Raw genomic sequence first — 61,730 nt, 5'->3', positions numbered from 1 at the left:
TGGGCCAATAGAATCACACCAGCTATGGAAAGAGATGAGAAGTCTGGAAGGTCATGGTATTTGTAATTTTGAATATTTTATCTGTTTCATTTTAGATTGGCTTTAGATCCAATTTTAGTTTTCTTTTTCAGGTGTTTTTTAAATTTCTAGATCATTGCTGTTAAAGGTAAAGACTAAGGCTCTGTTTGGGATAGCGTTTTTTTGCTCAAACGCACGTTGCGTTCACCCAAACGCCGTTCCGAAGCTTTCCGTCCCCGTTTGGATGAGCGTTTGCAACAACGCAAAAACGCTAAAAGTCGCCAAAACAGCGTTCTACTGGAATCGATAATTTGGAGCGTTCACTACAACAAACAGTGCATTTTGCGGCGGTTGCAGAAGCCCTTTTGCGGCGGTTTTAACCGCCGCTAAATGCATCTTGCGGCGGTTTCCAAACCGCCTGGTTTACAGCCGTCGCTACGCTTTCTGCGGCGGTTAGTTACAACCGCTGGAACAACCGCCGCAAAACACTCATTTGAATTTTGCGGCGGTTGGAACCGCCGCTGGTAACGAGTTCAAGGTAAAAAAAAATAGTGTCACTCTGCGGCGGTTTCAACCGCCGCAAATATTAAATTTAAATAAAAAAATAAAAAGTGAAAATTTTAAGTTGTTTGGATTTTGATCAAATAGTAAGTTAAAGACAAATGTACATCTCACAAAAATATGTTAATTACAAATCAACTATAGTTTCAGGATAATGCATACTTCAAAAGAAAGACAACCATATAAGTAAACTTGGTGGTAAGGCTGGATATCCAAGTCAGTCTAATACACAATCTCTTCAAATTTAGAGCACACAATCTAAAATGGTGAAGGGGTGAAGAAACCAGAATAGATGAAGATCGAAGACTGTGGCATGAATTCAAATGATATCATATCCCTTCATTCTACTATGTATGGAAAGTTCTAGAAAATAAAAGAACAAAGACAAAAATAAGGAAGCCTTACCCCAACTTTCACTTAACAAGGTGGTCTTACAACTTCATTTGATATAACTCTTGAAGCCACCTTTCAAATTATTGAAGATGATGCCCTCACCTACAGAATAAAGAAAACAAACAACAATAATTTCCAGTTTTTTCTCCATGCACTGAGAAAGAGTATGAAGAATAAGTGCTTGAATAGGTGCTTTTGCCAAATGCCATGCAATGACGCAAATTTCTCCCTACTGTAGTACCCATGGAAGTTTACTAACTTCAAGCTGAATTAAGTAGGTGAAGTTGATCACAATTAGGTAAATTCTTAAATGTGGAATACTCGAATGGTACCTGGTCTCATATCTCTGTTCCCATGTACTGTGCCATTTCCTAACATGTAACAACATAGCAAAGAAGATGAGAATTCGAGAACTAATGCATGCCATCATATCACACGACTTAAATATATAAAAAAGAAAATAAAAGCCAACAAGGATAGAACAAACCAGATTGTAGTAAAAAACTGGTCATGAAAGACTAGAAGTATGCTTAGTGTTTCAAAGGAAAGATATTACTAGATAAGAGAGAAAGATATGGTGGTAGCGAGAATTTACCGGCTAGCTTGCAGTGCTTTGTCTTCACTGCCTACTATTAGAAGAGATATAATCATATAATGCAACTTGTAACAAGGATTTATGTAAGCAAATGGAAGTCACAACTTAGATTATTCCTGTAAGAAAATGAGAAACATGTTAAATTAAACTAGTTTGTGTTCAAAAAGTAAAAGGGAGGACGAAAAAACTAGTGGAAAATCCAACTCGTTAAACAAAACAGTGGCTGGGCAAAATGATGTTGAACCATATTATGATACTTTACATTAGTACTCTCTTTTAAAAGGTCTAATTTTTTTCTTGTTTTCTTGCATATGGACATATCACAACTTAGATGAAGACAAATTATAACACAATGAAGTTTAACATAGTTTGTACAGAGAATAAAGTACTAAGTACTAATCAAGAATCTCCATGTGGTCATACCCAAAAGAGTCATGCCACATACAGTAGGTGCCTTCACCTGATGCTGTGTTTTTTTGCCATTTTAGGTTATCACTGAAGAGTAAGTTGAGAAGAAGAAAATGCCATAACCATCATAATAAAAAGTAAAGTAATGATCCTTCTATATCATACACTAACCTGGCAGCCATTTGTTTTGCATATGTAATATCATCTTGCCAATCATAAGTATCCCCTGCACATGTAATAGATAGATAAATAAAGAATAAAAGAGAGATATAAACCATCAAAAATGTAGTTTTGATCATTTTAAATGATTGGATTCAACTATTTTCTTCCACTTTCTCTCTTTCATTGGATTGCTAAAACGTCTAAATGTATGATTAACATAAGAATTTTCAATTGGATATCATGATTGCTCTTTGTTTTTCCTATACAAATGGTACTTAATAAGAATACACATAACAATAGCAATTGAATCCAAATATGACACATACAACACACAAGCATAGCAAAAGCAATAAGAGCTCGTTTGGATGCAAATTAAAGAGAACTTATTCAAGTTTATGTAGCGCTTCTTTTAGTGAAAAAGCTCCAATAAGTGCTCTTTGGTGCATATCCAAGCGGGATCTAGGACAATAAGCAACCAAAATAGGTGAGGGTGATTAGAAGAGTGACTCACAACATTCCTCCTCTGCTCAACAATAACAATGAGACGAAGCCATAAGTAAATATCCATCAGTTAAATCTAAGTATCTATATCCACACAAAATGAAACCAAATGATAAATAAAACCACGGAGAGAATCATTAGATTAAGCGTTGAGATCAAATGCATGATAAATTAAACCACAGATAGACTTATATGTCCAAAATGAAGGTAATGTAAATATACTAAAGATGGAACTATTAGAAATGCTTTTATCACCAGAGCGAGGCAAAGGAGAAGGTTAAGAGTGGGTGCCAAAACCTTGCCATGAAAAAAGAAACCCTAAAAGGATGGATTCTTGGGAAAATGCAGAAAGAAACTATATCATCTACAAGCATGGGAAAAAGCAGAAAGAAACTATACTATATTTTCATATCAGCAGCAAGCATGAGAATGATTGCACAAAGGAGAAAAAAGGGAAAGCATAAATTAGGGAATCAAGACAAATGGAATTTACCAAGAACATAACTTGACAGCACAAGTGAAATATCATAATACCAGACCAATTAATTTACCAAGAATAGATCTTGACAGAAAAATTCACAAGCAATGCAGTCCAAACAGAAAAAAGCCATGAAATCAGAGAAGAGAGGGATGTACCTGGCTTCCAAACAACGATTGTTCAGTGCAAGAGGGCAAAACCCAAATCAAAGAAGGAAAGGGAAGGGAAAAGAAGAGAAGAGAAGAGGAAGAGCAAGAGAAAGAGAGGGATGAACCTGAACCTGGCCGAGGAAGCGAAGATCTGTGCGAGAGGGATACAAACACCAACACCAAATCTGAAAGAGCAAAACCCAAATCAAAGAAGAGAAGAGAAAGATAAGGACCAACCTGAGCCTGGCCGAGGAAAAATGACTGTGCGAGAGGGATACCAACACTGAAGAGAAGGGAAGAGGAGAGAAAAAGATGGACAAACCTAAGCCAGGATGAGTGAATGGGGATGAAGAAACTGTGAGTGAGTTCAGAGGCGGCAGAAATAAGGGCTTTGAGGTTTTTGGGGATTCAATTAAGACTAAGAGGGAAACGAAAACGAGTTAGAGGGAAAGAAAAACGAGCGAGAGGGAAAGTGAATTGCGAGTGGGAAGCCAAAATTAGGGCAAGCTGCGGCGGTTGCTTCCTTAAACCGCCGCAAACTACACAAAATAAAATAAAACAAAATAAAACACTCCTAAACCGCCGCTGAACGTTTAAAAACCGCCGCAAAATCTATATAACAGCGACGGCTACCTAAACCGCCACATCAACCGCCGCAGATGGTAATATTGCAGCGGTTGCAGGAAAACCGCCGCAAAACGACCGCCGCAAAGTACCAGTTTTCTTGTAGTGGTTGGGCGTTGGAGCGTTCGACCGTTGAAAGGAAGGCATTATTTTTTCCCCTTCGTCCATGGTACCTTGTCTTGCTCCGTGGTGTTCAGTTCTCCCCTGCCATGCTCGATCCAGTTCTGGAACTCGCATCCGTGCTCGATCCCGATCTCTGGAACTTAGGGTTTGGTTTCTCCTTTGTTTGATGTCGTTTCTTGGTCGATCCTGGAGGTGATGGTTGAGCGGCGGCGTTTGCTAGTACCAGGTTGCAGTGGCAACGATGGTTGCTGCCTCAAGTTCGCCGGAACGGAGGAAGGGCTCACGGTGGTGGCTGGTCGCGTGAATGGAGGCAGGGAAGAATCTCTTGATGATGGTGAGGAGGTGGTGGCGCTCGCGGTTGGTGAGGTGGTGGCTGCCATGGAAGGAGAAGAAGAAATATGGTGTTGGTGGTGATGCTTTGCTGCTGAAACTAGAAGAAAAGAGAAGGAGATGGGTTTGGTGAGAAAGAGAGAAAGAGAGATGAATATATATAAAGACTTTTTTTATTAATTATAGTTCAAACATGATTTTGATTATTATCATCCAAACAATATTCATTTTTTTATAATCACGTTTGTTACAAATCACCCAAACATAAATCACGTTTATTCAAACACAATTTTACTAAAATCATGGTGTCAAAATCACGTTAGTTTAAACACCACGTTTCTAACGGAATGTCAAATGGGCACTAAAGAGGTTAGAAGATGGTCACAGTGTGGGGAGAGCAGAGAGAAAATAAAAGAAAATAAAGGATATTATTGTAATCTTGTTTTTTTATTTTTTTAATCAACAGGTCACCATAGGCATAAAGTCCTACCCTTCTATCTTCTTTAGAAAAAGCAGCTTTCTTTTTCGAAACAATGTTTCATGTCTTCCACTGAATCGTCAATTATTATTCTAAAAGCATCATTGTGTATGCATTTCCTTTTCAACTTTACTTCCTTCTGTTGTTCTATTTCTCACATACCCACCATTATATTTCTTCACTTCTCAACACTGTCATTGCAGCATCTTCAACAAGCTTCGATTTCGCCATGGATAACCACCACAAGGGAACTCAAACCAGCTCTTCTTCTTCTCCCATGAACTGGAAATATGACGTGTTTGTGAGCTTTCGTGGTGTGGATACACGAAACAACTTCACCGATCATCTTTTTGGTGCTCTCGAACGAAGAAGCTTTGTTACATTCAGGGATGACATCAAACTCAGAAAAGGAGAAAATATATCCACTGAGCTTCTACAAGCAATTGAAGGATCCAATATTCTCATTGTGGTCTTCTCAAAAAACTATGCTTCCTCCACTTGGTGTTTGCAAGAACTGGCAAAGATTGCGGATTGCATTGATGTGCCTGGCCAAACTGTCTTGCCTGTTTTCTATGATGTGACTCCATCTGAGGTGCGAAAACAAACTGGGAATTACAGAAAAGCCTTTCTGAAGCATGAACAAAGATTCAAACAACATTTGCAGATGGTTCAATCATGGAGGGAAGATCTTGCACGTGTAGCAAATCTCTCTGGCTGGGATATCAGCAATAGGTAAGTATTCACTGAGATTTATATATCCTATATATATATATATGTGTTTACAGAAGCATTCTGCTTTATGTGTAATTATATATATATATATATATATACACGTATAACTTACTCCAACTTGATTTTGTGAAGGAGTAAGTTAGCACTTAACACCTTTTCATTTGGACTAAAAATTCCAATTTTCTTTCTTCTTCAAGACAATAAAGTGGGGCTACCAATGTAATTTTGCTTACCAAACTTATTTAATTTTAAATCTCAAATTTTCTCTCTCCTCATTTATCACTTTCTTCAATCTTTCTTTGTCTTCAATCGGTGCCCATTTCTTTGCAACTGCAACTGATTGCCCCTTCTCAAATTTCTACCTCCAAAAACCAAACCCATTTTTATTTATTGGCAAAAGAAAAAGGCTCCTTCCTCTGCTGATTATTGTTTCTACAATTCGTTGATTTTGGAACTTGACATCGTTGGTTCCATGAGGAAAATTTAATCGAAGGCCAGGGGGGATTTCATCTGCCATTGCCCTCTGATTTGAAAATTTTGGGTTTTAGGAGCCCCTTTGTTTCTCAATCTAAGAAAACCACAGTAACAGATCTTGGCAAGGAAGGAAATAGAAAGATTGAATCTTTGGTAAATTTAAGTGATGGAGGTTAAAATCTTAAAATTGTGAAGGAAAGGAAGTGGCTGAACGTGAAAAGAAACAGAAAATTTAAGAAGAGAGATGGGTAGCTGGAGAGAGAAAATGGGTGGGAAGACAAAATTACCAAAACACCTAAATTTTGAATGTTTTTGAAGATTAAAAATGGGGATATTTTTGTCTAAAAGAAAAGGTGTTGGTTGCTAACTTACTCCTTCACAAAATCAAGTGGGAGTAAGTTAGCATTTCCCTATATATATATATATATAATATATATATATATATATGTATATATGTGTGTGTGTGTGTTTCCCATGTTTTCTTAATGATGCTTTCTAATTGGAAAAAACTGTTTGCTAAGAGTGGCTTTCAAGTTTTGAGTTGGTGTTTTTGTCCTTAATCTTTTAGGCCACAGTATGGAGAGATTGGAAAAATTGTTAATGAGGTAACACGACTATTGGAACACAAACTTTCAACTCCACCAAGTGATATAGTTGGGATGCAGTCACGGGTGGAAGAGTTAGAAAAGCTTCTCCTTTTAGACTCACAGGATGATGTTCGAGTTGTAGGGATTTGTGGCATGGGAGGAATAGGGAAGTCAACACTTGCTACTAGTTTATATTGCAAAATCTCTGACAAATTTGATGCATCATGTTTCATTGATGACATTAGTAAGCTTTTTGGAGACTTTGGTCCAATTGAGGCGCAAAAGCAAATTCTTAGTCAAACTTTAAACGAGGGAACTCTTCAGTTGTACAATCCTGTCATGACGACTAATTTGATGCGAACTAGGTTGCGCCACAAAAATGTCCTCATAGTACTTGATAATGTTGATGATGTGAAGCAGCTGGACAAATTGGCTATAAAACGTGAATGGCTAGGTGCAGGAAGTAGGATCATCATAATTTCTAGGGATGAGCATATCTTGATAGAGTATGATGTGGATAAAGTTTACAAAGTTGAACTATTGGATTCTGAAGATGCTCATCAATTGTTCTGTAGAAAGGCTTTTAAATGTAACTATATAATGAGAGACTACATGGAATTGATAGGTGAAGTACTAACAATGCTAACGGCTTCCCATTAGCAATTAAAGTATTAGGCTCATTTTTGTTCGGGCGAGATGTTTCTGAATGGAGAAGTGCATTGGTTAGACTGAGAGAAAATCCAGAAAAAGATATTATGGATGTGCTTCGAATTAGTTATGATGCATTAAGGGATACAGAAAAGGAAATATTTTTAGATATTTCTTGTTTCTATCATGGAAAACCAAGTTTTAAGATGGAGCATCTTCTAGATATTCGTGGATTTTATCCAAAAATTGGTTTAAAAGTTCTGGTTGAAAAATCACTAATCATAATAGACAAATATAAGGTTATTAAAATGCATGACTTGTTGCAAGAGCTGGGAAGAAGTATTGTTCGAGAAGTATCACCAAAAGAACCAAGAAAGTGGAGCCGGCTATGGGACTATGATGATCTACACAATGTCACCTTACAAAATATGGTAGAATGGATTTTCAACGAAATCATAGATAGATATTTTTCTAAAATCTATAACTTACAATGTTAAAAAATTTGTTCTTCTTCGCAATGTTTTAGGCAGCCGAAAATCTTGAAGCCATAATTATAAGAAGACGAAAACCAGAGTTTCCAGAAACCACGATGAAGGCTGATGCTTTGTCAAAAATGAATCACCTTAAGTTGCTCATTCTTAAAGGTGTGAACTTTTCAGGAAGTCTCAATCATCTTTCCAGCGAATTGCAATATCTTTCTTGGAAAAAGTATCCTTTCCAATGTTTGCCACCAAGTTTTCGACCAGATAAACTTGTTGAATTGATCCTGCATAGTAGCATCCAACAACTATGGGAAGGCTCAAAGGTACTGTTAATTATTGCTTGTTTCTCTTCTTTCCTTTAATGATTAAATAAATAGAAAAAGAAGCTATGTTATTTTTCCTTCTCTTTAAGTTGTTAAGAAACAAAAATGTCATTTTAATTTTGTTTCATCCTGTTGCCATTCTCTGCAGCCTCTACACAATTTGAGAGGAATGGATCTTTCTAACTCGAAGAATCTTATTAAGATGCCAGAACTTAGGGATGCCCCAAATCTTGAGCGGCTAGATCTTGGAGGATGTATAAACCTCTTTCAGACCAATCAGATGTTAGAGAAACCAAAGGATGCAGAACACTTAGAGAGATTTGAAATGAATGAAAGTACCATCCAACAGCAGGCAACATCATCTCTCTACAAAGTTCTGACATTGCCTTTTGAATTTATGTATTCTCGAAGACGTGAAGATTCGATTGGTTTATTGTTGCCTGATTTGCCTCATTTCTCATGTTTGCAACATCTTGACCTCAGCTTTTGTAATCTACGTCAGGTCCCTGATGCTATTGGGTGGTTACATTCTTTAGAAGACTTAGATTTGGGGGGAAACAATTTTATTTCACTGCCTCCTAGCATCAAAGAACTTTCCAAACTTAGAGTTTTGAACTTAGAGCACTGTAAGCAGTTGAGATATTTTCCTGAGCTCCCATCAAGAACCCAAGGATGGGTTGTTCGTAGACCTCACGCAGGATTGTATATTTTCAATTGTCCAAAATTGCGTGTGATAGAGCACTGTTATAACGTGGTTTTTTCTTGGATGATCCAAATCCTTAAGGTTCCTACTCTCTATTTCTCTCTTACTTTCACGTGCAAGTAATTAAATGACAGTCTAATACAACTTATTTTTCTGGTACCAGGTGCACATGCGATCCCCTTTCTGCAAGGGTCGTATTCAAGTTGTTATTCCTGGAGCTCAAATTCCAAGGTGGTTCAACAAACAAAATGTGGGCTATTCAATAAGCTTGGATCCATCTCCCTCTATTTGTAACCAAAATTGGATAGGTGTTGCTTGCTGTATAGAATTTGTGACGGGTGGCCCAATGAAATTCAATGATGAAAGGCTATTATATTTTAATGGAACAAATGATTTTGATGGTGTGGAATTAAGCACCCACATTCATTGTTCCCAAGGTGAGGTGAGAAAATGCGGGTATCGCTGGGTATTTAAGGAAGATCTGGAACAGTTAAACCTACAAATGATGTATAGTGGAAATACATCAACTCGAAGGCACAAGTTCATAACTGATGATTAGTTGTGCTATGTCATTAAGATGATTAACGAAAAGTGCAACTATTTCATTCGGTCACACTTCTTCAGAGAAATTAAAATCCATTTGGGGTAAGAGCTCAGTACTATATATTCATGTTATACATTTAGAATCATTTCTAGGCACTCTAAATTGTATGTGAAAGGCTGATGATACAGTGATTTCTTTTCTCTTTTCTCTTTCCAGGCTAGAGTCAATTTCAACCGGGATTATTGTGCAAGTTATGATTAGCATGTGGGGATGGCATGTCTTGAATGACTGTAACTAATTGTCAAATTTCAAAGGGGTAAAGGTACAAAATCAACTTGGATATAACTATCTTAGAGTAGATATTGCTATTAATATATCCATTGTAAATGGAGCTTTCACTTTGAGGTGGGAAGTCTTTGTAACATATTACTTCCCAATTCCCACCACCACTAATTTCAATGTATTACCATTTTGAATTTTGTTTCCTTTAATAAATATTTATGAAATTGATATTTGATAGAAAATGTGTCCAGTACTCCAGTTGTATTCAAGAATGGTTAAACACTGCAGAATTACAACATAATCTGTTGCTCAGTATCATTGTTATCTTAGACATGGACCACTATGGGCTGCTATAGTTTCATTCTCACAAACATTATTGACAATTGGATAAGAATAAGGTGCCTTCCTATTTTGATATTGTCATTGGACTTGGTCATGCTCCCAAATCTATTGCTCAGTAAACTGTAAAAGTGGTTCAGATCAGAATGCAAGAGAGCCTTTCAATGGTGCTGTAATTCAAACCAAACACCAGGTGGATGGATATCCAAGGTTCTGGGAGAAAAGAATAACTACATACACAAGAATCGCCATTACCCGTGTTAGCTTTCAGCAATCCTTTGTTGCAATTTCGATTGAATACAGGCACAATTGTAGCAAGTAACTATGGGACGTGCTTGTAGTGTCTTTCATTCCAGAAACTGTGGGCAATTAACGCCTGTAGTTGCTTTCCTCTGCACCAACTCAAACATCACAATTCAAGAATCAACAGATTAACAGAACAATGTAGTTTCACTTCTTGAACATTGCTCACAAACTTATATATTGCAGATGATGAGATGAAAAATTTATGTCTCGTTGAAATTGAAAAGTTACTATAAACAAATGGAGGCCTTTAAAGGATTATCCATAATTGCCATGTCCAGCATATTCTGAAGTATTGCAATTTGAAAATAGATTTATTGTTAATTGGCTAAAACATGATTAAGGAGCCATGAAAAAAAAAAATAGTGTTGCTTAAATTGCGTAACCAACCCTGAATAGAATTGTGTGTATGAAAGGTTCATGAATTATGTCTTATCAGATTTATGAGGCTTTTACTTCCTATATGGTGGAATGTGTAAGACTTTTGTTTGAAACACTCTACCCGTAGCACTTAAATCAAGTGGACTAATTGTTCCTAATGTTGAGTCAAGAGAGATAACGTCATTCCTCTTACTTGAAGACCAAATAGATTCATGCAAAAAAACCTTATCATATGAGATGATGCACCGGTGTTTAAAACCCAGTCACATTGATTCAATAAAGTCTTAAGGATGATTCAAACTTATTTAATACCATGTCAAATGGTTATATATTAGAGTCTCATCACAGACATTTCATGGATTTGTAAATCGAAAGGCTTTTATAGCCAACTTAAAAAGAATGATCAAAGGTAAACATAAAATTAATATACAGGGCCCAAAAACGTCTTCTGTATCATACAAGAACAGAATCATCATAGATTTGATTCAATACAAAAGGTGTCCCCTAGGTTTATCCTATAGACCTATATGCTTAGGGTATGCCCATAACCTAGAAACTGGCCCTTCTTCTTCTGAATCACTGTCACTGTCTGAGGAAGATGTTATGGATAGAGAATCATTTAGAATATATTCAACAACCTGAAAATAGAATACCCATACAATGATTATCGGCTATTTAGTTCAGATACTGTCAATAAATGATGCCAAGGAGGCATTCAACAATGCAATCTAGTGTGAACAAAAGTAGGCACACATCTTTAAATAACTGGAAATGTACAAATTTGAGGGAGAAGAAAACTAGGTTCCTAAAAAGCTCTAATACTCATCAAAATCATTACTAGGGTATAATTTTTGCAAAACTAGGTTAATTACTTTGCAATATATCTTGTTCCCGAGCGAATGCAGACATTAATTCATATTGTTTTATCTAAGTAGAATTCAGACTGCAAGCACACATAATTATATAAAAATGACTTGATTTTATTTCAGACTTCTTCCTATGATTAATATACAAGTTTGGTCTCCCAATAATTTTTTGTGCAGTTTTAATCCTTAACTTTTTTAATTACTACGATTAAATCCCCATGACAGTTTCCCTCTATTTAAAATCCTCAAATCTCTATATCTATTAATCATATATTATTTCTGAAGCACAAGCTTCTCCATTTGCACCGGCCAAAGGTTCGATCCTTGGACTAGATGTTTAAGGAGCCCAATTATCTACCAGTTGTTCTCCACTTTGTTGATTTTTCACTATCATAATTGATAAATGGTCTTTATATAGTCTTTATTATTATTATGTGGTACTTCCCTTCTTCTTTTGAATTATACCCAGTGTAGTCAGAAGCGCGCTTTGAAGCGCTAAAGAGTGCTAAAGCGCGCTTGAGGCGGCTCTGGGCTTCAAAGCGTGACTAAGGCGGAATCGCTGAAGCGTGCAGAAGCGTGATTTTGAAGCTTCTGCCGCTTCAGCAAAGTTCGTCCTTTTCCGGGTTTATTTGGACCCGTTTGATCCGTTTTGCTAAAATTAGGGGTTTTTAACCTAATTTTCAATCAATTCTTCTTCTATCTTGAGCCTCTCTCTCTCTCGCCGGAAGCTTCTGCCTCTCTCTCTCGCGACTTTGCCTCTCTTTCGCCGTCGGCGCAGCCGCCGCTGCCGGCGACTCTGTCTCTCACAATTTGCAGGTTTGTTCGATCTTCTTCTTCTTCTTCTATTTCTTCCTTCCCTCTTCGACTCTGTCTCTCTCTGTTCTGTTGTTCGAGTTATCATCAATGGGTTTTGTTCTTCTTCTATTTCTTCCTCTTCGACTCTGTCTCTCTCTGTTCTGTTGTTCGAATGAGTTACTAAGAGCAATGGGCTTTGTCACTGTTCGAATGGGTTACTAAGAGCACCTCTCTCTGTTCTCTCTTTGTGAAACGGGTTTTGTTAATTTCCTTTCCTCTATTAGTTACTATCACTGTGCTTATTTTATGACTTATGTATGAATTTTCAATTATGAGTTAGGGTACTTTATATTTTATGTATGATATTCTTAAGAGTTTTTGTCAATTATACCATTTATATGCATATAAATATTAATAAGTGTAAATATATATATGTAACTGGCAAAAGCGGCTAAAGCCTACGCTTTAGCTAGCGCTTTACGCTTTTGGACCCTCCACGCTTTATTGCTAAATCCCGCTTCTGACTACCTTGATTATACCCAATTTCAATTTTTAGTGTCTATTTTTTTTTATAGGCAAATGTTATTTGTTAATAGTTAGTAAACTAGTTCATTCGCCTAGGTTTGAACTCAGGCCTTTCACCCTGCAAATCCCTTCATTTCCCTTAGCTCACCAAATGAGCTACCCTTCACCAAATTAGTAAATTAGCGTCTATTCTTTCACTATGTTAATGTTTCAAGTGACTTGTCAACCAACCCTCTTCTGATCCTTTCTACATCTTTATTCTTGCTATAACTCCATCATAACTACAATTTAATTTCGTATACTTTTATCCATAAAAATATTCGTAAGTTTAATACTAAATCGATTAAATTCTTTTAAATTCTCATTTGCTTAAAATTCACCGACTTATTTCACCTGGAAAAAAAATCCAACACTTCTCCCTTTTCAAACTCTAAACTCACTTCCTAATTCTTATATAAAATTTCAAATTTCATCATCAGGTTCTTTTAGCCTTTAAAATTGTTTATATAATATCCCAAATCTATCATAAATTCCCAAATACTTGAGTGGAAAATGAGGATTGGTATACAAAAATTGACAAACACTTAAATGCAGCAATTAAAAAATTTGAAAGATTAAATTCTAGCAGAAAGTTTTACCAAACTAAAATCACACATTATCCATAGTAGAGGATATACCTGTAATGTTGTCAGCTGCTTGACATTTTGATTTCTAGACATCCTCCCGCACCATACATTGGGGCATTTTGAGTTATTTAGCCAAACTACAGTTTCACAGTGTTCACAGTATCCACGGTTGGTTGATAATTTCTTAGATAATGATCCTGTATCAAGTGAAGAGTTTACAAGTCTCATTACAATACTTTTATCCTTTTAATTGAAACCAAGTTAAATACAAATCCTTAATCCTTAGGTGTAAGAAATAACATTTAGCTTACCATTATAAGCTTTTTTAACAGCTTCTTTCCAGTCAGTAATGGTTGTACTATCTATGGGCTCCGAGAAAAGCCTACTATTCCTGTTTTCAACCAGTCTAGTAGCCCGTTGTTTAGCAGCACCAAACAATACACCATATTGCAACTCCCACAAATGATTATCATTTGCTGCTACGCTCCACGACCTAGAAATGCAGTATTCACGAGTCGCAACTGAAGCAATATTGATAATGATACTGAACAAGGGATAAAATGAACAGACGGTACAATATATATAGACAATGATTATATAAAAGAAGTACAGTATTACCGGCAAACTAGCCCTGCTGACACCAAAGACTGCATATCCAGCGAACTGAAAATGTTTTCAAGAATATCTCGTGGCAGTTCGAATGACCCTGAAATATATGAAAAAGAAACTTCTTAAACATGACTCATTTGCATCCTTTCATAAAACAGTATAATGTCATTTCTTAAATATAGTCTGAGTGTCTGACCTTCTTCTACATGACCGTCTTCAATGTGATGATGAGCCTGAGAGCGCCTTTTATAGGAAACTATAGCATTTTTATACTCACTGATCGCCATATTCCTTTTCTGCTTGGGTAACGTTGCTTGTGCACTTTGAAGCAGTAAATGGACAGCTGATACAGCATTCTGAGTCTGTATTCTAGAATTTAACAACATTGAAAAAATGTTAAGATAAAGTGTTCATGATCTGTACACTTCATAAGTTTGATTGAAACCATTGATCACAAGTCTCCAAGTTGTAACATGTCTACATGTCACACCAAATATAAAATGGATAACAAAAACAGAGAGAATTATCAACTAAACTTGAAATTTTCCTATCATGATACTAAAATCATCTAACACGTACTCAGGGAGGAGACGGAAGGCGGTGAGGGTATCTTGGAAGATTAGGGATTGCAAATTCTTGGGGGAATGAGGATAAGCCTCCTTCAAAATACAGGTGAGTTCTTTGCAGACGATTATGTATCTGTAAGGTTGTCGTAGAGATTCTTCGATGCGAAGTTTGTAGTACCTCTGTAATGGCGACAATGAATTCAACACTCGCAGCATGCTGCACAAGACAAGATGATCGGAACGGAACCGACAAAGATTTAGGGATTTCAACAACGCATTCAGGGATGATATAATAGATTATTTTTAATTTTTAATTTGGCTTAAATATGTTTTTGGTCCTTTAAATTTGGGCCTTTTGGTTCAGGTCCCTCTAAATTTTTTTTAGTATGGAACGCTGAATACAAAATAATACTGAGGTTTCAGCCAATGTCTGACTGTCGTCACCTTACGTCGTTTAGAGGACTTAAACCAAAGAACCTTGATTTTAGAGGAACCTAAAACTGAGCTGGGCGAATTGGCCCGCTTAACCCGCAGTCCGTGCGGGCTGTGGCCCGCTGATTGGTTGCCCGTTTAAATGCGGGCCTACTCGGTCTGGCCCGCTCAACCCGCGAGTTCAAGCGGGTTGAACCGCGGTTTTGCGGGCTGGACCGCATTATAAAAAAAAACCTTGAAATGAAAAACCGGCCCAACAGAAAAAAAAAAGGTTTAAGACACCAAAAAAAAAAAAGGTCCAACCCATTCCTCTCTCTAAAATCTGATCTGATTTCATTACAAACCCTAAATTATTTTTGGTTCCTCTCCTCTCTCTCTCAAAACAGCAGCCACCCCATTCCTCTCTCTCTAAAATCTGATCTGATTTCATTGCCCAGCACACAGCACAGCAGCCACCCGCGACCACCACACACGCTCCCTCTCTTCCTCACGCCGCCGCGCCACCGCCCATCAACCACGCCGCCGCGCGCCGCCGACGTAGGGAAGCTCTTCATACCTGAAGGCCTCGACGAGGTCGTTGAAGTGGGATGCGGTGTGGAGTGGGAAGTTTCTGAGAAGGACGGCGCCGGATTGGTGGAGGAGTGATTCGAGGTAGGGTTTGTGGGTTTTGATAGACTGTGTTGCGGAGAGAGGAACCGCAGTTGCGGTTGCCGGAGAAGGTGATACTGCGGCGGGGAATGGAGCTCCGGTGAAAATTTTCTGCTGTGGAATTTGGATTTCTATGATTATTACTAATTATGAATTATTATGTATCAACAAAGTTTGACAACTTTGGAAAAAAAATCCATTCATTTTTTAATTTAGTCATTCATAAGGTTTTTTATGAAAAAAAATATTTTTAATTTAGTTTTAAAGTGCCTTTTTATTATTTTTTAATTTGGCTGGTGGCCCGCGGGGCGGGGGCGGGGGAGGACCAGCGTATCAGAGGCCCGTTTAAATGCGGGCCTACGCGATGCGGGCCTACGCGGGGCGGGCCTATGCGGGGCGGTTTAACCGCATACCCAGCTCTAAAACATGATAAAAATTGAGTTTTAGGGTTCTTTGGTTTAGATCCCTCTAAAAATCTAAATTGTACAGAAGTAAAGAAATCCATAACATATTTTCCCTTAAAATCCTACATTTTAAATAAATTATAACTTCTTTATAAAGAATTTTTTTAGGACAAACTTTTTTTTATAAATTTAATACTTTAATTAGTTTTGTTAAATTTTATATCTTCATTTTACGAATTTCACATAAGTTACATGATTATTCGTTCGTAAACCAAACATAGCCCTAGTTGTTGCTAGTTGGAAAATGTGAATAAATATGATTGATTTCGTTGTAGTTGCGGTTGCATTTGTGAGCTTATGGTCACTCAAAAAAAAGCTTGATGCTGTGACCATAATTGTAGTTGAGACCATAATTTAAAATCATACAAATAATTACAACCCACATATATCAATCTAATGAAAGAATTTAGTTAAGATTGTAATCTCAAAGTTTTGAATTTCATTCTAACATACACTTGGTTTAAAAATACGAAATGTGTATCACATATATGTCGTTCAGCTAGGGTTGACTTAAAGAACATACTCGTAAACCAAGATATTTTGAGTTCAACCTAGATATAAAGTCAAGTATGAAGTAACACTAGTACTTACTTCTCAATAATGTTTTCTGACTAAAGTTGTCTAGTTTTACAATATTCCAAACATCACTCAATGCTTTCTTAATTTACTAGAAAATCAAAATTTTCTTATATTTTTTCTTTACTTCACATTCAGATGAAGAAAATAATAAATATATGCTCTTAAATTGGGATTTTATAAACCTTATCTAAAGGATCCATAAACTGACCAACATACAAGGATTCTTTTAGCTTACATTCTAATTGAAAAAGCAAATTCTCTTTTGTAGTAAGTGTTCTTCCCCGTACTAACCAGACAAAAGAAAATTTCAACTGTATCATTTTTTCCCAAATTTGACTCCATAGTTTTGTTTCTTTTCCTTTTTTTGGACCAAATTAAGTGCATAACTTGAATAATGATAGACCAACCACATGTTATTTCCCTTTGAGTGGCCTATAATTATTTGGCCTTATACATCTTCAGCTCACATGGGATTGTTGTTCTTCTTTCATTTCCTTGTTTTCTTCTTTCTTATTCTTCTTTTAATTTAATTTAAATCCACAGTGAACCATATGACACCACAAATTGAAAAAAGTTAAAACTGTCACAACAAGTGAAAAAAGCTTAGGCACAACAACATTGAAGTGGCATTTTCTTTCTTTCCCTCAAAGTATGAAAACATTTACAGCAACAGTAGATCAAATTTAATCTCTTGTAATTCATCTTCACCTTCACCCCTTTTGCAGCAATGCTTAACTCATTCTCTCTCACTCTCTGCCATAAAAAAAGTGTTAAAATGTCAATGTTAGTGCTTCAGAAAATCTATAAAATTCTTTAAAGAGAAGGAAACAGATGAAGCATAATTCATATCCATGTTAATTAAATTAAACTTGTATATACATACCAAAGGATCTTTTGCAATGGAGAACAGCCTCATATATTGAGCTTTCAGAATCACAAGACTTTCTCCAATTATCAGCAGAGAAAGCTTCACTGATTCTTGGAGATGTTTCTGAATAGTATCTCCTATTCCTCACTGCTTCACCTCTTTTAGCAACAGTTTCAGTTTTTTTTGAACCTGATTTGTGACCCCTTAATCTTCTACTCAAAGACTTCAAGAAATTCAGATATTTGTGATATACTGTCCTTGATAATGTTCTGCATCTTTTCAAGGAAGGGCATCTAGAGTGTCCTGCAGGAAGCACAGTACTTTGTGAAGCATGTGAAGATGAGTCTGAGGTCTCAAATTCTTCCATCTTCAAAGATTCATCAAAAAGAGTTGTGAGGTAACCATTGGAGAAGAGTTCATCAGCATGAACAAGAGAAAGAGGGGACTGTGAAATTGGAAAGTCAAATTTGCAATCTTGTGAATTTTTGAAGAATCTTTTAGAGGGTGGCATCCTTGGGTCCATTTGAATGAAGGAAGCTTCATCATATGCATCAAGAGAAGTTCTCAGGGAGCTATCTAGGCTTTCTAGTGTTGGCTTCAGGTTCACTAACCAACTATAAGAGAAACTTTCAATAGAAAGAGGCTGAGAAGTTTCCATGTCTGTGTAAGAGAATTGGAAAATTTGACGGTGTAAGAGAAGGGTATATAAAAGAGGCTTTAGCTACTAGCAAAGGAACTCCTCTTATTTCAACATATATTCTGACTTGTATAACACACACACACTCCTTAATATACCATCTCTCTCCAAGTATTGGTCATGGGTCTGCATTTTTTTTAGTATGGTATCAACAACAATAGTATATAATTCCCTTGCCGCGGGTGCTTGTATTGAGCGGTAATCGCCGACAAAAAATTATGCTCAATTTTCATTAGCAATGATTGAACCCCAACCTCATAGTTAAGAGATGATGTGAGCAAGTACCACATCACACATAAATAAATTTTAATAATTGGAAATTGGAAAAGTCAGAAAAGAGATACAAGAATGTGAGCCCCCACCATACCCATGATGTCCTGTTTCACAAGTAGTTAACCTCACCTTTCCCTTTTAATCATTTGTCGCTTTAAAATTTTCATAAAGGGTTTGGGTCTAAATAACAATTAACAAAACACATTCAAGAAATTCCAGTAGGTTCATGCATACTAATCAGATGTAGGACATTAAGAATTCAGAAAAAATTAAGCAGAACCAGCTTTTTATGCTTTAGAATGATGCCTAAGCTTTTCATAGGTAAATTAAAATAAAATTTAAAAGTAGTCATGGGGAACCTTTGTAACTTACACATGTTGAATAGGGAAAAGTATAACTATAATTACTTAACTAGTTCAAGTCCTCAGTTATCTGTCTAAAACCAATGTTCTAATTAAACATTATGTGTTCTGTAATTGTCCTTTTGTTAACTGTAATATTAGTATGGATGGATATGACCACTTTGAACTTGTGATTTCATCATTCTGATTATAACATTTCAACTGCTGCAAGCCTGCAAATAAGGCTAAACCCAAATTATAAAATATCCCATTGTTTTATTTTATATGAATTGTGTGCATGTAACCTAAACAACATCATAACCATATTTTATTGGTCTATTTAATAAAGGTGTGAGGTGATGGTGATCTATTGTTTCATGGTCATATAATACTTTAGAATCATGGAGTGGTTTTCAACTTTGCGCCAATTAGAAACTTATTCAAGAAGAAATATAGAATAAAGAATACTGAATATATCCACCAAGAAATTGTTCTAAATATAATCAAGTCTCGCCATTCTAGAGGCATATCTATTGGGGTGATGTCGAGAAGAACTTTAGAGAATATAGAAATTCTTAAAATGGTTTAATACGTGAAATGTTCTTTTTAGGATGGAGTATGGGTAATGAGAACTAGATTGTCGGTGTAGTGAATGAAGATGAAAGATGCATCCATTACAATTAACGTTGAGATTGTTGGAGTTGATTGTAATGGTGGAACAAATCTCACATCGCCTAGTATGGTAAATGAAGAGGGGGGTAAAAAAAACTCTTTTGAAGAATTTTCACATTGCCTAGAATGATGAAGGAAGAGGGAGGCACATGCTATTAACCCAAGTTCTTTGTGAGATATAGTTCAAATAATTACTTTAGAAAATTTGAGTATAATGGAGGTAAGTGGTTGAAAGATATATTTATGTGTTGAACTACATAGACCTTTTATACATATGCTTCTTATTCGCCCACATGTAGTCACAATACACCCTTTAAAAAAAATGCAAAAATTAAATTGAAGTATTTTAAACCAAGAATGTTAATGCACATATTTGATTTTCTTAGCAAACAACTAAATCAACATTAAGACAAAATCGCATAAAATAAGCAACGTCCTTCATATTGAACGTAGCATGTTGCTCTTTCTTTCTTTTTTCCTAAAAAAGAAAACTCCATTAAGAACCACAAATATGAAATAAGAAACCTTATATGCAAAGAGCATTGCACTCACAAGAACAACTGTAACGAAAAGTGCAGGACATGATATCTTTTTTGAAAGTGAAGAACATGATGAAAACAACATGATAACTTCACCAATTGGCAAAAACATTATTGTCCTTGGATAAGTTTGATATGAATCTGAAATATCTTGAAGAACAAATATTATAAAGTATTTCAGGCTGCTTCATCTACTAGCAACCTTAGTTCAATCAGTGACATAACTCTTCTAAGTCTTCAATGTTAAAGAAAGCTACGTCCTTTTCATTCCACAATGATCATATCGGTTTTGATAAGGAACTTTCTTGAAATTTCTAAATATAGCAGACAAAGGTCCTTGGGTTGTCGGATAAAGTGATCAGCATCATCAATGGTTTCTGGGACAAAAGTCACCAAGCCAGAATAGCAAGTGACTTGAAACCAATTGGTCCCCTCTCTTCTGTCCCCATTTAAGACAATAAGTATTTGCTGGTGTACACAACTTTAATTAATGTAGTCTCATTCTGAAAAGAATGTTTCACCATTCATGCAAGCAAGAAGGACCCAAAGTAGAAGCTTTCTTATAGAAATCGACAGAATTTTCATGTACAAGAATATAGTTTCATATGAATTTCACTATGGAGAATCATGACAACCAGCTCAACAACAACGGCAACAACACCAATAACAAAAACCTAATCCCACTAAATGAGGTCGGCTATATGGATCACTTGAACCATATTAAAGATTCAACCAGTTTTACGATTGGTTGCCGCAGACTAACACAGATGAAGATCCTTTATCTCCATTTGGTGCTTACTTTCGCATTCCACCAATCAAATTGTGTCATGTATACGTGAGTATGACCATTATAACCTTATATGAGTGGTTTTTAAAATGATATGACACAATTTGATTGGTATAAGAGAAAATGGGGCACCAAATGGAGATTTCAGTCCATCTAACTCAACCTTCCTCCTTTAACCGTGCTTAGGACCTGCTATGACACAGCATAGGCGAAGTTATGACAACCAGCTCAGCAGCAGGTATTGAATCTATAACTATAGTTAGCAAATCACATGTACTAACTCTATGACTATTTGTCATTTAGTCCCATTGTGGGTCCAGGTTGAGAGGATTTTAAGAGGGGATCAATACATAATTGAATTCTGTGCTGCTTAGATAAAGCAAAATCTGAATTTTCATTTTCAGTTATCCTTCATTGCTCAGATTTCATAGAATATTTTATCTCGAAATTCTGTCAACAGCAGGCATTGGAAAGTTGAAACTTCCATGATTTCACTTTTGGGGTTAGATTGGGAAACACCTTCATGTAAGTGTGTGTTTGAAATAATGGTGGATGCACAATCCTAGGAATGTTAAACAGTGAGGGAGAGCTTCAAAGTAGAATTGCTTCTGGGGTGAAACAAGTACATGGAACCAAACACACATATATCAAAGTTTTTAAACTATGGACAGAAGTAGAGACAATATCAGAGGTAAGAAAATAGTAACAAAATATTATTTCATGAGGTCCAGAAATACAAAAGCATTCCACAAACTATGCAACAACATTGATGGCAAGAGGTTTCTAGACCGTACAAAGACAGCACCCATTACAATGCCAAGAAATATAAGAGGTATCATCCTCTGAATATTAAAATGTGCCAAGGCAAAAGCTACTGAGCTAACTAATATTGCACTCCATACAGGCATGTACCTAGTTAAAGATGGGAGAAGGAAACCACGGAACACAATCTCCTCCCATATCGGCGCACAAACTGAGACCACCACCGCATAGAGGGCCATTGCTACAGGGTCTCGTGCTACAATTGATTGCTCAACACTTGAGACGGTAACTGGAGTGTATTGAAGAACAGGCAACAAATTTAGGTTCATTTGTGATAGTTGATTGATAAGAGGGAACATGAGGCAACCTAAACCAACATCAAACTGCCAGTTCCCTTTGAGTTCAAATTTGAACCAGTTCGGCGGAAGTGGTTGAAAGCTTGCGAGACAGCGACGGAGTATTGCTATCCCGACCACACCTTCAGCAACATCAGTCAAGAGGCTGTACAATGCTTGCCCTCTATATGAAAGAGTTTCCTTTCTAAACCCTGCTGTGTAAGCTAAAAATGGAACTATCCAAGATCCTACCAACCAAAATGAGGCAATCCAGAGGAGCATAACCTGCAGAACCCAACTTAGTTTGCTCTTCTAGACATGATGATATCATGATACTAAGAAAGAAACCAATCAAGTAGACTGTATAGTTTCTAAATATTGGTTAATAAAGTCCATTCTTAAGTTCTTAATTGAAGTGAATTATAACAAATAGCTTTAGTATCAAGTCAATAAACAAATTGTAACAGTTATCCAACTTTGAGAAATGAAATAAAAGGAGACTGTTCCAAACAGTAACACCAAAATCTAAGGTCAAGTTTAATCAGAGAATGATATTTTATGGAGAAGGAAAGGGAAAAAGTGAATGATCTCTTTCTACTGCCTTCCCGGAGTTTGATCTCCGGGTAATTTTGATTTTTTCAAAGAGTCAGAAGAATAAATCGAAAGATTTTTTTTTTTAACTGTCGCCGCTTATCTTTATTTTGATCAAAAGACAAAGGTTTCTTTGGATTTTTCCCTTTCGGTCAATGAGAAATTGGGTCAGATTCTACAGGAAGCTTAAGGAATGATGGAAGAAATAAAGAAGAAAAAGAAAGTGTTCAATTTGAGCATGAAAACTTGGCAGGCGGAAAAATTACCAAACATCTAGCATTCCCTCACACTTGGCGGATTGGAATGAAACAATAATTATTCATTCCTCTTCTACTGTTATTTCAATATATATATATATATATATATATATATATATATATATATATATATATATATATGTATATATATATATATTCAATACATAGAATAGGATCAGAATTGTAATCAAACAACGTTGGTGGTCCCTGTAAAATCAACTTCTATAATTATTAAGTATATTTTACTACTTCCACATACCTCTTGACAAGGATATGATTATTCATTATCTTGGTTTGTTCAAATATTTTCCCTAACATTAAGTTGTTATTTCCAAATTAAGATGATAAAGTAGCAAAAAGATTATAAAAAAAAATTGACACAAATTTATAGTATTTTTTTGAATATTGAGTACAACAACAACAAAAGCCTTATCCCACCCACTAAGTGAAGTCGGCTATATGGATCACACTAAGATTTTTAATATTGAGCGAGGCTACTAAAAACATAGCATTTTTTTAACCACAAACCATTATTTGCATCCAAGACAAGGAATAAATTCTATCATTTCGCGAAAAATATAATAGGGTAAACTTGAAAATCACAAAAAGAAAGAGGAAATGGATTCTTAGTCAAGAGGAATCAATGCCTGAACAGAATGGCCATATCATGCCTTTTTATATGCCACAAAACATTGAACATAGTCCTTTATATGGTAGAGAGGCAGAAATGAATCCCCAACCAGAGAGTACCAAACATACTTTAAGCATAGATAACATAACATTGATAACTGTACCTAAATGATAAGAAAGGATAAGCTTTACCTGAACAATTGTCTTTGCTGTCCATGGAACTGTCCAGGGTTCCCCACCAAGAAAGGAAGTTTTGACCTTGAATATTAAAAACAAAATTATTCCTGACATTCTCTAAAGTCTAAATATGTTTGCTACAGACAGATAATGGATATTGAAAATAAGATTGATGTTTGATAGAGTGATAATGTTCTTTGAAGAGTAATTAAAATCAATTGAAAGAGCCACAATGACATGAGCTGATACATGTTAGCAAAGGAATAACTTCTTTCATTTGTCTCCTCTGCCTTCACATTTTCTTCTTTATTCATTCTCACATAACTACATAGACAGTTTTTTCCCCTAACAACATGGAGTTAATTGAAATAAAAAGAACAAAAATGATTTTGGCATAACAGAGCAACGTTCTGCTTTACCAAGCACATGATAGGGGGGAAAGGAGAGTACAAATTAATCACTTTTCTTTATTGACTTAAACAGGGATAAGATAACCTTAAAATAAAGGGAAATAGGTAAATAAAGAATGAGCTGAAGGATAGAAAAAAGTAAAAAAGGTTCACTTAAAAACTATATAATTATATATGAATAATATGAGAGAGATGATTTTGAATTACATATCACAACCTAGATTGCAGCTGTAACATTGCGGTTTTGGGTTTGGCAGTCTCTGTATCTACAATTGCAACCACATCAGCCATAATTCTCTACAGTTTTCGCTCTCAGAAAACAACGACAACTTAAAACCATGATTTTAAAACAAGATAACCTTTAAGAGACTTCAACTTCCTTAATTGATGACAGACATCACAATATATTTAAACATATTTCATCCATTAAATGGAAACTGAATTGAAGTCATAATAAGTTTAATACTGTTAGAACTGGTAATCCTATACTACTGAATTAGGAAGAAAATCACAGAACAATGGAGAGAATCTCCATGAAAACTGAGATGAATTGCATAGAATGGAAGAAAGAGAACGATACAGAGGGAGAGAGAAACCAGTTTCTCTCACAGTCTAACTGAATACCAGTATTCAGTTACAAATTCCCAACTAACCAAAAACTAACTCCTAACATAACAGCTTAGCTATTTATAGCTAAGACTTCCTGAAAATACAACTAGTCCTTAGAGACTTTATTATTCTACTTTAGTCCCTAGACTTACTTATTCTGCCTTCTCTGATATACCTTTGTTACAATAGGCTTTCCCCTAATCCTATCAAATACATATACAATTTCGTCTAGTAGGTAGGGTGGGGGCAATGCATTCATTGGCTTGTGCAAATTGAAACAGGATGAATATAATCCAGGCATGAACAAGGTATAGAGAATTCAACAAATCAGCAACTCCATATCTTAAAAGCAAAAGATAGATTCTAATAGATAACAAATGAACAATTTCCTTGTATTGACTGACTACTATCTCCATAAAACATGAACATAACAAATAAATTGAATACCATATCAAGAGCTGCAAGCCAATCATTTTTCAAGTCTTTGGACTGGTCACCTTTAGGCTTCACCAAATCTTCTGACAACTTATCTTCTTCAAACTCAAAGCCATTAGCTTCTGATGGAGTGTTTTCATGCCTGAAACACAAAATTCTCCATCTCTAGAATGGAAAAATATTCAGGTCAGAATAATAATAAACAAACCCTGCTAACCAACTTCACACACCAACTACTACCCATTTCACATATCAATAATCCCATCACTAAATTAAATTGTTAAATAATAATTAGAAAAAAATATTCCAAAATCCAATTGAGCAACCAGATTATAAAAAAGACAGTATTTTTATTCAGAATTTTTATCAAAAACCAAACTTGAACAAATGGGCAGGCAAATATCTATAAGGAGAGTGGGAAAAAGCTTACTTTTGTTGAAAAGGTGAATGATTGGAATGAAATGTGAGAGGAGAGAGGACTGCAAAGCGAAACCCTAGAGTTGTGGCGGAGGGGGAGGGAGGGGGGAAGAGAAGTTATGGTGGTGGACATGGCTGCAACACCACACCAACCCAGGATTGGATGAAGTGCAATCCAGACTTATTACATTGAAGCTTCTTTGTACCAATGAGACAGAAAAATACAGCACACAGAGATATGTATGGGTGCTGCAAAAGATATCATCATATCAATGTCTTATTAACCTTTGAATTAACCACGTTTTCAATATTTCTTAAACTTTTAATAATAATTCTTTCAACAACAAAAAAACTCTGATAATTATCAAATCGTGTAGAGTTTAATTTTAATGTATTTACATTGTAATTTTTTTACACCAATCATATTCTAAAGATGTGAAATATAGTTTTTTTCCTTTTCATTGTCTTTTTCTCAATCATGTATGGGTATGGGTAACCAAAAAAAAAAATCATGTATGGGTATGTAAGGAATTTTACTTGTATCATATAATATCCTTGACTTATTATGACGTGGCCTCAAAATTACACATTTCAAAAGTAGGTTGAAAAGTGGACATTTTGTCACTAAACTCTTGAACATCTTTGATCCCTTTTGATTGAAATCTTCTCTTCCAAACTTATCTCACACTTTGTTTCACCAATAAAAAAATTACATATTAATTAAAAATTACCATATAAGTTCATGATTTCCTGATTAATATTTTTTTTAATTGACATGATGATAGGATTTTATTTGTGAGATAGAAAATTGATAGTGAAAACAAAAGAAATCCTAAAGCTTGTTTTATTAAAAGTAAGAAGAACAAAAAAATTGTGATATAGTTGGTTGGTAGATAGTTGAATCTTTTATGCACATAATCATTCAAATATTAATCATGTGTAATTATTGATCTGAAAATTGGTTCAACGGGTCGATATGACCGCTTGAACAGAAAATCGGTTAAGTGACTAGTTCATGAAAAAAAATTGATAAATCTTGAAACTAGATGAACCGGGTCAATACACATGTATTCTTATTCTTTTATCTCATAAAATATACAATATGGTGATTATATGTGAATTTGAAGTTAAATTTTGATGAGTTCAAAAACGTAGCAACCCCCTTCACCCCTTTTGAAAGTGTGAACTGTGAACAAAAAATTCAGCTCATCTTGTTAGCAAATCATTAGCTGTAACAACTACGTATCAATAATGCTTGGCCTTGCTCTTTCTTTGAGTCACAGAGCTGAAATCCCATTTGAAGACCACAAAGCAATGAAAACATGCCACCATATCTAACTATATCCTCGTAGCCGACCACACTCATGAAGCAACTTTTTTTCAAATTTGTAGCTCACCAACCACTAACCACGTGTTCAATTTCTCTGTTTTAATTTCTTCTCCAATAACATCACCACTCTCCATTATATAACACCACCCCAAACCATTATGTAACCTTTGTTTTCTTTCATTAATATATATATAGTCAACACCACACTAGCATGCAAGTGTGCCTCATCAATTATCATGGCAAGTGCTGCTTCTTCCTTTCATTGTTACTTGGTAGTTCTCACTCTGGTTCTCCTTGGTTGTTTCAGTAGCTGCATTTCAAGTCAGATTGATTTGGGGTCGAGATTATTGGCTAGCAAGGACCAAAAATGGCTTTCTGAAAATGGCACATTTGCTTTGGGGTTCACTCCAGCTGCAAACACTGATAATAACAGATTATTTACTTTGGCCATTTGGTTTGCAAGGCTTCCAGGAGATCCAACTTTAGTTTGGTCACCTAATAGGTACTTCTATAACTATTAACCAGTAACATTACTTTTATACTATCGTACACTTTTTAATTGAACTGATTAATATATGTATCTAACCAATATTGTTAAATAGTAAAGGTTGAATGTAATCATGTTTCCAAAAACTTCATCAAGAGTGAGGGTGTGAATAATGATTATATCTTTATTTTTCTTCTTGAATTGAACGTACAATGTAATCTTTAACTAAACAAAAGATAAGTATATGCTTTTGTTTTTCTATTTTAGAGATTAACTCACTTTAGAAAATCTAAATGTGTTTTTTTCCAACAAAAAGTGAGATGAAAATGAGACCTTTCATTTATGCTATAGCAGTATAGTGGAAGAAGCAAAAAGTTATCGACCAAAAGTATGCAAAAGCAATCTTCTGATGTTATTTGTTATCAATTAGTGACATGAAAATGTCATGTTTAAAAAAAGGAAAATGAAAATCTGTATAGTGCACACATTCAATGGAACATAAAGAGTGAAAAAGGAAAAGAGAGAAGATATGCATGTAATAAAGAGATAGAGAAAAAAATGAGATGTTTATTGGATATATGCCGTGTTTGTAACTTTGTATCTTTGAGTATCATTAGCGTTAAAAAATATATAAAAGTAAAATCAATGAAACAGTACTTAAATAGTGATGGATTATATAGTGCTCTGCTTGTTCTTTCTTCTAATTTGTCATAACATATTAATTCACCTCTGTATATGCTAAATGAAAGCCCTTATTCTTGAATTTGAAACACTCATTCTCTAAACTCTCTATTGGTGTAAGTGTAAAAGAGTATGAGACTATGGGAGTAATATTAGATGTTTTCAATACTAAGATTTAGTTAAGGACAAGTAGTTTTATCCAATTGCACTGTTAAATAATTTCATGGTTAAAGAGAATGTTTATGCAGACTAGATGGTTAGTTTTGGTTTTTGACTTGGAGTATGTTTGGATGCGAACCGAAGAACATTTATTGGAGCTTATTCCGTGTTTTCTCTAGTAGATAATCTCCGATAAATGCTCTCTAGTACGTATCTGGACGGGCTCTTAAACAAAGTGAAAGTCATTAATCATATCTTCATCTAGTCTTTAGTCTTCACTAAAGCTTTTGCACAGGTCGTGACATGAATTATGATCATCTCTCTAGTACCAAGTTGCCAACACATTTCATTTTCTTTCTCAATCCAAATAGAGACTCTCCTGTATCTCAAGATGCAATCTTGGAGCTTGACACCACTGGCAACCTCGTCCTCACGGACGGAGACACCACCATATGGGCCTCAAACACCTCAAATTCTGATGTAGCAGCAGCTGTCATGACAGAATCCGGCAACTTCATCCTCCACACCACCAACAACCACCCTGCGTGGCAGAGTTTTTCTCAACCTTCTGATACACTCCTCCCCAACCAACCTCTCACAGTCTCTTCTGAACTAACATCATCAAAGTCTTCATCTCATGGTGGTAGCTACTATGCTCTCAAAATGCTTCAACAGCCAACTTCCTTAAACCTTGCCCTCACTTACAATCTGCCAGAAACCTACCAGGCTTTGGATGAACACGAACCATTCACCAACTATTCCTACTGGCATGGCCCTGATATCTCCAACGTGACTGGAGAAGTTATAGCAGTTTTAGACCAAGCTGGGAGCTTTGGAATTGTGTATGGAGATTCATCTGATGGAGCAGTTTATGTGTACAAGAATGATGATGATGATGCAGGCTTGTCTTCTGCAATTCATAAATCTAATTCTACACCATTAACTGTTCTTAGGAGACTCACACTGGAGAAGAATGGCAATTTGCGGCTATACCGTTGGGACGATGTGAATGGTTCAAGTCAGTGGGTCTCACAATGGGCTGCAGTTTCAAATCCATGTGACATTGCTGGAATTTGTGGCAATGGGGTTTGTGAATTGGACAGAAGCAAGATAAAAGCCTCTTGCACTTGCTTGCCAGGAACTTCTAAAGTTGGCAGAGATGGCCAGTGCTATGAGAATTCATCTCTTGTTGGAAAATGCAATGGCCAACATGAAAACCAGACATCACTTAGGATGTCAATGGTGCAGCAAACTAACTACTATTTTTCTGAATTTTCTGTAATAGCTAACTATAGTGATGTTGATGTTGCTTCAGTGTCAAAATGTGGGGATGCTTGCTTATCAGATTGTGATTGTGTTGCTTCAGTTTATGGACTAAATGAGGAGAGACCTTACTGTTGGGTATTAAGGAGCTTAAGTTTTGGGGGTTTTGAGGATACTAGCTCTACTTTGTTTGTGAAGGTCAGAGCAAATGGTTCATGGATAGCAGGAGGGTCTAAATCTAATAGTAGCTCTTCTGATGGATTGGGGAGTGCTAAGGAAAAGGCTTTGATTATTCCCATTGTTCTGACCATGATAATCCTCATTGCTTTGCTGTGTTTATTACTGTATTACAGTGTTCACAGAAAAAGAACTATGAGAAGAGAGATGGAAAGTTCCTTAATCTTATCAGGTGCTCCTATGAATTTCACCTACCGCGATTTGCAAATCAGGACAAGCAACTTTTCACAGCTGCTAGGAACAGGTGAGTGGCTGAGTGCATGTTGGAAATCCTTCTAAATTTGATTCTAAAAGTCAGAATCAATTATGGAGAGGAGCTTTTTTGAGTAGCTTCTGGATTTCATAATTGATTCTGAGAAAAAAGAAGTTAATCCCACATGCTATGAGTGTATCCTGAATGAAATTTTATAGCAAGGAAGTTATAGGGAGAGGAGTTTTGATTTTTTTTGTTTTGTTTAAATTGTAGCTAACTTTACATAATTTGCAGGTGGGTTTGGAACTGTGTATAAAGGAAGCCTAGGAGATGGTACCCTAGTGGCAGTGAAGAAACTTGACAGGGTTTTGCCCCATGGAGAGAAAGAATTTATCACTGAAGTAAACACCATTGGTTCAATGCATCATATGAATTTGGTTCGCCTATGTGGCTATTGTTCAGAGGGATCACAAAGGTATGAACTGTTTCTTGATAATCAAATTTATAATCTTTTTTTAACATCTTTAATGTATGAGTTTATCTATCAGATAACATCTTTTGTGGACTATGATTATGGACCACCAATTTTTGTTATCAAGTGGATATTGCTTGGAATAACATTTAGCTCATTATAAGATCTCATTTTTTAACTGGCTCAAGAAAATGTTTGGCAGGCTTCTGGTATATGAGTTCATGAAGAATGGTTCCTTGGATAAATGGATCTTTCCTTCATATCAAGGCAGAGATAGATTGCTAGATTGGACAACTCGTTTTGAGATAGCTATAGCCACCGCACAAGGGATAGCATACTTTCATGAGCAGTGCAGGGATAGGATAATACACTGTGACATCAAACCAGAAAATATATTGTTAGATGAAAATTTTTGTCCTAAAGTTTCTGATTTTGGACTGGCCAAATTGATGAGAAGAGAGCACTCTCATGTGGTAACCATGATTAGAGGCACTAGAGGCTATTTGGCACCAGAATGGGTTAGTAATCGCCCTATAACTGTAAAAGCTGATGTTTACAGCTATGGGATGCTTCTTTTAGAAATCATTGGTGGCAGGAGAAATCTTGACATGTCCTTTGATGCAGAAGACTTCTTCTATCCTGGCTGGGCTTACAAGGTATACATATGTTTCAGATAATTTATTAACTTTTCTGCCTTTTTTATTCATGTATGATCAACTTTAATATCATCTTTTTAGTTGTGGCAGATGACATCTTAATCAATTAAGTGTGTTTGAATACTACTTAGTGTGTGTTTTGGATACACTTTCAACTCACATTAGCACACATTCCAATGCCAAAAGGACACATTTTTTTCGAAGGAACAAAAGAGTTGGATTTGATGAAAGGACTTTCATATCCAAAGCAACATAAAGTGAAAGTACTTTTAACTCGATCCATAGAGAGAGTTTCACTCACTTTTTGTCTCGAAATGAGTGTTAACGTCTGTTTGCACTGGTGTCAACGGCTATCCAAAACATACCCTAATTCATTTGGGTTTTTCTTTTAATATTGGCGTCTTTTAAACTATAGAAAAATAGTAAACCCTCCATTTCGCCCCTAACATTTTCCACACACATCAGACTAGTGTATAACCTAAAGAAATTGCATATTTGGACCAAGCATATCATGATATCTATGATCTCAATCCTGTTAGGGACTAACATGACCGACAATATCCTACGTTAGGTTCAAATATGTGATTTATTTAGATTCTACCTAGACTAATTTGGTGAACGTGAAAATATTAGGGATGAAATTGAGGGTTTAGTAATGATAAGACCTTCTGTTCTATTCAACAGAGAGAGGCAGCTCCAAAAAGAAAATAACTCTTAACAAGAGACAGAAAATGATATACATTCAACTGCTTGGTAAATATATTGATTATATCATGTTTGGTTATTTTAGGAGATGACGAATGGATCAGTAATCAAAGTGGCAGATAGAAGATTAAATGGTGCAGTTGATGAAGAAGAGCTAATGAGAGCTCTCAAAGCTGCCTTTTGGTGCATCCAAGATGAGATTTCGACGCGACCACCAATGGGGGAAGTGGTACGGATGCTGGAAGGTTCAATCAACATTAACACGCCACCGATGCCGCAAACAGTGCTGGAGTTAATTGAGGAAGGTCTAGAGCATGTATACAAAGCTATGAAAAGAGAGTATAATCAGTTCAGCTCATTCACCATTACCAGCCATCTTACATCTCATGCCACATGTAGCAATTCATCAATGTCACCAAGATAGTGTTTAAACTCTAGTCCACAGCAAAATTAGCTACAATGATACTCAATATGCTTCACATCATTTAGCGAGGCACACAATAATTGGAAACTGACACCCGAGAGTGAAAGGATAGACTCTGGATCCACGGGCACTTGGGATTCTAGATAACCCCAATACCTGCAATGCTCTAGCTGTTCTGCTTTAGCCATGGACCAGTATTTTGATAAGTTCAATGGAAGTATTAGCTATATTAGATTGTTTTAGAGAACTTGAAATTACTCTCATTGGATGTACGTTGAATTGTTTTCAGAGTTTCTTCGTAGAATTTATATGTAAGTGTAACAAGGTTACCCTGTAGATACTCAAAGGACAGAGTCAGAGTATGTGCTTGAAAAAGCCTAAATTATTTATAAAAAAACAGTTCAGTTAAAGGGGGAAAAATCTCCCAAGCTCACAATATTACTAATTACCAAAATAAATCAATCTGGGGAAATAGAGATCATCCAGAATACTTGTTAACAAAATATCCTTACACAAATTCACCTCTGCTGATCATGCATCATTAAATTCTAATTCTACCACCATTCCATATTCCAAAGCTGCATACAACAAAGACAAGCTGTCCATAAAAAAATAGAGCAAAATAGTTGCGCAACGGCATGAGCTTTGATTTTTTTTAAATTGGAAATGAATACAATCGGGGTTTAGAAACATTTTGAAAGTTATTTACAATTTCAGTTGTCATAGAAGGCTGAAAAAACCAGTCTCCCGAGTGGTTTGTTGGTTAGGAGAATGTTCAAATACCAACAAATTCACATCATACCCATAGTAATTGCTAATAAAAGAAGCAAGTATGATTTCCAATTTTCCATTCTATCCTAGCAACCCCAGTAGATATTTAGCTCAACCCAATAGCAGGACATCAGGCCATTACATACTTCCATCACCGCTTTTCAAGACCCAAACAGAACCTTTCGAGACACATAACTCTTTCATAACCTGAAATTGTTCAGAACAAGAAAAGCAAACCAATCATTAGCATGATAAACTATTTTTTTGACATGAAAGGGAGAAAATATGAAACATCAATTTTCAGCACTTATTCTACTTTATATTAGCAATTGATCAAGCCATGAAGCAAATACTGCAGAAAGCCTGTTGAAGCCTTCAAGCTTGTTGCCGATGAAGTAAATAAAAAAATAAAACATTCACTCTCTAACCCTAGTCGTCACTACCAGCCAAAGTGAACTAGAGGAGTCATATCTCACTTTTTCGTAGGATGCATGCACATACGGTATAATAGAACTTGCAAGCTTTATACATGTCACTAGCTTTTTTTCTTAAATTGAATAATGAATGAAAAGCCTATAATGTGATAATGTGGTTGAAAATTAGATTCAACTTGATCAACAGCCTGCCTGTGCTACAGAACAAATTGAGCAGATGTTCAGCACACAAGTATGACTAATATACTAATCTAATGAACAATTTGACAAACAAAACAATGAAACATCCAGTAAGAAGCCACAGATCAAAGTTTAAAACTACCAAGAGCCCAAACACTGATAACTTTGAGATAAAAATATAAATAATATATTATAGCCACCTCAAGAAAAGGAAAAAAAATGGTAAATTTTTAGTTGTTAAAATTAGAAGAAAACTTACCTTGGTAAATTCATTGTTAGGGACCTCCCTTCTGAGTTTTAACCTAGCAGCTTCAAGTATCTCTGCCTTCTTCAGCTTGGCATTGGGTCCACTTCCTCGAAGCAGGTCGATTACTACATCTCTGCAAGGACGAATACAGTCTTGAGCATTATATAATAAATGGAATGTGCTACTTGTTTTCAAAACTCTTTGACCTACTGTAGACTGAAATATTTTTTTCTTTTTCATTTGGGGTGGGGAGAGAGGAAACACCTGAATGGATCATCTTGTGATGATTTTAACACATAATAACCATGGATATCACATGCAACATCACTAATGACAGCCTTCAGCTCATGTTCTGGACCATCAAGACTATGAGCTGCATCCACGGCAATTTTAGAATCACCCTTTGAGAGCGTAGTTTTGGAAACCGCCATTTTTCGCAATTCTTCACGTATGAATTGGAAGCTGCCAAAGAAAGTAAAAGCTAATAACATGAGACAGTCACCCAAACAAGAAAATCAAAATAGAGAACTTCCACAGAGCCAAAGACACTTTAAGGAAGAAAAGAAGTCAACAGGTAAACATTTCCCCGCTCATTTGACTGCCATCACCCAGATTGAGATTTATAAAATGGACAGAAAGATGCATATCCCTGAGAGAAGAACTTCGAGGCATTGGCGTGAGTAGCTAAGATTGCTGGATTCTCATACCCATCCGTCCTAATCTAGACCAGATTCAATTCAAATAGTTCACTGCCATGAAGAGTCTGTTTCAAAACGAAACCACTCATCAAAGTTATTATTGTACTACTCATTGCACAACTAAATATTTGGAAAGGTTTTATATTTCCTTTACTAAGATTTACGACAGATTTGGAGCCTATAATGTAGCCCTAATCTAGGACATTGGCAATAAGATAAGGATTACTGATAGAACTATATCAGGGAGGGAGGAGAAAGTGAGAGAAAAAGGGAAAACAGAAAGAAGAACTGGAGAACCATTCTAAATGAAGAATAGAATTGTGATACAATCTGACTTTAGAGAGGTCAGAATCCCTACTGAACACAATTCCAGAATCCAGAATATCTTTCTAATTCACATTCTCACTATTCATTAAAGACTCTACTAACTTCCTAGAGAAGGTAACTGCTGGAAGTTATTAATATTATGGAATAAAACTGCCAGCCACAACTTGTGTGATTACGCGATTATGGTGTGATCATGTTATTAAACTTAAGATTAAGCCAAAAAACAATTATAGATGCGATATTAATCGCCTAGGGCACCATTAATCGCATAATCATGTTATTAAGCGATTACCATTGCAACTTTGACTACTGTGCTCTGAAGGTTACCTTCCAATCATGGGACCTTGTAATATCCCCTTTCCCGTTAATTATAGCCCCGCATAGCATTCAATTTTCCAATCAATGGTTCCAATTCTACACTTAATACTTTAAATTGTATCCCTCACTACATAAGAGTCAAATCCATATACTACAATAGCATATTCAAGTTCTATAATAAATTGAGTTCCAAACTAGCATGAAAGCAGGTTAAAATGGCAGAGTTCTTTTTTATGGAAGAAAATTGAAAATGTTAGAATATGTGGAAAATATCTCATAATACTTGGATTGTACTAAAGAGTAATTTATAATATCTGATATCTTCTCTTCGGATTTATTTCCATATTTCATGATTTCTTATCTTATTTAACTAGGATTTATGAGTCAAATAATTGCCATGATTAGATTTCCTAATTAACTAGAATTAGGAGGGTATAATCAATATAAATAAGGATTAGTGTTTTATCTGTCGTAATATCATTTAAACATATGATTCACATTATAGTAACATAGTTTTATTATTCTATTCATTTGTCCTCTTTTTATTAAACCCTATAACATTGACAAAAGGAACAATATTTACTTTTCAATGGCTCCACAAATATAAGGCATGCTTACAATAAGAAGCAAAGTGCTGAAATATGAAAGGCACGCAGAGCAATAAGCTATTAATGTTTAAGAAAACACAGATGTCTCTCTATAATCATACCTGCAAACTTGGTGAGTCTGAAAAAGCTTTTTGAGGGCAATTGGCAGAGCATGTCGGGTTTCATTTGACATGGTCATCTTCCCAGGAGGTACACCACCTAGACTTGTTACCCGTGGATCAGAATTTGCTGATTTAACAAGCTCACTTTTGACACTATGGTTTGTCATAGCACTTTGACCACGTTTAGGTTTTACAAATTTGGAAATCGAATTAGTTACATTGTGATCCAAAGCAGTGAACTTGTCTTCTTGTATTTTAACAACATCTGGGTGGAGTTTTTTAAATGACTCATCAGGAAGCTCTCTTAATTTCCAGTAAGTCATTGGTTGTGACATAGTTTTGTTAATATCACATCTTTCCAATCCAAATTTCCTCAGGAAGTTACGCACACTATTACCAAGTTCACCCTGGAAATTCACAATAACATCAGATGACCGAACATTCAAATTCTTGCTAAACAATATCAGGACATAATCTCTAGCCAATTGTTCAAAACCAGGCTTAGAAATTAGAAATCCACTTTTTGGAGTCCAAAGTCCCCACAGCAAGACTGCATGTTTCTGCAGATATTCCAGCAGTTCCTTGTCAGAGTATTCAGGAGCAAAGTGCTTGATAGCATTGAAACGCCGAAGTGGAGGACCCTATCATAAAGATATGTTAGATATGTTAAATATATATATCTTTTTCCTCTCTCTCTCTCTCTCTCTCTCTCTCTCTCTCTCTCTCTCTCTCTCTCTCTCGATATTTTAATGACATGCAAGTAATACTTCAACAGAGAGAGAGATAGATATCAATACAATAATTAATTTAAAAAGAGAACTAATCTCACACACAAGTGTTTAAAATATACAGGAAATAGTGGCATTGCCTAAACACGGTAGCAGCCTTATAAAATGCAAATACTTTTTGTATTGAAAGTTCAATTTTTGATATCTTATGAATGAGGAACTTTGTGCACACGTCGTCAACTTCATTTGCTGAGAAATTTGTCCACCAATTGCTTAAGAATGGAGAACATCAGCTAAGTTGAAAAATTAGTCCAATCATCTACAAACAAGCATAGAAAATAAAGAGGCAGAATGCCGTTGGCTCTAAATGTCCTTTTCTCAACAACAAAACAAAATCACATTCAAGCTAAACATGCTACAAACCTCAATAAACATTTTGTGAAGACGTTCCTCCACAGTCAAAGGCAATGATAGAAGATACCTGAAATAACATCCAGTCATGATAGTCAAATTACAAGCAACTGTAATACTACAAACAAATAAACAAAATTAACATAGCTTTATAAGAAAATGAACTTATTATCAAGAAGTGAGCAGAAACAAGGAGAGAAAGAATATAAAAAATAAATAAGATAGAGAGATGGATGAATGTACAGGTATAGACTATAAAAGAAAAAGAGTACAAGTACAGTACATAACAGCAAGATGGCAAATTGTTAACCACGAAAAAGGGCCAAGAATTAAATAAGATTGATACTAAAAGAAGACTACCTTTTAGAAGGACCCTTAGGTAATGAGTTGCTGCTTAGTGCAGGACAGAGTGTAGTAACGTAATCATACCTTCAATCATTGAAAGATTCACAGACATAATTAATTTACATAATTCATACAAAGGTGAGACTACAAAAGGATAAAAAGACATATGCTTACGGGCTCACTGTAAAGTTCATGGGAGTACTTTCTTGTGCCACCATTTGCTGCAAATATCTAGAGCTGATATCACTCTTGCAGTCATGATACTTGAGAGGAACCCAACACTACAAAGGATATAGAGTAAAAAAAAATTGATTAGAAGGGAGGGTACCAGAGCTATGAATAAAATCACCATTAAGAAATTCCAAGAAAACCCAAATATATGGAATAAACTCATACAAGGAGACGAAAGAGGTGTAATGCACCAAATCATCCCTCACCAGAAAACTAACCACCTGCGGAGGTGGCAGGGAGGGGAGGGCAGCAGAAGAAGTCATGCGACTGAAGCGGGAAGGGGAGGGTAGGCTGGGATTTGGATTGAAACGGGAGGGGAGAGGCACTCTCTTATTTGCCTCATCTGGTCATTTCTTTTCTTTGTTTGTATACACTCCTATACTACATCTGGGTGATAAACAGGATCCTTGAGTAAGCTATATATAAATTCATTCTCTGTTTTTAGAAGTATTTTTCTGGGACCTTAACAGAGTCCTACACCGGAAGTATGAATCTCTGGTGCAGGGTTTATAAGGCCTTGGGCTCTCTAACTACAATAGCTAGCTTTTGTGGTATAGTTTTTACAAGGTTATTATCAATTGGCACCAAAGCCTTCCACTATATCTCTCAACTACAAACGAGTGATGCGGGTGGTAATCCCGCCATTACAGTGTTAAAGACTAACCAAAGGATCTCTCAACTACAAACGAGCGATGCGGGTGGTAATCCCGCCATTACAGTGTTCAAGACTAACCAAAGGGCTGGATAGGCATGGACTTCATAGTTAAGGAGCGTTCATAAGATTTGATTGCAGAGGTTTGAAACTCGAACCAGACCGTCCGATCCAACCGATTAGATCGGAAATCGGTCACAAGGCTGGTCTGGTTGTGCATGCTGATCGGTTCTGCAAATGAACTATTGACACGTCAGCAGCTCGGTCAACTAGGTCAGAAACGCGTGGGTCAAGCTTCAGAAATGCTGGTCAAATGAGTTATTTAGTCAAAAAATATTAGTGGATGGGGTTCCAGCCTCAGACCTGTGGGTTGCAAGAAGCCTCACGTACCAAGCCCTTTATATGCATGCATGATGGGTGTGTCATGAATTATTAGAGATATTATTAGATTAATATTGTGATAAATTCTGATATCTGATTACAGAATCAGATTATAATATTAGAAGTTTGGAGTAATAATTAGATTAATATTGTAATAAAATCTGGTTATAGGATCAAATTATAATTATTAGAGTACAGTAACAAAGTTACACCTTATCACACATGATTAGAATCTATTGTGTGTAAGTTGGTTATCTCATTAATGTAACAAGTTACTTAGAAGTTAGTTCCCTCCCTCCCTCTATCTCAAACTCTTTTAATAATAAAATCTGATTCTGTCAGAGATTATAGGAGATAGAAGTTAGTGTTGGTTGATTCTGCTTTTTTCTTCCTTATCCATAGCAGATTGGTTTCCAAAGTTAAACCAATTATGTCTAAGTCGAATCATTCAAACCAAATCAGAAGAGAAATAATTTTTTTTGTTTACTTTTATTTAAAATTATAATATAAGTATATAACCCTCATTATAACAAAAAATCAGCTATATGTAAATTACAATGTTGTTTTAACAATAGTCATACCTCAACTTCATCACTCTTTTGCTCGGTTGGAGGCTCCATTTGCTTTTTCTGCAACAAACAGATGAATTAAAGTAGCCAATTGGAAATTACCAAATATACCTTGATAGAATGCAGATAGCAGAAAGGGCTTGTTAAACCTAAATTTCTTTTTGATTTAGATATCTGAAAATTACCAAATATGCGTTGATAGAATGCATGCATGATGGAGGCTCCATCATGCATGCATATAAAGGGCTTGGTAAACATTTCTTTTTTATTTAGATATCTGTAAAGCTACATAAACTTTGATACAAATCAAACATAACATTTAATCATTTAAAAAGTGTATGAAAATATTTCAAGATTGTTAAGACATCAGTGCCATCCTGCAGAAATTATAACTCCTGCAGCTTGTACTTGTGCAGACTTTTCTAGATTGTTTTAAGGTAACATTTAAACATAAATGAACCAAATACTTGATACCTGCTTCTTTGATGTGGCAGCAGACTTTTCCTCACTTGGCCCCTCAATTTTGACAGTGGTGGAGATAATGTTCTTCCTCTCCGAACCACCAGGATTAAGATGTTTTAGTGATGGTCGGAGCTGCACAATGGCACTAATAGGATGCAGGTGTAACTGCAACCCAGAAAGATGCAGGACAAATTACGAAATTTTCCCAAATAAAACAATCAACTTGAGTATCACAACGCAAAAATTCATAAATCTCTAAAACTATCAGAAGAGACAATAAGGCATGTGTAAAACACAAGTTGAAGGCAATAGAGACATAATGGGACTGAAGTTTCAACTTCGAAATATTTTAAACAATCAGCTTGAGTGTCAGATAATATTCATGAAACTCTCAAGTTATCAAAATACAGAAGAAACAAGAAGACAGATAAATCACAAAGTGGAAGGTAAGAGACATCTAACGGGTCTGAATTCGAAAATATTTTAAACGTTGTATACAATTAGCAGGAAATCAATCAAAAGTTAATATGGAAGGCCTATTTACACAGTACGGACCCAATAAAGCTAAACAGCCTAATATTATTCCTATTCTAAGCCTGAATAAGAAAATCCAAAATTATGATCAAATCCCTAACTAACAAGATAACAATGAAATAATTCAATATTTAAAGAACTTAATCATGAAATTAAAAACCATAAATAAATTATGAAATCAAAAGTACAATCTACATCAGTGGAGGAAGTTGATTTGATAGAACACTTGGGCCTAATACCAATAATCACCCAATCATAGAATCAACTACAAGAAAGCCCAGCACATGGAAAGTCTACACTAGGAGGAGGGAGGGGTCAGGAAGGGAGAATGTTATTTAGTTAGTGACATGTCCCGAGATTCCAGGAGATTCTGCTATTTTTGGGAGGGAAGCTAGGTAGTGGGGCATTCATGCATTTTGTTGTGAATTTGGTTAGAAGAGAATATCTCTCTGGTAGGAGTCTCTAACTCTGGTCAAAAATATACTTCATTGTAAACTCTTGAGCTCATTGTTCAATTGAATAATAGTATATTATATAGTTTCTTTGTTCTGGATTGATGCGTTCTATCAGATTTCAAGGCATAATTCGTATTTTTAATCTTCCTAGTTTTCCCTCCTTTTCACACCTCATTCAATGTCAAGCAAACCATATAACATACTCCTTGCTGGATTAGCTTCTCAGTGAGCTTTCATTAAGAAACACGTCAATTAACTGGCCCCACTTCTCTTGCAAACCTAAATAAAGTATGCTGTATGCCTAATCTAAAACCAAGAAGAAACTTATCCTCAGAAGACAGAAGTATTTTGAGTGAAAGTCACCCATCCTAATTCATTGAGGAAGTATTACATGTTCACTAAATAGGACAAACGTCTTCCACATTGCAATGGCATGCCTAGGACAATGTTGATCAAAATATAAATTTAACCATACATCAAAGAATAGAATGTGAAACACAAATACCTTATCGCCTGTAAGAAGCCCGACAACACATCCATTTGCAGTAGCTGGCTCCCATGGAGTGTGTAAAGTCTGAAGAGAATTAATAGTACCAAATTTTAAACTTACAATATATAATGCTTTTCTAGGACAATTGCTATAACTCAACTTTGAATATTCTGATATAATAGAAGTTTGTCAAATAATAAAACAAGCGAAAAGGTGTAGTATAGTCGGAAATAAAAAGCAAAACTAGAAACAAAGAATCAATCAATAAAATGAGTATTGTTGTGGCAGCTAATTTCAAACAAGCAGCTCAGACGTGACCGTTCTAAAATATAAGTTTTCAACAATGCATCTTGAATCTTTCTTCATTAAAACACACAAAAGAAGTTCAAGCTTATTTTGATTATGTCAATTTAATCGATTCTATCTATTTATTTTTTTAATTTATTTTATAAAATAAGTGATAATCCAGTAGTTCTTACTCAGGGAATTTTTGGACTTTGATTTAAATTTTTTTTGAAAATCATCGCGGTTCCGGTATGAATCTGATGTTTTTTGAATTGATTCATAGGGTCTTAACAAGAGTTTTTCTACCAATAAACATAAACAAGACATCAGTCAAATCACATTACACACAAATAAAAATAACACAAAAATGAAGTAAATAATAGAAAATTCAAGAGGCCGGTAAGGATCAAGATAAAGACAAATGAGCCGACTTGATATTTTGGCATTATAACCACACCGGGGAAATATGTTGGTCTAGCAGAAACAATTAGAGGGTTTAAATTGATTCTTTCTGGTGAATTAGATAGTCTTCCCGAACAAGTCTTTTATTTGGTGGGTAATATCGATGAAGCTACGGTGAAAGCTACAAATTTAGAAAAGGAGAGCAAATTGAAGAAATGACTTTAAATCTTTGTGTACTGACCCCAAATCGAATTGTTTGGGATTCCGACGTGAAGGAAATTATTTTATCTACAAATAGTGGACAAGTTGGAATATTACCCAATCACGCGCCTCTGGCTATGGCTTTAGATATAGGTATTTTGCCTTTCTTTATCTAATATTTAACAAAACATCTCAATTATTCACTTCTTGTAACATACACACAACGTTGCTCGCTGTATTGCTCGTCATGATTTGATCAAAATTGTAATGAACTGACCTGCTTGGTAATGCTGTATTTGTCAGCAAAGTCTCTATCAATATTTTGCGAATCCAAATCAATGGATAAATCAATCTCCACTCGTGAAGATATAGGTTTCAACCTAACCTGCATAATCACAATCAGAACAACAACAACAACGAATGAATTTGACAGGATTCACCAAAATGAAAGAAAGTAAGAAATCAACAAACAAACACACCTCTTTGCATCGTTCTTCGAACTCGTAAGGTCGCCATGAAGGTCTCAAAGGATACTGCAAAACATACAACTGAAAAAGCAAGCAACAGAGAAAAAGTTAAGCTGAATGAAAATGCAGAATCGAATAAGCAATCGCTCGAAGTAGACCTACCTCAGTGTTCTCGTCGAGAGAAGGAGTGAAGAAGACGTCGATTTCGCGCACGATTTGATCTTCAACGGTGTCTTCATCCATGGGGTCGTCTTCTACATTAGGAGGCTCTGGTTTGGACGAGGATGGTTCGGGTTCTGGTTCGGGTTCAGGTTTGGGGGCAGGTTCCGATTTGGGTTTGATGAGTTTGGATGTTTTTGGCGCGAACTTAGAGACCCGAGAAGGGGCGCGGGTCGGAGCGTCGTCGAAGCCGTCGATGTCCATTGCGCAACCGTGTGCCGCTCCTTGTGGAAGCGGTGGTGGTGGTGGGTTGTGGGGTTTACGGCGAGGTTTTGAGGCAGTGAATGGGGTTTAATGGTTTATAGTTATATACCCACGCATTGACTTAGATAGTGGGCCGAGCCAATTTTAAGCATGCAAAATTATTAAGAGAAAAAGTTTGATGCACCGACGGTGTACATCAACCAATCAGATTTTAAAGATGTGAATCTCTCTTTTCATTTAATTTCATTAATTGACATGTCACTTCATTGAAATCTGATTGGTTGACGGTGTAAAAAAACTTTACACTATCGGTGCATCAAAATTAAACTCAATTATTAAATTGAAGAGAAAGGAAATTTCAATAAACATGGTACAAATGTGAAAAAATATGTAAAAAGTTCAAAGAATTTGATTGGAGATTTGATGAGATTAGGGTTTAAATAAGATGATTTTATAACATTTTAGATGAAATTTCATTGATTTTTAATTGTAAGGCATTCTAGGTGCTATTATACTTATTAAAAAAATATGTAAGGTTGATAATTATTGTATTAATTTTATTTGAAATAAGAGCGTATAATATCTCTAATGTATATGCGACATTTTTTTTTATCAATCATCAATGACAATTCTAGTAAGATCAGAGCATCTTCAATTGAGATTTATTTCATAAACAAGCCAACATTCCACTAATGATAAATTTATTCAAAAGAAGCTTTCAAAAGAATATAGGGCTACAAATTTAACCATTTTACGAGCAAGCAAGTTACTAGTTGACAAAATGAAAAATTAATTATGAGGTAAATTTTGGATTTAAAATTTATAAAAATAAAACATGCCATCATATACTCACTAAGAATAGTATGACAGGGGATATGGTTTGCTTCTCGACTTAACATACACATTGACGAGGAGCTCTTGAAAATTTCCTAAGCTGGTTGGAACTTGGACTTGAGCGCCCAAATGAAGACACCATGGCTGACATTTTCAATCTGATTTGAGCAATTTGGAATTGATGAAATGCCTGAATTTTTTTATAGACAACTCTGGAATTTTGAGAAAACATTGGCAAAGGTATAAGAACTTACTAAAATATTGAAAGCTCTCGACTAGAAGAGGAAACCACCATTTGGACTTTCCATCCCCAAGTAAGGATTAAGCTCAATGTGGATACCTTAATTCGAGCAAACACGGGAACATGCCACAAAGCAACTACAAAGGAAGCAATCAGACACACCCTTACTGCAGCGGTGTGGAAGAGTTGTGCAATAGAAGATCCCACCATGCCTAAGGTAATTGGCATCAAGAAGGCACTAGAGTGGGTTAGAATGCTACTTTTCGATAACATCAAGCTAGAGAGTGACTACCTAGCCTTTGTCCATAAATGAAACTGTAATGAATTAGGAATTTCCTATATTGGTGATGTAATTAGAGAATGCAAGAGCATCTCCTTTATTTTTAGTTTTCTTTTTGTTTCCCATGTAAGAAGATCCTGTAACAGGGTTGTCGACCACTTAGCTCAGCTAGCTTTTAGTACCTAGATGAAGCTCCCCCAGAGACTTCTCCTTTGTTATCTGAGGATGTAAAGCTTGCAAGCTTTTCTCCTACTCGATTAGAATCAAAAGTCGAAATTGAAAAAAATAATAATAGAATAGTATGAGAGAAAAAAAAATTCAAGAAAGACATAGCATTAGAGAGTATCATATTTATTGGAGTTTTTTTTTTGAGTGAATCTATTGGAGTTAGTATTTCTTGATTTTTAGATTATAAGATAAGATAAGATTATAAATATGAATGCAGGGGTTGGATTTGATTGTAAATATAATCCAGGTTTTCTTACTGGTTTAAACCATTCTTCGTATGAATGCAGTTTACGGATATATTCAATTTCTTTTGTTTTTTTCCCTCTTTATTGTGTGTTTTTTGCATGCAAATGGCTTCTGGTTTAGTTGGTTGTTGGCTAGATGCTTTCACTTTTTAGCTTCTACTGGTGTATTTTATTTTCCTTTCTGCTCGGTTCTTGTACGAGTTGTTGACACTCATGTTAGGAATTGAACAGTAGAATTGAAACAGATAGCACAGATAGCAAAATGTGAGAGAATAAGGGGTTTTCTCATTATACCAAAATGTAATACAAGTAACCTTATATAGCAGGTCCAAACTCACTAACTAGACTAATTATCATTCTAAGTAGCTACTAATCTGTCAGTTAACACACTAACTGACCTCTCTAATTGCCTTTATTACATGTGTTGAATTACTCTCAACACTCCCCCTAATTCAAACTCCTAAGAGAAACAACTCCTAGTTCTTTCCTAATTCTTGTGCTGTTAAATGTCCCCTTTAAAAGTTGCACATTTCATTTGTAAGGGGAATGTTAAATGTCCCCGGTTAAATATGCATAAGTTTCTCAGTGTCCCTTTTAAAACACACTCTCCTTTTCTCTTCACTTCTCAAATAAGAAAAATGATCCTCTGTAGTTAAGAAGTTGAAGGTTTTTGTATCATTTTTCCAATCATATACCCCCATCGCTTTAAATTCCAAAGGTTCTTATGTGGGCAGGCGCTTTGGTCAATTTTCATCCTAGCCTTGTCATGCCTTTCTGTCTTTTTATGATCAATGTGCTCTTAGGTACTGTATGGAATTTGTGAATTCCTTCAAGTGGTTGTTGGGTGAATCTGGTCTTGCAGTGGTTGTTTTGGAAAGAGCTATTGCATTGTCACTCTCTCCATTCTCTCTGCCTCAACCTCAACCTCAAGAGCCTCAAGATCCTCAAGGGTCACTCATAAGTCAAATTGATTGTACTGATGTTTTAGGTAAATTCTTTATATTATATATATATATATATATATATATATATATATTCTTAACTGGTTTTTGTATTTTATTTGTTTTTCAGTGGATCACAGAGCTTCTTGCAGGTTGCAGGGCTACTCGAGCGGCTCGGAGATACAGCTTACAGGAACGAAGAAAAGCAAAACCAAACATTCAACAAGCGGCTGGACATGTGCAAGAAGGATGCAGTAGGGCGGATAGAAGGGGTTAGCGGTGCGGCGAGCCACTTTCAAGGCATGGGGGAGTCTATTGTAGTATTTACAGAAAAACTCGAATTCATTACGATGCTGAAAGAATTGCTAAAGCAAAAACTGCTAAAACTAAAGGCGCAAAGGCATTGGACAAAGCTGAAGCTGACCTTTTTCCAAAGGCATTGGACAGTGTCAGTGCTGAAGCTGACCTTTTCGCAAAGAAAAAGGCATTGGACAGTGTCAGTGCTGAAGCTGACCTTTTCGCAAAGAAAAAGGCATTGGACAGTATCAGTGTTGAACCTGGCCTTGCAAAGGCGGCCGATCAACCGCATACTTTGGATTTTTTGCGAGGGTGAAATTTCAGGCCGAGGAAGAGCTGAGGGAAGCCCAAGAGAATGTGGAAACCAAGAAGAGGAAATTGGCCCATATCATGGAGATGATGAAGGGGGCTCAATGAGGGGCTGGATTTGATTGGGGCTGGATTTGACTGTAATTATAATTCAGGTTTTGAGACTTTTTTATATTGTTCCACTTTTCTTACTAGTTTTAACCATTCTTCATATGAATGCAGGGGTTGGATTTGACTGTAAATATAATCCAGGTTTTGAGACTTTTTTAAATTGTTCCACTTTTCTTACTGGTTTAAACCATTCTTCATATGAATGCAGTGGCTGGATTTGATTGTAAATATAATCCGAGGTTTTCTTAATGGTTTAAACCATTCTTCATATGAATGCAGTTTACTGATATATTCAATTTCTTTTGTTTTTTCCCTCTTTATTGTGTGTTTTTTGCCTGCAAATGGCTTATGGTTTAGTTGGTTGTTGGCTAGATGCTTTCACTTTTTAGCTTCTGCCGGTGTATTTTATTTTCCTCTCTGCTCTGTTCTTGTACGGGTTGTTGGCACCCATGGTAGGAATTGAACAGTAGAATTGAAACAGATAGCAGAGATAGGAAAATGTGAGAGAATGAGGGGTTTTCTCATTGTACCAATTGCACTTTTGGTCCCCCAACTTTAGTCTTCTTGCGAAAATCGTCTCCAAACTTCAAAATTAGCAAAAACCATCCCTGAAGTTTACACCCGGTTGCAAAATTGGTTTTTTGTTACACTTCCGTGAGAAACTAACGTTTTCTGGGTAAACAAAATTAAAAACCCAAAAAATTTATAGAGTTTTCATCATCTTCAACAATCTTCATTATCTGCAGTAGGGCGGATGGAAGGGGTTAGCGGTGCGGCGAGCCACTTTCAAGGCATGGGGGAGTCTATTGTAGTATTTACAGAAAGACTCAGATTCATTACGATGCTGAAAGAATTGCTAAAGCAAAAATTGCTAAAACTGCTTAAACTGAAGGCGCAAAGGCATTGGACAAAGCTGAAGCTGGCCTTTTTCCAAAGGCATTGGACAGTGTCAGTGCTGAAGCTGACCTTTTCGCAAAGAAAAAGGCATTGGACAGTATCAGTGCTGAACCTGGCCTTGCAAAGGCGGCCGATCAACCGCATACTTTGGATTTTTTGCGATCAACCTCAGGGGCAGGATTTGACTGTAAATATAATCCAGGTTTTGAGACTTTTTGATATTGTTCCACTTTTCTTACTTGTTTAAACCATTCTTCATATGAATGCAGTGGCTGGATTTGATTGTAAATATAATACGAGGTTTTCTTACTGGTTTAAACCATTCTTCATATGAATGCAGTTTACTGATATATTCAATTTCTTTTGTTTTTTCCCTTTTTATTGTGTGTTTTTTGCATGCAAATGGCTTCTGGTTTAGTTGGTTGTTGGCTAGATGCTTTCACTTTATAGCTTCTGTCGGTGTATTTTATTTTCCTCTCTGCTCTGTTCTTGTACGAGTTGTTGGCACCCATGTTAGGAATTGAACAGTAGAATTGAAACATATAGCAGAGATAGGCAAATGTGAGAGAATGAGGGGTTTTCTCATTATACCAATTGCACTTTTGGTCCCTCAACTTTAGTCTTCTTGCGAAAATCGTCTCCAAACTTCAAAATTAGCAAAAACCATCCCTGGAGTTTACACCCGGTTACAAAATTGGTTTTCTGTTACACTTCCGTGAGAAACTAACGTTTTCTGGGTAAAAAAAAATTAAAAACCCAAAAAATTTATAGAGTTTTCATCATCTTCAACAATCTTCATTATCTGCAGTAGGGCGGATGGAAGGGGTTAGCGGTGCGGCGAGCCACTTTCAAGGCATGTGGGAGTCTATTGTAGTATTTACCGAAAGACTCAGATTCATTACGATGCTGAAAGAATTGCTAAAGCAAAAACTGCTAAAACTGCTTAATCTGAAGGCGCAAAGGCATTGGACAAAGCTGAAGCTGGCCTTTTTCTAAAGGCATTGGACAGTGTCAGTGCTGAAGCTGACCTTTTCGCAAAGAAAAAGGCATTGGACAGTATCAGTGCTGAACCTGGCCTTGCAAAGGCGGCCGATCAACCGCATACTTTGGATTTTTTGCGAGGGGTGAAATTTCAGGCCGAGGAAGAGCTGAGGGAAGCCCAAGAGAATGTGGAAACCAAGAAGAGGAAATTGGCCCATATCACGGAGATGATGAAGGGGGCTCAATGAGGGGCTGGATTTGACTGTAAATATAATTCAGGTTTTGAGACTTTTTGATATTGTTCCACTTTTCTTACTAGTTTTAACCATTCTTCATATGAATGCAGGGACTGGATTTGACTGTAAATATAATCCAGGTTTTGAGACTTTTTTATATTGTTCCACTTTTCTTACTGGTTTAAACCATTCTTCATATGAATACAGTGGCTGGATTTGATTGTAAATATAATCCGAGGTTTTCTTACTGGTTTAAACCATTCTTCATATGAATGCAGTTTACTGATATATTCAATTTCTTTTGTTTTTTCCCTCTTTATTGTGTGTTTTTTGCCTACAAATGGCTTCTGGTTTAGTTGGTTGTTGGCTAGATGCTTTCACTTTTTAGCTTCTGCCGGTGTATTTTATTGTCCTCTCTGCTATGTTCTTGTACAGGTTGTTGGCACCCATGTTAGGAATTGAACAGTAGAATTGAAACATATAGCAGAGATAGGAAAATGTGAGAGAATGAGGGGTTTTCTCATTATACCAATTGTACTTTTGGTCCCCAACTTTAGTCTTCTTGCGAAAATCGTCTCCAAACTTCAAAATTAGCAAAAACCATCCCTGGAGTTTACACCCGGTTGCAAAATTGGTTTTCTGTTACACTTCCGTGAGAAACTAACGTTTTCTGGGTAAAAAAAATTAAAAACCCAAAAAATTTATAGAGTTTTCATCATCTTCAACAATCTTCATTTCTTCATTCAAAACCCAGAAAATCCCACAAATAAAAATTATCTCAACTTTTTTTTTTGAAACCACATGCTCTAAATCAAAATAATTCTGTTTAACAAGATTCAATGCAATCTACATGAAGATGTATGAAATGAATAAGCACAATCATGTTAAAGAGGCTTTTTATCCCTTTGTAATTTATGCTCCTTACTCTTACAAATCTTCATTATCTTCATTCAAATTGTGGTTTTTGCTTGCAAATGACAGAGTTTAGTTGGTTATTGGCTAGATGCTTTCACTTTTTAGCTTATGCTGGTGTATTTTATTTTCCTCTTTGCTCTGTTCTTGTACGGGTTGTTGGCACCCCTGTTAGGAATTGAACAGTATAATTGAAACAGATAGCAGAGATAGGAAAATGTGAGAGAATGATGGGTTTTCTCATTATACCCAAATGTAATACAAGTGACCTTATATAGCAGGTCCAAACTCACTAACTAAACTAATTATCATTCTAAGTAGCTAATAATCTGTCAGCTAACACACTAACTGACCTCTCTAATTGTCTTTATTACATGTGTTGAATTACTCTTAACACTCCCCCGAATTCAAACTCCTAAGAGAAACAACTCCTAGTTCTTCCCTAATTCTTGTGCTCTTAATTGTCCCCTTTAGAAGTTGCACATTTCATTTGTAAGGGAAATGTTAAATGTCCCCTGTTAAATTTGCATAAGTTTCTCAGTGTCCCTTTTAAAACTCACTCTCCTTTTCTCTTCACTTCTCAAATAAGAAAAATGATCCTCTGTAATTAAGAAGTTGAAGGTTTTTGTATCATTTTTCCAATCATATAGCCCCATCGCTTTAAATTCCAGTGGTTCTTATGTCGGCAGGCGCTTTGGTCAATTTTCATCCTAGCCTTGTCATGCCTTTCTGTCTTTTTATGATCAATGTGCTCTTAGGTACTGTATGGAATTTGTGAATTCCTTCAAGTGGTTGTTGGGTGAATCTGGTCTTGCAGTGGTTGTTTTGATATTATAAAGATAAAATAGACGCCTCTTTACTTTAACAATTTATTTTAAACTAATCACTTGGTAGTAAAAGTCCATCAACGCAGGAATTAGATAAGAGTCCATCTTTGGGAAACTTTCAACAAAACTCTTTGCAAGAAAACTTTTTAACACAATCAACGCACATGGATTACAAAATAACTGAAGCACAAAGAGAGTGTTGTAATGATCAGACTCTATGACACTATTTATACAGGACACCGAGATTTATTTTAATAAAATTAAAAGTGATGACATGAAAGTATTCAAACTAAAAGTAATAACCAAGAACTAGAACATGATGAGAGGTTCCAAGAATTGGATGTCATAACACCTTTTCAGAGTTTCTGACTGACCTATGGTAAATAAGAAGCATGCAAAAACACAAAAACCAAAATCAGTTTGAGATGAATTGAAAGACAACACATGGAAATTAAAAACAGGAAAATAGCACAATTTACTTCTAAGAATTAAAATGTTATACTCATACATTATTCACTTGAAATTGTAATATTTAGCTCTCCATAATGTTCCAATAAAATAACTGCAAAGAAAAGAACATGAAATGAATACTTATATGCTAAGATTATGCAAATAAAGAAGCACATAAGACATTAGTGATTACCTTAATAAATACATTCCAATTATATGTTATCATTTTTTTTTTATAAACAACATTTTTGGTAGATGACGCCGTGGAACCATCTTCATTTAAAATAAGTATTTTTAGACCTTTTTTGGACTTCACCCTTGATAAAGCAACATATAATTGTTCGTGTGTGAAAAATGGTATAGAGAGATATAAACTAACATGAGACAATGACTGTCATTGTCTTTTATTAATTGTCATAGCAAAATACAATGAAACCGAAAATTGTCTCCTATGAAATTTGAATGGTAATCCAAGATTTGAAGGAATTAAGTTAATTATTGGAATAAAAATTCTTTTGCCTGCTCAACTACCAGTAACAATAGTAGCTCCAATAATATTTTTACCCAAGTCTGAAACAATCAACCGTGTTCCATTACATAACCCTCCAGATGAATCAATATTGCGGAGAAGCATAATTGGTACACCAATCTTTAAAATCAATTTGTGGTTTGGAATCCCTGAACATTTGATGTCATTCAAAAATTATGATTTAAACCATTCTCCTTCAATTTCACAGTCTTCATCTGATCTGCAGATTGTATCAAAACTCAAATACTCTTTTTCATCACCAGGAATTGTCGATATGTAGTTGTCAACTTGCTCCACACTCTCAAGAGTAGGTGCTTTGACAACTCTCTCTTAAAAAAAAAATGTAATTATTTACCACTAAACGATGAATCAAATTTGGATATGTGAAATTTATTAATTCATCAACTGCACCATCTGAACTGTCTAGACTATTCTATAAATTTAGGGTTTGTTTTAATAGAGGCTTATTCGAGCTTATCAACGGATTATGAGGAAAAAAATGAATTTTAAATTTTTAAAAAATTAGAAAAATAAAACATGGCACCATCTACTTACTAGGAATAGTATGAGAGAGGATATGGTTTGCTTCTCAACTTAACATACACATTAACGAGGAGCTCCCTTAAAATTACCTAGGCTGGCTGGAACTTGTACTTGAGCACCCAAATGAAGACATCATGGCTGACATTTTCAATCCGATTTGGGCAATTTAGAAGAGAAAAAATGCCTGAATTTTTTAAGGACAACTCTGAAATTTTGAAAAAACACTAGCAAAGGCAGCAACAATATGTACAAAGACTGACTCAAATATTGAAAGCTCTTGACTAGAAGAGGAAACCACCAGCTGGACTTTTCCTCCCAAGGCCGAATTATGCTCAATGTAAATACCTTAATTCGAGTAAACATAGGAACAAGCCACAAAGAAATTACCAGGGATGTAAACAGACACACCCTTGTTGCAGCGACATGGAAGAGTTGTACAATAGAAGACCCCAACATGCCTAAGGCAATTGTCATCAAGAAGGCACTAGAGTGAGTAGAATGCTATTTTTCGATAACATCATGCTAGAGAGTGACTACCTAGCCTTTATCCATAAATGAAACTGTAATGAACTAGTATATCTGCCCGTGCTCTGCACGGTTAGTTTTCCATGATAAATTGTGTAACACAAACAATACTCTACCCATATATTACATATTATTGATCAGAAAATCTGGGCCATTCATTCACTTGTGAACACAGTTCATCGTTCATTTCACTACATGAAAACAATACCACTTCAGCAAAACCTAGAAATCCTATTAGGTCTGATCATGTATTAATACATCAATAATGGCTTCTTTCTCACAGGTAAAAAAAAAGGTCAATGTATCTCCTTCCTTTAATCCATGTGTTCTGCAAAAGGTTCTCCAACCCTTACCAAATCTCGCATATGTGCGTCGTGGAACACCAAGAATCTTGCATTGAACTTCTTTGCCAGTTGGCCCTCTCAATAGCCAGTTGTAAACTTCACCTTGTCGTAGATATTCATAAACATGTGCAGGCAAATTCTGCAAGCATCATTACAACCTATTAGGAACCTTAATTAGCATGTTAAAAAGCTTAAGCAAATTAGTTTTACTATACCAGCTGACTTGAAGATACTTGATTTGGTGATAGCCTGGAGGCGAAAAAACAGGGATACACAATCCATTCTGGGTCCCTACTATTTTGGATCCGGGTGGATTCAGCCTGGCTTGAAATTGCAACATCAACAGTAGGGGGTGGGGGGGTTAAAACTGGAGGTGGAGGTGGGGGAAGGTAACATACTTCCTCAATACTTTCATTGTATATAAACAAATCAAAGTTGGAAAATCCCTGGAATTTGAGAAGCAACCAGTTCAACCCTTCCAAAGAATAATACTTCCGTATCTCCGGCAGACCTTTAAACAAATAGGGCTTTCCAGAATTTTTATCATATGAAACAAAATGAACCTTTCCAAAGGGATCAATCAACTTCCACTGGTTGAGTAGTTCATGATCAAATTCGTTAGCAAATTGTGGTGAAACTAAGGCTACTTCCTGCACATTCAAATTAAGTCAAAAAATATACACACATACACTAATAAAGCAAAATCTATATGATGAGCTTTATCACCTGGCCAGGTAATGTGAAAATGGCAATGGAGTCCCTACAACAAAGAAGATCATCTTCAAAATTCAGCTCCATCTACACAGTTGATTTTGGATATGTGGAATGAACTCACTGCACTCCGGTGTGTATACAAAGGATTATAAGTAGTTGCTACAATGGGTGTCTATGATATGCTGGCACAGTTGAATATTGGAGTCAAAGTTAAAAAACATGCATACCTTTTTGCAGAGCCTCAAGCAGAACTTAAGTTATTTCCAATTAGCCATCAAACCGTTTACTACCAATTCTACTTTTGGGTGGCTGAAATAATTAGTAGACGTTGTGTCAGAGTTGGGAATTCGTAAAAACGGGGTTGCCCTTATTGCAGCATTTATATTTGACTGTGTAATGTTTGAAAAAATATACTGACAAAGAAAGGAAACAGGTTTATTGATTATACCATATATCATGAATTAATTGACCTTCTTTGATTTGGTGGCCTTTCTTAAGCATGAATTATTACCTGAGCCTCTCAGTCGGTGAAAGGTGTTTATCAAAAAGACTTGGAAATACTGATTTTATTTGGCATCACTACATGGGCAGTATATTAGGATATAGATTGCAACCTGAAGCATCTTGACATAAGTTTTTTCAACTTAATAGTAGTAGATACAATATGTCTGGCATTAGATAACAGATTAGAGTATTTGGCTTATTACAGAATATAGATGGAAAACTAAAATAGTTAATGTACTGGATCAATGGGAAGTGGACAACATGGAACTGCCACAAAATTACACATATGATTTTAAGAGAGCCCCCCAAACTGTTTTGACCACGTAATTGTCTGCAAAAACATGACAAACATATATAAAAAAGATATTGAAATGATATCCTTACAACAATGTTATAATTTAATACATATAAGAGTAAGATTTAAAACTTACAGTATTTCATATATGATGGTTCTTCAAACGTTTTGAAAAACTTCATTGTATACCACATTTTTGGTGACCTTTGAGATTAATCCATCTTCATCTAACAATAAAATTTTGAGACCTTTTCTGGACTTTACTCTTGATAAGGCAACATATAACTGTCCATGAGTAAATACTGGCTTAGGCAAATACAAACCGACATGAGAAAGCGTCTGACCTTGACTTTTATTAATCGTCATTGCAAAACATAAAGCAATGGGAAACTGTCTCCTGACAAATTTAAATGGTAAACCAGAGTCTGTAGGTACTAAATCCATTCTTGATATAAGAACCTTCTCACCTAACTGCTTCCCTGATACTACATTGGCAACAATAACATTTTTTCCCATATCTTTAACAATCATTCTAGTACCATTACAAAGTCCACCTGCTTGGTCAATGTTGCGCAACAACATAATAGGGACACCCACTTTCAAACTCAATTTGTGATTTGGTATACCGGAACATTGAATATTATTGAGGAACTCAGTTGTGAACCATTCTGCTTCGACCTCTGAGTCTTCATCTGACCTGCAAGTTGTATCACAACTCAAATATTCTTTAATCTCACCTGGAATTTTACCTAGCATTTCAGTATTAATAATTTCTACACTTTCTAATGTAGGAGCCAAAATAGCCCTATCTTCAAAGAATTTGTAATTCTTTTCATTCAAATTTTGCAGCATTTGAGGGTAAGCAAAGTCAATCAAACTTTGAATTGGATTATCAGAGTCAAGAATAAGAAGATCATCTGGAATCTGAATTGTAGAATCTTCTGCATCAATTGTATTCACCTTTCCGTCACCAATGTCTAATAGCCAGTCAGCAAACCTTTTAATTTCAATCTTTTCATCATGACATTTTGAGCTAATAAGCCTCATGTTTTTGGTAAGTTTTAGCACATGACATTGCTTCCAAAGATAAGACGAATTGATTGTGGCACTAACAATTTCAGAACGACTTCCTTTCTGAATAACTGGCAAAATTTGCCTAAAATCTCCACCCAAAACCACCACTTTACCCCCAAAAGGCATGCCACTATCAACACTTTGATGCGACTTCATTATATCATTTAAAGTCCGGTCCAATGCTTCAAAACACCATTTATTGAGCATGGGTGCTTCATCCCATATGATCAAACTTGTTTTTTGTAACAACTCTGCCTTTAAAGAACCTTGTGATACATTGCAAGTTGAACTCTCTTTTATAGAAATTGGAATAGAAAACCTAGAATGTGCAGTTCTGCCACCAGGTAAAAGCAAAGAAGCAATACCACTTGAAGCAACATTTAATACAATCAACCCTTGTGCCCTAACAGCAGCTGATAATGTATTCCACAAATAGGTCTTACCAGTACCTCCAAAACCATATAAGAAAAAGAGACCTCCAGCTCTATTCATAACTGCATCCATTATGGATTTGTATATCTTATGTTGTTCAGCAGTTAATGAATTGAGTAATGATTTGTGCAAATCTTCCATTTCAGCTTTATCATAATTCAATTCATCCGCTACAAATTTGTTCTCAAATTGGGAGTCATCAAATAAGTGTGGAAATGGTAAGCATGGATAATCTTTTAAAGATCTTCCATTCATATGCAGTAGTTTCTCCAATTCTATTAAACAAAGATTCTTTAAATCATCATCATTTATATGAAGATCTACACCAAAAAAAACCCCAATAATTATCTCATGCAAATATATACATTAACATAATTTCGATAAAAAAAATTTCCAAACCTGAATTGCGCAGCTTTTTCCTCCTTTCATAAACTATACTGTCAGACAAAATTCTCCAAGACTTTTCCCACACAAATTCAGGTTTGCTCATTGTGTTTGTTGTAAGCAACATTACAAAGAACTTTCGCAGCTGGGTACCTACAAAAATATATATGGTAATTAGATAATACTATCATGAACAACAGAGGAAGTTGATATAAATTTCGTGCTGTATTTTATGACAAATAAAAGACATTAATTGGATGTTACACACCTGATGCTAATTCATTTGCTTCCGTAATTGCATCTAAGAATTCCTTATCATCAGCTAATAATCCTAAGGCGTAACATGCGTCACGAAATGTAGGATATTCAACATCATCCACAGTGCGAATGCTCTCCCAACTTGTGCAACCTTTCTGTAGAGTCAATAAAATTCTCAAGTAATAAAGTTCACCAACTCCATGAGGAATATATTGGAGTCTTCCAATAGATGTCCCTTTCTTCCTTGGATGCCATGAATGAGTGTCTTCATCATATACAAAATGGGATGGGAACTCTGCATATGTAAACGCTTTTCCTTCACCATACTTACAATTGGCTTTCATCCAAGCTATAAACATAGTGTCTTTTTCAGTAGCCTTGTCTACCACGCGCTTTAAATCATCATGATCTTTAAAACAAACACTTTGTTTATTTGGAAGATGAAATGTCACTTTTTTAACCGAAGGCCATTTGACATGAATAAATAATTTCAATGTCCTCCAAACTGCTTCACACGGAGTAAGGTATCTACAATCATAATATTGTTTAATTTCATCTTTGACCTCAGTCTCCGTGCAATCTTTGTTCTGATTGGATATCTCAACATTTACTCTATCCGGCCCTTTGCTAACATATTTGAAGAGATATTTGATTGCATTTGACTTGTTGCAATATTCAACATTGATATGACCATTGTATAACATGAGTAATTGAGGATTATAAGGGACAACAAAACTATTATCCATGCGAATACCTTTCTTGTCCACATAAACTCCAGTGTCTCTTCTTTTATAAACAGGATAACCATCATCATCAATTATAGTGCTTTCTTGGAATTTTTTCGGAAAAAATTTACTGCACTTTCCATCTGTCATGCAAGGAGATTTGTAATGTCCCGAACCACAAGGCCCATGCAACATGTAAGTAGACACAACGTTGTTTAATTTAGGATATAATATTGGGTCAGGAATCTCAGCAGAAATGCATTTATCAATGTCAGAAGTTGTTACTAATTTGTTCTCTTTAGAAAGCCATAACAAAATATGAGCATGGGGTAATCCTCTTTTTTGGAATTCAATTGTATACATACCTGGAAAAAAAACATACAAATAACTATATATACAATAAGTTATAATTTGAAAACAGTAAATAAATGGAACATACCTGCATCCAAAGGTCCGAAGATGATGCCACTCTTCAAGGTTGCTATTAAATGGTCAAGTTTGATTTTAAACACTCGACAACAAACATCAGGACGTTCGTCAGCACGAACATTTCGTGGTCGCACAAATCTATCAATTTCTTTCCATGCAGAATTGCAGGTGACAGTAATGAAAAGGTCAGGATAACCATAACGCTTGCATATAGCCATTGCATCCTGACAACAATCAAACATATAGCGTTTTCCACCAATAAAGGATGCTGGGAGCACAATACGCGTCCCTAAAAAACTTGGATCAGTTTCTCCTCTAGACATTGCTTCTTCAAGGCCATTGAGAAAATCTGCTCGAATCAGTTTTTGATTATTTCTAATAAATGAAAGCCTTTGTGATTCAATCATAGTAAAGCAATCAACCACAAATTGTTGAAAAAGCCTTCTGCATAAAACCACATTCCCATACTCATTATTCCTTTCTTGAATTCTGAATGTTATGAATTCTCTCAATGTGACGCGAGGTTTCAAGCGAGAGCTAGTAGTAGCAGAAATACCAGATAAAGGAATATCTTCTTGCCAACCATCTTCGCCATAAGGAAATATCAAAGGATATTGTAAAGGAATAAACGAAGTATGAGTTTCGTGAATCCTAGAAAGGACACCATCTTTTTTGACAATAATATCACGACCAACTTCAACTGTATCAAAATCTCCTACAATAAGTGCTGCAATCTCGTCAGACGTAGGAAGGTTATATGTTCGGGGGTCCTTACCTCGCTTCCGAAAAAGTCTCAAAGCAAATGACGAAGATTCTTTCTCATTGATATAATCTCGCACTTTGCGAAATGATTTTGCTAAAACATTGTTCTCATCAATCATTTGCTTTAAATCCTCAACTAATGATATATCCAAATTCTCCGCTGTGTTCATTGAGCTGCACATGGGCCAAAACACTTGTTAAATTTCATGCCAACATATTACATGTAAAAATGATAAAAAAAGATAAATTACTATATAGAATATAAAAACTTACTTAAACGGCTTCATTCTATTGGAATTTTCATTCTGTGTGTCATAGATATAAAGTTGGGCAAATTTTGGTGATTGACCGGCTTGAGGTAATAGAGTACCAATTCTGTGATAATTTTGGCCACTCAACACAAATTGAGGGGGGCCTCCACCATTGTTCAAAGAGGATTCAACCTTCCCACCAATTGAAGTAAAGGCGAACATACTATTATATGCTCTAATATTATCCTTAAAGTGTTTTGATCGGGAATCTATACCATGAAGCAAATTATACAACAACAGTGGCGGCTTAGATATAAATGGTAAGACCACCTTTCCTTTCATACAACACCGATAGAATTCGGGATTATTAGACTGCTTACTTTTGTCTATTCGTTCTTCATACCACATCTGAGCATGGCAAATTCTGCACAGAAAAGATGCATCTCCAAGGTCTACCTCGTCTGTAAACACACAAATGAAACGTTACATTACAGCTCGGTTGAACTTACGCATGGAACCTCTATTAGATAACAAAAACTAAACAATTACCTATTAACTCAGCATCGTCGTATATGTTTGGAACATTAAGTGGAGAATTAGCAGCTGCATTGAACTCAGAAACCAGTTTCCGACACAGAGATACACCTTCCCCAGGCTTAGTCTTAACAACAGAACTCTTTGAGGAACTTGCTCTAGACTGTGCTATATTCGGTCTTTTACCAATATTTCTTTTCTTGACCTTCAGTCTGGGGGAATCACGTGTTCCTACTTAACAACATTTACACATGTTATTAACTATGAAAAGAAAATAAATTAATCATTAGCAATTCGGGACGACATACCTGTGTTGGAATCACGTTGTGGAAAATTTTCTTTGTCCATGACCAAGCAGCTTCTTTTGATTTTGACATGTTGTATTCTCCTTAACCTTGCAGCTGCACTCTGCTGGGTTATAATAATGTCTTCAGCTGCACATATTGAACATAAAATCATTTCAAAATATAACATTTATTGTCAATCATCAATCATTTAAATCATAGTAAAATGATTAGATACCAGTTTTTAGGGAACCATTGGAGTGGACATCTTGCAAAATCGAAATGTGAGTCAAATTGGAAGAAGATGTTGAATGAAACCCGCCTGAATCAAACACGGATTTCTGTGAATAATACACAATACTTCCAATTCAACCTCAAGGATATAACACGAAATTCAGATCTTACAAAATGTGCTTTTTGTATATCCCTCGTTAGGAGTGGCACCTGGAATGTTGATTGCTCTATCCAAACGCATCCCACTGGATCTTCCATCATTTGGAACTGACATGATATTTGTTATATTTGATAACAATGGACTGCAACTCATCTTCCTAGACTTTGAACCTGTTTCATTGAAATTAAGAGCATTATATAAATTAGTAGACACAGGATAGGAAATGACCAAAATTTTAGCCATTTCACTTAACACTAAAGTGGAAATCACAAATTAGAATTTATAGCATAATAAAAAGTGCATAACAACTGCAATGCTTGCCTTGCCCAGTGCTCCCACAATTTTCATTGTGAAAAATTTCTACAGAACTTCTTTTACGATCCATTATTTGCTTCCTGATACTTCTGGATGCTTTGCATAATAATGCTGCTAAATTTAGACCATTAAACTACTTGGCATGTACAAAAGTGTCTTCGTTAAACGAAAAATGGTACTAATATTAAGATGAATTCAAAGGAAGCTTATATAGCAATATGACCAAATTACCTTGGACCTTATCTTCGCCAGGCGTGTCCCTATGCACAGATGAAGAGTCCATAACAAAACTTTCCTGATTGTGCCCAGGTGAAGAATCCCCTTATAGTAATACCAGGGTATGTTGATACAATAGCCAAGAGCAAACTCCTGATGAAAATACATACACTAAACTACAATTACTATCTCCAAATTCAGAAAGTTCAGCAACAGGTGGTATGGAAAATTCATGATTCAACCTTGAAGGTCAAATATGAGTTTGTGGTTTAGATATTTATATCCATTGCCACCAATAAGTGAAACACATGATACCAAATACCACAATAGCATAGGCGAGAATATCACATCAATTGGATTTGAATAATGAAATATAAAAGCCTTTATTAAAGTGGTTTGGTAAATTACATAAAAAAAAATGTGAATGGAAGTCAACATCAAAAGTAACTCGAAATGGGCCTTTGATAGCTTAATAAAGACAAAAACTTACACTTAAGATTTAAATATACTACATAAGATTATTTAGGAGCCATTACTCTTTAAATAAAATCTGATATAATGCTACCCCTTATATACACTGTCTTGAAGTGATGTTCTCTTTTGCCATGTAAAGATACTTTTCTACTCCAAAACAACCATTTGCATGGTTTTAAGAAGAGAGTGAAATCACTTTTTCATAACACAACTTGACATTAATATTAATAATATTTTACAAACATATCTTGATTGGTAAACATAGATGACATATTCATATCGTGAAACAAACGTAGACATAAACCACTAAACAACACAACATCCTAATTCCTACAATTAGGCCAACCTAAGCCTTTCTTGAAATGTCCACACTGGACCAGATCTGGCATTAAAAACCATGCAAATAAGCAACCCAAATCCCCCTAAAAGCGTGTACAATGGCCAACAACAATCTCTACTTGAAAATCTCCACATCAATCAACCTGGATACACCATCAGTGAAGTGCATTGACATCTTCTGACCATGCTGAATGTCATGAAGTTTACAAATTTTCTCCAACCCTTTCCAAGTTTAGTGTAGGTTTTATCTGGCCTGAAAAGGATGTTGATGTCCTTCTTAATTCCAGTTGGTCCTCTTATGACCCAGGCTGACGTCCGTTTTGGCGAACATATTCAGCCACCTTTCGAGGTAAGTTCTAGAAAAAAAATGAAAAAACATCATATACTTAAGGGGAAACGAATGGTATCAATAAGCCTTAGTTTTACAATTTAAAAAATCAAACTTACATACTGACTTCCGTACGCACGGTACGGGGTCAGAGTCGTGTGAGGTGCATGCGATACTGAGGTGGCCCTTCATTTGCTTGCACAGTTGTTCCTCCCAGGTGAGCCACCATTTCAAGCTCTTGCTCGGCCTCAACAGAAATATCAGTGCTAGAGGGTGTGAGCATATGGCACAAAGGCTAAAGCTTCTGACAAAGCATCTTCTTCAGAGCGGTCTATCCGGACGCTCTCGACTTCATCTTCTTCCCCCCTGACAGACCCAGAACCTTCTACAGGTGCTCGAAAGGATCATAGCTAATCTCATTGTCCAATAAGTC

The 61,730-nt window shown here is 35.7% G+C and overlaps 6 protein-coding genes and 1 pseudogene across 6 annotated transcripts; 2 read left to right on the top strand and 5 right to left on the bottom strand.

Moving 5' to 3' along the window:
• The first annotated feature begins 4,815 nt into the window (after window positions 1–4,815).
• Window positions 4,816–9,635, top strand: LOC130716622 (disease resistance protein RUN1-like; annotated as a pseudogene).
• Window positions 9,636–11,018: 1,383 nt separating this feature from the next.
• LOC130716623 (F-box protein At5g52880) lies at window positions 11,019–14,875 on the bottom strand. The gene is made up of 6 exons (XM_057566604.1): window positions 14,619–14,875; window positions 14,236–14,408; window positions 14,049–14,136; window positions 13,742–13,923; window positions 13,482–13,627; window positions 11,019–11,256 (listed from the first exon to the last, which is right to left on the bottom strand). The coding sequence occupies exons 1-6, from the start codon at window positions 14,819–14,821 to the stop codon at window positions 11,134–11,136; spliced, it is 915 nt and encodes a 304-aa protein (XP_057422587.1). The 5' UTR covers window positions 14,822–14,875; the 3' UTR covers window positions 11,019–11,133.
• A 2,456-nt stretch (window positions 14,876–17,331) lies between these two features.
• On the bottom strand, window positions 17,332–18,435 carry LOC130718106 (probable membrane-associated kinase regulator 6). The gene is made up of 2 exons (XM_057568572.1): window positions 17,612–18,435; window positions 17,332–17,481 (listed from the first exon to the last, which is right to left on the bottom strand). Exons 1-2 carry the CDS (start codon window positions 18,252–18,254, stop codon window positions 17,465–17,467), a joined length of 660 nt encoding a protein of 219 aa, XP_057424555.1. The 5' UTR covers window positions 18,255–18,435; the 3' UTR covers window positions 17,332–17,464.
• A 3,162-nt stretch (window positions 18,436–21,597) lies between these two features.
• LOC130718723 (uncharacterized) lies at window positions 21,598–25,791 on the bottom strand. The gene is made up of 4 exons (XM_057569351.1): window positions 25,542–25,791; window positions 25,124–25,276; window positions 23,673–23,738; window positions 21,598–22,287 (listed from the first exon to the last, which is right to left on the bottom strand). The coding sequence occupies exons 1-4, from the start codon at window positions 25,659–25,661 to the stop codon at window positions 21,619–21,621; spliced, it is 1,008 nt and encodes a 335-aa protein (XP_057425334.1). The 5' UTR covers window positions 25,662–25,791; the 3' UTR covers window positions 21,598–21,618.
• A 1,252-nt stretch (window positions 25,792–27,043) lies between these two features.
• Window positions 27,044–32,605, top strand: LOC130717594 (G-type lectin S-receptor-like serine/threonine-protein kinase At5g24080). The gene is made up of 5 exons (XM_057567888.1): window positions 27,044–27,360; window positions 28,557–29,929; window positions 30,173–30,353; window positions 30,553–31,006; window positions 31,797–32,605. Exons 1-5 carry the CDS (start codon window positions 27,095–27,097, stop codon window positions 32,133–32,135), a joined length of 2,613 nt encoding a protein of 870 aa, XP_057423871.1. The 5' UTR covers window positions 27,044–27,094; the 3' UTR covers window positions 32,136–32,605.
• Window positions 32,606–32,748: 143 nt separating this feature from the next.
• On the bottom strand, window positions 32,749–42,966 carry LOC130717595 (uncharacterized). Its single transcript, XM_057567889.1, has 13 exons — window positions 42,595–42,966; window positions 42,445–42,513; window positions 42,243–42,350; window positions 41,093–41,161; window positions 39,611–39,763; window positions 39,149–39,196; window positions 37,478–37,584; window positions 37,319–37,387; window positions 36,971–37,028; window positions 35,820–36,460; window positions 34,032–34,229; window positions 33,780–33,900; window positions 32,749–33,113 (listed from the first exon to the last, which is right to left on the bottom strand). Exons 1-13 carry the CDS (start codon window positions 42,853–42,855, stop codon window positions 33,045–33,047), a joined length of 1,971 nt encoding a protein of 656 aa, XP_057423872.1. The 5' UTR covers window positions 42,856–42,966; the 3' UTR covers window positions 32,749–33,044.
• Window positions 42,967–54,257: 11,291 nt separating this feature from the next.
• On the bottom strand, window positions 54,258–60,010 carry LOC130719936 (uncharacterized). Its single transcript, XM_057570528.1, has 10 exons — window positions 59,947–60,010; window positions 59,676–59,795; window positions 59,470–59,553; window positions 59,256–59,381; window positions 58,963–59,178; window positions 58,436–58,874; window positions 57,411–58,336; window positions 56,257–57,336; window positions 56,004–56,141; window positions 54,258–55,924 (listed from the first exon to the last, which is right to left on the bottom strand). The coding sequence occupies exons 1-10, from the start codon at window positions 60,008–60,010 to the stop codon at window positions 54,258–54,260; spliced, it is 4,860 nt and encodes a 1,619-aa protein (XP_057426511.1).
• Window positions 60,011–61,730: the final 1,720 nt, after the last annotated feature.

Source organism: Lotus japonicus, chromosome 5, assembly GCF_012489685.1.
Source record: "Lotus japonicus ecotype B-129 chromosome 5, LjGifu_v1.2".
Classification (NCBI taxonomy): domain Eukaryota; kingdom Viridiplantae; phylum Streptophyta; class Magnoliopsida; order Fabales; family Fabaceae; genus Lotus; species Lotus japonicus.
Note: the sequence above shows the minus strand (reverse complement) of the source record. Positions and strands in the feature narration are given on the sequence as shown.

Excerpts from the sequence above, each read along its gene's own strand:
- LOC130717595 (XM_057567889.1), bottom strand. The coding sequence starts at position 42,855 with ATGGACATCGACGGCTTCGACGACGCTCCGACCCGCGCCCCTTCTCGG. Across the intron at positions 37,585-39,148 it reads AAAAGAGTGATGAAGTTGAG|TGTTGGGTTCCTCTCAAGTA; the intron begins GTATGACTATTG and ends TATCCTTTGTAG. Across the intron at positions 37,029-37,318 it reads CCTAAGGGTCCTTCTAAAAG|GTATCTTCTATCATTGCCTT; the intron begins GTAGTCTTCTTT and ends ATGTTATTTCAG.
- LOC130718723 (XM_057569351.1), bottom strand. The coding sequence starts at position 25,661 with ATGTCCACCACCATAACTTCTCTTCCCCCCTCCCTCCCCCTCCGCCAC. Across the intron at positions 25,277-25,541 it reads CATTCACCTTTTCAACAAAA|AGATGGAGAATTTTGTGTTT; the intron begins GTAAGCTTTTTC and ends TTTCCATTCTAG. Across the intron at positions 22,288-23,672 it reads CAGCAAAGACAATTGTTCAG|GTTATGCTCCTCTGGATTGC; the intron begins GTAAAGCTTATC and ends TGGGTTCTGCAG.
- LOC130716623 (XM_057566604.1), bottom strand. The coding sequence starts at position 14,821 with ATGCTGCGAGTGTTGAATTCATTGTCGCCATTACAGAGGTACTACAAA. Across the intron at positions 14,409-14,618 it reads GCCTTCCGTCTCCTCCCTGA|AATACAGACTCAGAATGCTG; the intron begins GTACGTGTTAGA and ends GTTAAATTCTAG. Across the intron at positions 13,924-14,048 it reads TCAGCAGGGCTAGTTTGCCG|GTCGTGGAGCGTAGCAGCAA; the intron begins GTAATACTGTAC and ends CTGCATTTCTAG.
- LOC130717594 (XM_057567888.1), top strand. The coding sequence starts at position 27,095 with ATGGCAAGTGCTGCTTCTTCCTTTCATTGTTACTTGGTAGTTCTCACT. Across the intron at positions 27,361-28,556 it reads TTAGTTTGGTCACCTAATAG|AGACTCTCCTGTATCTCAAG; the intron begins GTACTTCTATAA and ends CAATCCAAATAG. Across the intron at positions 30,354-30,552 it reads TGTTCAGAGGGATCACAAAG|GCTTCTGGTATATGAGTTCA; the intron begins GTATGAACTGTT and ends AATGTTTGGCAG.
- LOC130719936 (XM_057570528.1), bottom strand. The coding sequence starts at position 60,010 with ATGGATCGTAAAAGAAGTTCTGTAGAAATTTTTCACAATGAAAATTGT. Across the intron at positions 57,337-57,410 it reads CTTCGGACCTTTGGATGCAG|GTATGTATACAATTGAATTC; the intron begins GTATGTTCCATT and ends TTTTTTTTCCAG. Across the intron at positions 55,925-56,003 it reads GAAAAAGCTGCGCAATTCAG|ATCTTCATATAAATGATGAT; the intron begins GTTTGGAAATTT and ends TTTTTGGTGTAG.
- LOC130718106 (XM_057568572.1), bottom strand. The coding sequence starts at position 18,254 with ATGGAAACTTCTCAGCCTCTTTCTATTGAAAGTTTCTCTTATAGTTGG.